The sequence below is a fragment of the Eumetopias jubatus genome, unplaced genomic scaffold (assembly GCF_037043125.1).
Source record: "Eumetopias jubatus isolate StellerSeaLion01/CBP00866 unplaced genomic scaffold, mEumJub1_p1.0 scaffold_13, whole genome shotgun sequence".
Lineage (NCBI taxonomy): Eukaryota > Metazoa > Chordata > Mammalia > Carnivora > Otariidae > Eumetopias > Eumetopias jubatus.
Window position 1 is genome coordinate 113,941,117 of NW_028274819.1, and position 63,155 is coordinate 114,004,271.

At 53.1% G+C, this 63,155-nt stretch overlaps 2 protein-coding genes and 1 pseudogene across 2 annotated transcripts; 2 read left to right on the forward strand and 1 right to left on the reverse strand.

Moving 5' to 3' along the window:
- Nucleotides 1-857: 857 nt before the first annotated feature.
- On the forward strand, nucleotides 858-5,843 carry LOC148162708 (voltage-dependent N-type calcium channel subunit alpha-1B-like). The gene is made up of 6 exons (XM_088017528.1): nucleotides 858-947; nucleotides 1,305-1,421; nucleotides 1,822-1,890; nucleotides 3,245-3,336; nucleotides 5,553-5,697; nucleotides 5,835-5,843. The coding sequence occupies exons 1-6, from the start codon at nucleotides 858-860 to the stop codon at nucleotides 5,841-5,843; spliced, it is 522 nt and encodes a 173-aa protein (XP_087873654.1).
- A 4,257-nt stretch (nucleotides 5,844-10,100) lies between these two features.
- LOC114204108 (ribonuclease P protein subunit p20-like) lies at nucleotides 10,101-10,523 on the reverse strand. The gene has a single exon (XM_028097311.2). The coding sequence runs from the start codon at nucleotides 10,521-10,523 to the stop codon at nucleotides 10,101-10,103; it is 423 nt and encodes a 140-aa protein (XP_027953112.2).
- Nucleotides 10,524-11,895: 1,372 nt separating this feature from the next.
- LOC114203776 (voltage-dependent N-type calcium channel subunit alpha-1B-like) lies at nucleotides 11,896-32,756 on the forward strand (annotated as a pseudogene).
- The last annotated feature ends 30,399 nt before the right edge of the window (nucleotides 32,757-63,155 follow it).

The window sequence follows — 63,155 nt, forward strand, 5'->3', positions numbered from 1 at the left end:
ACCTCAAGGTCCACTCCTGCCTTCTTGCTGATCTGGACCACAGTCAGCACCTCCTTGTGACTACCAGACCTCCCACCCCATGGCTCCAACATCTAGCCCTCCAGCAGAGACAGTCTAGTCTCCAGCCACCCCGGTGGGAACTGAAGAGGCAGACAAGGGCTGGGTTGGGGCCACTGTCCTTAGAAGTAAGAGTGAGACCTGCCTCTCCACCAAAGGCCTCAGCCCAGCCTAGAGCAGATGGGCAGCCCTGGAGGGAGGGCGGCCAGCTCTCCCCAGGCTCCCCATGCCTCCTGCACGTGCTCTCCTACTGCTGCTCTCATTCAACACGTCGTGTTCTTTTCTCTTCATCTGACCACTGAATCTGGCGATACGATGTGTCTAGGCCTGAGCTGCTTGCATATGTTAAAACACCAAAGTGGCAGGAAGCTGCTGTCAGGCTGCGTGCGGGCACCTGGTCTCCAAGCAGACAGAGGGTGGGAGACTGCCCAGGGCCACAAGCACCCCCACGTCGTGGACACCGTCCAGAGCCGTGCTCCCTGAAAGGGATGTGCCAATAACTCAAGGCGCCCCTGGGCCAGGGTAAGCCTCACTCCCAGGTAATCTGTGGAGTCCAGAGTTTATTGCTTCTTTTTGTGCTTGATTTTGAACCTCTTGGATGAGGGAGCAGTGCTAGATACCCTGGGATCTCTGGAGTTGAGACCATTTGCGAATTTCATAAGTGGCTTCCGTGGTGTGGGCCTCAGGGTCGCCAACACTTACCCTTCCTATGGTGACTTATCTGCAGGCACCAGGAGCAGCCCCAGAAGAGATGTTTGCCCCTCTGCCAGGTCCCAGGCGGCAGGGGCTTTGCTAGCCATATGGAGAAGCGAAGGGCCCTTCAGAGGCTCTCGGTGAAGAAGCAGCCTTGCCCGGCACTTGGACGGCTTGGCTGTGTCTTGCCAGAGGCGGTCAGTGTTAGAGGCCCATCCACAGTTGGTCTCCTGGCTCCACCTGGCAGCAAGGAGCTGCTTCTGAGAATTTTTCTCTCTCTCCCTCCCTGTTGGGTGCAGGGGAGCCTAAAGCGGAGGGGTTTCTTTGATTTGCTGCATGAGAAGTGATTTGCAATGACAAGCTTTACTTTTGGAAGGTTTTCTGGTGGCTGATTGCTGCTTATACCATAGAGCAGTGACGTTTTGTTCAATCTCTCTTTGTATGCACTTTTCTTCAGGACCACAGCACGCCAGGGAGAGGTGGGTGGGGAGCAGCACCTGCAGTTGCAGGAGGCTGGTCTCCGCAGGTTAGAGAACAGCCTCTCTTCCCTACAGAACAATTTCATCAACCTCAGCTTTCTCCGCCTCTTCCGTGCTGCCCGGCTCATCAAGCTGCTGCGCCGAGGCTACACCATCCGCATCCTGCTGTGGACCTTCGTCCAGTCCTTCAAGGTGAAGCCCAGGCACGGCCCTCGTGCCCTGACCCTCCCCTGTGTGATGCACAGTGCTGTGGCCACCACCTCCTCCTCGCCACCAGAGCAGCCCCTCCTCGTGGAGGCTCCTTGTTGGCACCCGTTATCCTATTGTAGTTTACAAAGACATTTTAAGTGATCCAGAGAGCATCTTGGTAATGCTCACTGACTCTGAGGTGGGTTCTATGACTGATTATAGACGAAGGAACTGAGGCGGTCTCTTGGTGGAGGGGCTTCATGGTCAGTGGGGGTGGATTTGTGGTCGCTGGGGTCTGGGTGGCCCCAGAGACCCGGCCACCGTCCACTCTGCAGATGAGGCCCGAGCAAGGTAGCTGGGCAGCCCTCCCTGGAGGTGCCCTGTCCTCTGTATGTCTCCACAGGCCCTGACCTACGTGTGTCTGCTCATTGCCATGCTGTTCTTCATCTGCGCCATCATGGCATGCAGGTGGGTGCGCCTGATGGGTCAGGGAGCAGAAGGGGCCCCTGTGCCCTGGGGCAGAAGGGCACTGATCATGGTCATCAAATAGCATCAGTGACAGATTGGCACTTGGGGAACATTTCTGTGTTTGAAGCACTTTATGAACTTAATTCTCAGAAAGGCTGTTCTACCGATAAGGACACGGAGGCTGGGCACCACGGGTTTGGGCCTGTCACCCAGAGTCCACTAGTGAGGCGTAGCTCCACCGTCTGTGGGAAAATGCTCTGCTGTGCTCCTGAGTGGAACCCCATTGGGCTGTTAGGGTGTTGATGGGCATGTTTGATTGGGTGCCGGGCCCCCATGGTGGTGGAGCTTTTGAGCACATCTGCCTAGTTCTGAGTGGCCTGCAAAGCACCAGCTGGTCATTCTGTTAGTCCAGAGTGTTGACCTGATCCTTTACAGGAAGTTATATATTACAGAAGAAAAAAGTCAACAGGATCACAGCAGATCACTGTCCTGTCAAGTTCAGCTTGGATAAGTTAGATTGCCTTTATTTTGCCAAAGAACCCTTTGTCAGCTACTTAGAAAAACATTTAAAAGAAAGCAGTGTTCCAGTTTTAAATCTTTGGCATCTGGCCACTTTTCAACAGTAGGATGGGAGATAGATCCAAATGTTAAATTATGGTGGGAGAAGCCATTGTCTTAAAGGTTAGCTGAGAAGTGATTTTTAAACTCTACTTCAGGGATTGAAAAGGTTCTCTTCCTTTAAAATTTGCTGAGATCTGATCCTATTTAAAATATATATATATATTTGTGCCTGCTTTGGTTTGGGAATTTATAAGACCAGAAGGGTCACTGATCTTTGTTTTTGGTGAATATGTGATAGTTCATAGATTTTTCAGCCAGATTCCAGATTTTAAGCCAAGTACAGTTACTGACTTGTTTGCATTCCTAACCCTAAAAATAAATCAATTAAAATGGATAAAAAGCCCATTGTGATATTTGCACAGAAATTTAGAAAGAAACTTTCAAGTTGACCTCATAGCTATTACCAATAAAATTATTGCTTCGGAGTCATTGATGACAAGGTGAAATTTCAAATGCTTCCTGTCTTATATATAGCGCAGCCCATGTAAACTTAGCTCCGGGTGGCATTTTTACTCGGCATGCGGATTTGCAGGTGTAGACATGCGGAACTGGGCAGGGGGGCGGGCAGTGACATGTTTGGCTGGAAGTGCTGACCCCTCCAGCCCCTGCCGCAGTGGTGGTGGCTAAGGGCAGCGTCCTGTGCCTTGTGGGTCCTCACGTGCACACATCCTCTTCTGCCTGGCCACAGCTCCTGAGGACCCAACAGGACCAGCCTGCAGCGTTCTTTCTCATTTCAGGTTTTTGGAAATACTGCCCTGGATGATGACACCAGCATCAACCGGCGCAATACCTTCAGGACGTTTTTGCAAGCCTTGATGCTGCTGTTCAGGTGTGTTGTTTGGGGAGTCAGCGCAGGCTCAGAGGCTCCTCCATTCAGGAGGGACAGGGCGTGTGCCGACCCAGAGGGCCACCCCCCTCCGACCCCCAGCTTGTGCTGGCTTCCCCTCAGTGGGCCTTCCCAGCTTCTTCTCCCCTCTTCCTCCTTCCTTCCCTAATGGTTCCTGGGTCTTGGGACAGATGGAAGGGAAGTCCATGAGGGAGGTCAACCTGAGAGCCCCAGGTGAGGCTGGCCTTGACCACCTCAGCTCAGATCCCTGGGGGTGGCCAGAAGGCCTCTGGTGAAGCTGCAGCCAAGGGTCTGGGAGGACAGAAGGTGTCCAGCAGGGCCTTTTTCGGTGTGCTGGCCATAGGCTTTGCATCTGCTCACCTTGTTGAATGCAGGGTCTGTGGGATCGGGGGCAGGGGTGGGGGCAGGGCAGGGGGACACAGAATGTGCTACTCAGGGACCCAAGGAGCTCAACTGGCCAGAGTGAGTGCCTCCAGTGCCCCATGGCTCAGAGGACTGCAATCCCCTAGGCTCCAGGCTCCAAGGCAGGCAGAGTAGCTTGTTTCTGGCTCAAGCACCTCCCTGTGTGCTCGACAGGGCTGCATGTCAGCTTCTGTTCCGAGACGTGACACACTGTCTGTGGCCCATCCTGGCTTGGGGGCTGTGGGGAGGGGGTGAATGTGTCTCACTGCCTCCGTGTCCCCTTCGTTAAGGCAAGCCCAGCACATGACCCTAGGAGGGAAGAAAGGAGCTCTTCGCAGGGACTTGTGGAGGAGGGGTGCTGACATAAAACCCTTCCTGAGGTGCCCACACGCGTGTTTGTTCATGCAGATGCACCAGGATGCTGTGAGGCCTGTGCTGGGAGATGCCCAGCGCGGTGAATCCCAGGCAGATGCATTCCAGGGCCCGTGGAGGTTCTTCTTTTTATGGAGGGAGATCAGACCGATCTGCTTAGCTAAGCTGCCTGGAGAGAGTTGTCTGACTCTTGTTTTTTAAATCAGATAGACAAGTATCCTTAGGCCTACACTTTCTCCAAATGACATCATTTCTCTGGACTTTAGCTATTACGTTCATTTCATCTCGTCATTAATTAACGTCCTGCCTCGTGCTGCAAGAGTTGAGGCAGGCCTATGAAACCAGCCTCAGTTTTAAGTCTTTGTTCTCAAAGATCTCTTTTCCTCCCTGGTCTCTGTGTCACGTGTGAGCACCAGTATCAGTCAGGCCTGGCATTGGACAGCTGCCCTGCAGGAAAAGCCCCCTACTCCTAGCCATTGTTAATGGGAAGTGGGCTCCACTTGTGCCGAGAGCTGGCCATGCAGGCACACCCAGTGTCGGGGGGTGCCCAGGCCTCTGGTCTGCCTGCTAGTCTAGTGCACATCTGGCCCTCGTGCTGGCCACACACCCAGGGACAAAAGTCCATGAAGAAAGGTCCTCCAGGGTGGCCACTCAGGCTGGTGGGGCTGTTCTTGGTGTGTTCAGGAAACAGCAGACGCTGGTGTGGCTGGAGTGGACTGAGCAGAGACCACGGGGAAAGAGCAGGCTGCGAGTTTCACAGAGCTGTGGGCAGTTGTGTGAATGTTGGCTTTTGCAGTAAGTGAGGGGTCATTGAGAGGAAAAGTGACTGATCTCACCTGTGTGTAGTGGACCCAATTGGCCGTTGGGTGGGGCAGAGCAGGAAGATCCATGAGGAAGCTATTGCAGCAGCTCAGGGGAGGTGGTTGTTGCTTAGCCCAGGGTGCTGAGAAGTGGTAAGAGTCTAGCTGGTTTTTGAAGGTAGATGAGCTGATGAAGCTGGTGAGAAGGAATGGAGGCAGGGATGCCTGCAGTATACTTGGCCTAAGAAATGGGATGGAGCCCCCATTTCTTGAATCAGGGAAGGCTGGGATGGCACATGCCGGGTGAGGGAGGCCAGGAAGGGCTGTGTTGGCTTCGAGATGCCAGAGGTCCATGAAGGGGCGCTCACCATAGTGCTGACTTTTGGTGCAGTGTCTTGTTGTCAGTAACTAGTTCTTTCCGAGTTAATGATCAGTTTGAAAACCTAATGCCAGAGGATTCTTTTTAAGAAGCAGGCATCTCTTACCTAGACCTTACATATGAGTGGGTTCTCTGTGGGAGGGAGCCCAGGGAGGGTGTGCACTTGAGCCAGCTCTTCTGAGATTTCTTCTCAGGCTGGCCTGGGCCTTCCTTTGTGGGTCTCATGGCTCTGCCCTTCTTCTCAGGGGTGCCACTGGGGAGGCCTGGCATGAGATCATGCTGTCTTGTCTCAACAACCAGGCCTGTGATGAGCACACCAATGCCAGTGAGTGTGGGAGCGACTTTGCCTACTTCTACTTCATCTCCTTCGTCTTCCTTTGCTCCTTTCTGGTAAGTCCTGGTCACTGTGCCCATGTGTCCACCTGTCTCAATCCATCCCAGGCCCCCCTTCCATCTCTCACTGATCCCTGATACTGATTCATGTCACATTACAAGCGGATTCTGTGTTGATGGTCCTGTTTCCCCAGAGACGATGACCTCTAAAAGGACCCACTCTGTCATGAGCTCCTGTGGGCCTTGCCTTTCCTTCTCAGAAAGGGTTTTAAGTTTCCATGGGACAACTGTCCTTTAGTCTTTAGCCTCTGCCATGGTGATGAGTTACAAAGAAGCAGCACTCCAGCTGGTGTGCCTGGGGCAGATGAGCCTCAGGAAACTGGTTGTTGGGGTGGTAAGTGGACTAGGTCCAAGTCAGCAGACACCTCTGGGAAACTTTGAGCAGTGGCATGACACAATCTGGTTGATACTTTAAAACCTTGCTCTGGCCTCTGGTCAGGAGAGGCTGAAGAGTGGTCAGGAGATGGTTGGAGGTGACAGTGCCTAGAGAAGGGTGGGGATGAAGGGGGTTGAGCTGCACTTTAAAGACAGAGCCAACATGACTGATGAGTAAGCACAGGCATGAGGGAAAAAGAGAAAGAAAGCCGCACCTGCCATTCGCTGGGGTGCTGGAGAAACAGGCGCTGGTTCACGCCAGTGAGAATGTGACGAGGTGCAGCAGCTGTGGAAGACAGTCTGGTAGCTCCTCAGTAAACTGAAAATAGAATGGCAGTGTAATCCAGCAACTCCACTTCTGGGCATATGCCAGAATTGAAGACAGGGACTTGAATAAATATTTGTACACATATGTTCATAGCAGCATTATTCACAATGGCCAGGAGGTAAAAGCAACCAAAGTGCCCACCAACAAGTGATTGGTACACAAAATGTGACATGAACATACAAGGGACTATCATTCAGCCTTAACAAGAGAGGCAGTTCTGGCCCATGCTTCAATATGAATGAATCGTGAAGTCATTATGCCAAGTGAAATAAACCAGTGACAAAAGGAAAAATAACTGTATGGTTTCACCTATCTGAGGCCCTCGAGTGAAGTTCACAGAGACAGAGTAGGATGTAGGATGGCGGGTGCCAGGGACTGGGGGAGGGGTGGGAGTTAGGGTTTAATGGGGTCAGGGTTTCAGTTGGGGAGGATGGAAGAATTCTGGAGATGGACGGTGGGGATGATTGCACAACAGTGTCCGTGTGCTTGATGCCGCTGCACCGTGCACCTAAAAGTGGTTAAATTGGTCAGCTTTTTGCTATGTATGTTTTACCACAATTTAGAAAATGGTATTAGAAAAGAATTAACATCAATCCTATCCAAACTCTTTTTATTTTTTTAGAGGGGGGAGGGAAAGAGGGAGAGAGAGAATCTTATGCAGACTCCATGCTGATTGCGGAGCCCGACGTGGGACTCCATCTCACGACCCTGAGATCATGACCTGAGCTGAAATCAAGACTCGAACGCTTAACTGACTGAGCCAACCAAGTGCCCCCTATTCAGATTCTTTCAAAAAGTAGAAGAGCAAACACCTCCTGACACATCCTGGGATGCTGCCATTGTCCTAATACCAAAGGACCTAATTACCCCGAGCAAAGATGCCACAAAAAAAGAAAACTACAACCAATGTCCCTGATAAATATATAGTAAGAATCCTGAACAAGATACTAACAGACTAGTTCCAACAACACATTAAAAGGATTATACACCATGATCAAATGGGATTTATCCCAGGAATGCACGGATGCATTTTCAACATACAAAGATTAACCAATGTGATGAGGAAAAAACCCACATGATTATCTCATTGGTGCGGAAAAGCATTGGACAAAATTTAACACCCTTTCATGACAAAAACACTTAGCAAACTCGGAGTAGAAGGGAACATCCATAACATGATGAAGGACATTTATGAAAAACCTACAGTTAACATTATACTCAGTGGTGAAAGACTACAAACTTTCCCCCCAAACAGCAGGAATTAGACAAGGATGCCCACTTTTTTTTTAATTATGTTAATCACCATACATTACATCATTAGTTTTTGATGTAGTGTTCCATGATTCACTGTTTGCATATAACACCCAGTGCTCCATGCAGAACGTGCCCTCTTTAATACCAATCACCAAGGATGCCCACTTTTTATCACTTCTCAACATTGTGCTGGATGTCCTAGCTAGAGCAGTTAGGCAAGAAAAAGATATAAAAAGCATCCAAATTGGAAAGGAAGAAGTAAAGTTATCTCTATTTGCAGATGATACTATTCTATATGTAGAACATGCTGAAGAACACACACACACACACACACACGCTACTACTAATAATGAGTTAATCAAAGTGTCAGGGTATAAAATCAGCACATAGTAAACAACCAGAAAAGGAAATTAAGGCAATAATTCTAGTTCCGGTAGCACCCAAAAGGATAAAATATCTAGGAATAAATAAATACCCATGGGGATGAAAACTTGTACAGTGAAAACTGCAAAATATCACTAAAATGAATTAAAGAAGACCTAATTAAATGGAAAGACATGCATGTCCATGGATCAGAAGACTTAATATTGGTAAGGTGGTAATGTCCCCACAAAGTGAGCTCTAGATTCAGTGTGATCCCTGTCAGAGCTCCAGTGGCCTTTTTACAGGAATGAAAAAGCTGATCCTCAAATTCATATGGAATGGCAAGGAGCCCCAAATAACAAAAAATCTTGAGAATTAAAGACCAAGTGAGAGAACTAACATTTCCCTATTTCAAAACTTACTATAAAGGTACCATGAGTAAAAACAATGTGGCTGAAGAGATACTTTTCCAAAGACATACAGGTAACCAACAGGTACATGTAAAGGTGCTCAGCATCACTTATCATCAGGGAAATGCAAATCAAAATCCTGAGAGCCAAGATATGGAAACAACCTAAGTGTTCATCAACAGGTGAATTAGATAAGGAAGATTTGGTGTGTGTGTACACACGCACACACGCCCACATTTTTCAGCAATGGGAAAGAAGGAAATCCTTCTGTCATTTGTGACAACACGGATGGATCTTGAGGGCATTATGCTAGGTGAAAAAGGCCAGACAAGGGAAGACGCATACTGCATGTATAACTTATATGTGGAATTTTTTTTAGAGGTCAAACCGTAGAAACAGTAAAAGAGTTGTTGCCAGGGACTAGAGAGTTGGGGAAATAGGGAGAAGTTGGTAAAAGGGCACACACTTTCAGCTATAATATGAATAATGTCTGAGGATGTAAAGTAAAACATGGTGACTATAGTTGATAATACTGTATTGTATAATTGAATTTTTCTGAGAGTAGAACGTAAGTGTTCTACCAAAAAATATAGGTGATGGATGTGTTAATTAGATGGTAGGAATGATTTCACAATGTTTATGTATGTATATATACCACAATATGCACTTTAAGTCTCTTATAATTATGTCAGTTATATATATCTTAATAAGGATGATACCGGGGCAGTATGGTATTGGCATAAGGATAGACCAGTGGAGTGGGATGGAGATTCCGGAAATAAATCCAAATATCTATGGACAATTTATTTTTGAGAAGGATGCCAAAGCTGTTCAGTATGGAAAGAATAGTTTCTTTAAGACATGGTGAAGAGACAACTGGATGTCCACATGCAAAAAAATAAAGATGGACCCCTACCTCAGCCCATATACAAAAATGAACCCAGAATTGATGAAAGAGCTAACACTACAAAACTCTTAGAAGAAAGCATAGGGGGCAGAACTTCATGATCTCGGATTTGTCAGAGGATTCTTAGATTCAACACCAAAATCACTAGCAACAAAAGAAAAAAATAAATTAGACTACTCAAAATTAAACACTTTTGTGTGTCAAAGGGGATTATAAAAGATGTAAAAATACAATTTAAGGAATGGGAGAAAATACTAATCCACATATTTTATGAGGGGATAATATCCAAAATACATAAAGAACTCTTAGAACGGTACTACAAAAGACAACCATATAAAAAATGGGCAAAAAATCAGAATAGACATTTTAGCCAAGAAGATATACAAAGTGGCCAACAAGCACATGAAGACATTCATCATCTTTGGGCATTAAGGACACTCAAAACCACACACTTCCTTCACTCACTAGGATGGCTATAATGATAATTTTTTTTTCGGGGGTGGCTGCATACTAACACAACTTGGTAGTTTTTATTGTCTAGGACAATGGTCACAGACCACAAAGACTCGGGAAGACCCAATGCTTGGGCCCAACAAGAGACAATACTCTCCCTCGCAGTTCAGAGTCCTCTGGGCTGTAAGGGGACAGGCTTTTTCTTACGTGGCTCTGGTAGAAGGTCCATGACTGTACTCAGTACAAGAAGAGCCATCTCTGAGCCGACTTATGTGGGGGTGGGTGGATAAGGTGGCCATCCTCATTTCCATTACTCGGGTGCAACCCTGAAGACCTGGATGTGGATGGCCGAGTTGTTGCGGATGCGGGTCAGTGGCTCTCGTGTATCAGTCTCTGGTTCCAGCTCATCGAGAAGCTCCACAGTGGAGGTATTGGCAGCCACCTGCAAGGACCCGAAGCTGCCTGCCTGAAGCTGTAGGGCAATGCTGATGGCACGGTTGATGGCCAGGCCCAAGCCATGAATGCAGATCTCACTGCATGAATTCTGACCCCGAGCCCCTCCGTCCAGAAGCTTTTGGCAGCGGGCCAACTGGGCCTTAAAGTCAGTCTTCATGTCGACATAGATGTCATTGGGCCTCCAGGGCAGGTGGTGGGGGAGCCGCTTCCGAAGGGTATACTCCACTGGGTCCAGCTCAGCCTCGACGGCCCCACGGGGCTCTCGGTTTTCTGCCATGCTGTGTGCCACTCTCCGGTCCACAGTCCCCTTCCCGAGCACGCGGCCCGCTCCGGGCCAAGCCACTCAAGCGCTGTGCCCACCCGCTCGGACTGAGCGTGCGGCACCGGACACGCAGGACCGAGGAAGAGAAGAAAAGCCGCGCGCCGGAGGATCGCGAGACTGCGGCTGCCCTTACGGCTCAGGGATCCTGAAAGATAATAATTTTTTTAATGGAAAATAACCAGCATTGGCAAGGACATGGAGAAATAGTAACTCTTGCACATTGTGATAGGAATGTAAAATGTAGCAACTTTTGTGGAAAACAGTTCAGCCCAAAGGTGGAAACAACCCAAATATCCATCAATGGATGAATAGATAAACAAACTTGTATATACCTACCATGGAATATTATTCAGCCTTAAAAAGCAATGAAGTTCTGACCCAAATGAATGGCTGAGCCTCAAAAAATCACGCTAAGTGAAAGAAGTCAGGCACAAAAGGCCCTATATGGTTCTGTATTGTAGGATTCCTTTTATGTGAAGTACCCCAAATAGACAAGCCAATAGATGCAGAACAGAGATTGCTAGGGAACGGGAGAAAGGGGAAATAAGTGACTGACTGCTTACTGTAGGAGGCATTTTCTGGGGTGATAAAGAATTTTTGAGGGGCACCTGAGTGGCTCAGTCATCAAGCGTCTGCCTTCGGCTCAGGTCACGATCCCAGGGTCCTGGGATCGAGTCCCGCATCGGGCTTCCTGCTCCGCGGGAAGCCTGCTTCTCCCTCTCCCACTCCCCCTGCTTGTGTTCCCTCTCTCAGTGTCTCTCTCTGTCAAATAAATAAATAAAATCTTTAAAAAAAAAAAGAATTTTTGAAACTAGAGAGGTGGTTGCATAATATTGTGAATACACTAAAGCCCCCGAGTTGTACTCTTCAAAATGATTAAATGTATGTTATGTGAATTTCAACTCAATTAAACAAAAAAGAAGCTGAGCTTTTGGCCTCTGGAGTCCAAAGTACTAACTCCAAAGTCACTGTTTTCCTTGAAGACTGGCTAGGTGGGGAAGAGGGTGGTGATGGGAGGTGGGGCGGGAGGGGTGCCAACATGAATTAGGTAGGGCAGCAGAAGCAGGGAATGGGAGGGACCTGGGTTAGTTTGCGGGACCCAGAACCCCGGGGTAGGAGGCTGGCTGCTGCGGGGGCTGGTGGTGGTGGTGGTGGTGCAGGGGAGGCCCAGAGGCTGGGGGGAGCAGGGCTGGACGGGCTCTGGCTGAGTCAGAGTGGCCTCCGCTGCCATGATGGTTTCGCACACACTTTGGCTGGAGGGTAAGGGCTAGCGTAGAGGGCGGGCTGAGGTCTCTCTACGTCACCCCTTCTCCTTCCTGTCCTGCAGATGTTGAACCCCTTTGTGGCCGTGATCATGGACAATTTTGAGTACCTTACACGGGACTCTTCCATCCTAGGGCCTCACCACCTGGACGAGTTCATCCGGGTCTGGGCTGAGTACGACCCGGCCGCGTGGTGAGTGGCCCCCGTGTTCCGTGGTCCTCAGGGTGGTCTGTGCCACGGATCTTGGGACAGGGCTGGGTGGCTTCAGACCTGTGTCATGTGGCACAGGTTTTGTCAAACCCCTTCAGGTTTTTGCAGGGTCCGCAGAGGGTGGTGCCAGGTCCCCTTCTAGGTGGCATGCTCCTTCTCATGCCCACAGTGCTCTTACACAGCTCCCTGGGCTGAGAAATGCTCTGTGAGACCCTTAGTCCAGGCTTAGGAGGTTCCAAGGTCTCTTGCCAAATGGGAGTGTACTGTCTCCTCACAGGTCTGTCCCATGAGGGGCATGGAGGGCTCAAGGGAGAGGGTGTGGACACAGCAGGAGGGCCTTCCCTTGGGGCCTCACCATCCTCATGAAGCTTGGAGGCCTTCATGGCAGAAATGACATTCTTCCCGCCCATGGGCTCAGGCCTCTCCCTCTCTGCCATCTCTTGGGAACAGGAGCCAACATGCACCTGTGTCCCCAGCCCAGGCTGCAAATAGCGGGCGCTTGGTGAACTTTCACTGAAATTAAAGGAGCTACCAGGAAGGGTCTAGTATGTTGAAGACCCTTTGGTCATGGTGGGAAAGGGTTACTGTGTTGCATTAAGTGAGGGTAGTTTGTTTCCAGACAGAGCAAGTATGTCATGAGGGGACTGGCTTGCATTAGAAGGGTGTTCCGTGATCCATGGGAGAGTCCTGCACACCCAGGACACATACTCTTATCCTCGGGGCTAGCAAAGCAGCATGGACTCACCATCTGCCCATTTGTCTGTTCCTTCATCACTTGCTTCTTCATTTGCTTATTCATTCATTCATTCTCTCAAGCGGATACTTGAGTAGTTATTCAGGGCATGCTCTCTGCAAGGCCAACACAGGACATGGAAGGGCCAAGAGACCTGGCTGCTGGGGAAGGCACAGGCCAGCTCATCGCCTCGCTCATGGTGAGCGCTCAGCAGACATGAATGTGAATGAACCAAGTGCATCAGTAAACGGATGGGCATCCGTCCCTTCCCACGCTCGAAGGGAATGAGAAGACTGTGAAGATGGGGTGTAGCCACTTCCCACCTCCTCTCTCCGAGGCTCCCAGCCTGCCCGTGTCCCCCTCGCACAGCTCTGTGTTTGGTCACCCCTTGCGTGGTAGAGGCCTGGAGGAGATGGTCAGTGTCGTCGTGGTGAGGACCCTACTGCCCACAGTTTTTCCCTAAATTGGAGCTCAGCAAGGGGATTGCTCCAGAGCTCTCTGACCCTCAAGCCCCTGGGAGCTTGGCTGGGCTCCCCCACCCTCCTCTCATCCAGCCTTCCCGGAGCCCCTACCCCATCATGTGAGGATCCAGAAGATGCTGTATGAGACCCTTCCCAGGCTGGGCAAGTCCTGAAACCACTGGTAGCACCAGCAACCCTAGGGCATTTCCATTCCTGTAGTGTCTCTGGGTGTTTTCCATTGTAGTGAAAACTGAATAATTTTCACGCAGTGCAGAACAAGCATGGAATTATATATGTTTCATGGCATAGGTGACCGTTTTTGTGGCCTCGGAGAGTCCTGTCATTTTGCTGATGCGTCAGCACATCGGCCCTGCAGTGCCCAGTGTCATTCTGGGTCAGGGGTAGGTGTGGGTTCTCTGGTCAGGAGGGCCCAGTCAGGTCAGAGAGCAGGAGAGACTCCAAGTGAGGCAGGCTTGAGGCTCATTCTAGGAGGGTCATCTGCACTGTGGTCTCAAGAGATGCTGCTGTTTCTAGGCACATTGTTTCCAGTATATGTGCTGCCAAAGGAAGGACCGGGCACGTTGTTTCTAAAGGGTGTGTTGCAGGGAAGCAGAGATGCTGTATGGGCAGTATGTTCATAGGTGCACGACAAAGGCAAGTCAGTGCAGGCCTGTGAGAGGGGAGGACTTCCCCCCAATCTTTATGAACTGTAGACCCAGGGCTTCCCCTAGTCCAGCCACAGGTGGAGCAGAATTTGGACATACAGGGAATGGACTTGGGCCAGACTGTGGTTTTGTGATGGTGCACAGGGGGCTCAGACTGTTTCCCAAATCCAGAGTTCTGAAAATGGGGCCTCTGGAAGGCAGGGGCCATTGGGAGTGGGGTAAAGAAAGTGCTGTGGAAGAGTAGACAGCAAATATAAGCGTCACCCCAGAGGTGGCATCTGTGAAATAGCACACAAGACCATGGTCCAAAAGTAGCATAAATGTGACCCGCAAGTAACACTCAGACTTGCTGCTCCCAAGTGGCCTGGGCTGAAAACATAGCCTGCCTCCAGATGGCAGGGGATAGGGGAAGGCCCAGCAGAGGCAGCTGAGGAGACTGAGTCCTGGGCACAGGACCGAGGGTGCTTTGAGCCCTTCCTAGCCTCCGTGGCAGATGTAGGGATGTGGTCCGCTTTATATCCCAGGTGGCCACTCTGCTGTCTCCTCGTTCTTGGAGAGACTTAAAGAACAACAAAACTTTGTGAAATTTCCCAAGCTTTCATATGTGTGTATGGCTCTGTGGGTGCGTGTTGCATATGTGCACGGGTGTGTTTGTGTGCACATGTGGCATGCGTACATGCATGTGTGCAGCAGACATACATGTGTGCATGTGCGCACACGCACATGGTTTGTGTGTACACGTATGAGTGTGCACACGTGATCGTGCAAATGTGAGTGCGGTGCATGTGTGCACGCGTGTGTGCAAATGTGAGTGCAGTGCATATGTGCACGTGTGTGTGCTTGTGTGCACGTGTGTGAATATGCAGCAGACATACATGTGTACATGTGCGCACACGCACATGGTTTGTATATATGCGTACGCGCGTGCACACGTGATTGTGTGCAGGTGTGTGCAGTGCATGTGTGCACGTGTGTGTGAATGCACGTGTGCATGGGTATACACGGGTGTGCATGCTTTGTGTGCACATGTGTGTGAGCGCAGGTGTGCATGGGTATGTATGTGCACATGTGCGTGCACACATGCCTGCTGTGGGGAGATGAAGAAGGCGTGGGGTTGTTGCTTTATGGTGCCGCCTTCTCCCATCTTCCCCGTTGCCTCACTTGGTGAAGGGTAGAGAGTCGAGAGGAGAATCACAATCACACCTGTAAGCGATCTGTCTACTCATCTTTGTGTTCATCCATCTGCCCAGTCAACATTCCTGAGCATCCGCCGTGTGCTGGGGATCAGGGGTGTGTAGGTGAAGCAAGCACGTGCTCTCGGGATGCTGAGTCCAACGGGACTGTGGGAGAACAGAGGAGCCATAGTGTGAGCCCGGGGTGTTCGAGGAGGGAGAAACCCCATCTGGCCGGTGAGTCAGAGGAGGTGGCATTTGAGCCAAACTGAAGAGGGCAGGATGGATTGAGCTCTAGAGAAGAGGTTGGGGCCGGGGCTGAAGGGAAGGGGGTGTGATTGTGTCTGATGGAGAAGAGAACGCATTGCAAAGGGGCTGGAAGGGCGGCTGGGACAGGTTGAGAAGGTCTTGAAATTTGGGATAAACAAGGAGCTTTGACTTTGCTTTACAGACAGCGAGGACAGTTTTTTGCATTGCAGTGACAGTATGGTGCCCCCACTTTCCATCTGGTGCCGTGTGAGGGATTCGATGGTGGAAGAGAGAAGATGAGCCAGAGAACAGGCTGTGAATTAGGTTGGGTGCTTATTGGGGCTGGGGGCTTCACCATGCTTCCAGACCCTTCGTCATGATCCTTTGGGTCCAGTGAGGTAGCAAGCACCTTGGGTGAGGCCAAAGTGGGGCTTCCTCTTTCTTCCCTCTTTTGCAGAAATGACTTGGAGCTGACTGGACAGGAAAGAGAAACGTCGGTGTTGGCCAGGGTGCCCACCCTGGGACTAGGGGGTCCTTAGCCAGGCCAGCAGACTCCAGGAGATGCAGGAGGTAGAGACGGTCAGGAGAGCCAGGCGTGGGGTCTCCAGAACTCAGGGAGCGAGAGCAGGGGCTGCCAGAGAGGGTGGGCGAACAAGACCCGGGGGGAGGCGGACCAGTGGTTGCAGTGCGTGCACAGTGGGGGCTTGCGACAGGGGCCAGCACTGGTTCTGTATGGTGTGCCTCCTGCCCACGTCAGGCTCTGGAAATGGTCTTGGGATTGCCCTGCCTCCCGGGGCTTTCTGAGCCCCAGGATTCCCTGCAGGGAGCTGCCTGTCCAGCCGCCCGGCTCCTCTTCCTGTCGCAGGCTGGGTGGGCGGGCAGGACGGGCTCATCGTGCCTTGGTTGCCATAACCTGTGACATTTCCTTTCCACTTGCCGGGTTCATTGTAAGGATACGTACAGTTTGTTGCGTTGTATTGCACCACCCGTCGGCTTAGGGAAGAACTGCCCTCGTAGGTTGGCCTACAAGGTTTGCAACTCAGAGCCTCCATGGGACATACCCTTCCCTGCCCGAAATGCAAACGCAGCGCACACTCCCTGCCTGGTTTGGGAATGACAACTCAGCTCTCTTTCCTCCTGCCCTGCCCCGCCCCGCACTCCAGCCTCCTGGACGCTCTGGTCCCCCATCTGATCTCCCGACCCCTCCCGCTGGCTGGGGAGAGGCCGCCTTCTGAGGCGGTGCACACGAAGCTTGCTGGCTGGGCCTGGAGGGCAGGGGTCGGCTGCTGGGTGGGAGCTGGGGGCCAGGCCCTGCCTGTGCCCGAGGAAGCAGCTGTCTTTCCCGGCTTTGCCTCCAGGCTCTGCAGGGTGGGCTAATGGTCAGACAGGCTGGAGGCCAAGGGCCCCAGAGGAGGAGCGCATGGGCACAAGCAGGCCAGGAGGAGCGGCCCCTCCCAGTCTGAAGAGCCTGACAACCGAGGGGCTTCTGGTCCCCGAGGGAGGCGAGGACAGAGGCAGTGGAGGCCCAAAGACGGGCCCTCCTGCTTCACCTCTGGATCGATCCACTCAGCCAAGGCTGGGAACCGTGAGAGGAGGGCCAGGCCCTGGGGCAGCTGTGCCTGCCAGGAAAAAGCTGTTGCCTTTCTCTCCTGGGTGGCCTGAACCCGACCTCGTCTCTGGGACCCCAAGCAGGTCCCATAGGCAGGTGTCCCCAGGGGTGGAGGTGAGGCTGCAGGCCTGGTGGCCTGTCTACCTCGGAAGACAGTCATCGGCCCCCAGACACCTCCCTGGATCCGCAGCCTTGTCCCGTGTGTTGGGGCCAGCCCTGCCCCTGGTGTGGACAGGAGGGTGCAAGAGTGGCTCCAAGCCACACCCCACCCCAGCTGCCCACCACGCCCCTGCCCCCTCCACCCCCCCCCATCTCCCATTTCCTGCCCAGCCCTGACCCCCAGCAGCAGCCCCGCCCTGGGCGGCCTAGGGCGTCTCTGGGCTTGGAGCAGGACTCACCGGTCAAGTTTGTCTCTAGAGCCTCGGGCCTCCCGAGCTCTAGTTTTCTGGCTTGTTGTAGAGTTTTCTCCACTTCTTTAGCCTCTAGGCTAACTTGGAAGCAAATTGAGCGTGACGGAAAGCTATGTTTCTGCCGTGGTTCTCAGGCCGGCCTCATCAGTCACGTAATTCTGTCTGCCGGCTCTCCCGGCATGGTGAAGCAGCTCTTCTGATTTGGCATTATCTGTGGTTTCTAAAAGTGTAAAATCAGAAGTTGACAACCCAAAGCCGCCCCGATGCAGCCCTTCCTCATCCCTCCATGTTCATTAGCTCAGATGTCACCCCTGCCCGCTGCCCTGCATGGGGCTGGAGTGTGGAGGTGAGGCTGGGAGGGGCAAGGAGGGGATCGGGTCACGCAGAGAAGTCCCTCATTTTACGTATTTTGACTTTTGGCGTGTAATCGGACGCTGGTTAACTGGATCTGTTTTCTTGTCTGCTTCCTCCCCCCGGCCCCCTCCCGCCGCACCCCTTCCTGTGGACCCCACCCTGCCTCTGCCTCCCTGGGCCGGGTGTCCAGTGGGCGCATCAGTTACAATGACATGTTTGAGATGCTGAAACACATGTCCCCACCCCTGGGGCTGGGGGAGAAATGCTGTGTTCGAGTTGCATACAAGGTAGACCCCGACCCTGCACCCCGAGGCTGGCTGTGCTGGGGCTGGTCTCCCGTCTCCTCTCGGGGCTTGTCCATCTGTCTGTCTGCCGCTCTGCTGTCTCACTGTTTCTTCCTTTTCTCTGCTCCAACCATGTCCTCTACCTTCCCAGACAGGGGGACACAGATACCATGATGGTGTCTGCACCTGCCCCTTGTGCCCGCAGGTGTGCCCCCTTGAGAGCCCCTGAGAGGCTCAGGAAGACGGAGCCAGAGCCCTCCACCTGCCTTTCTTCCTTTCCTTCTCTTTCCCGGAAATGAGGGGACAGACCACCTTTCAGACAGAAGCTGTTTTTGTTCCGGGCTCAGGACCGCACTCAGCTTCTCTGTCCCATAAGCACCTGATGAGGGTGGAGGTATCCAGCCCTTTGGGTCTGAGCCTGGGGTAATAGGGGCCTGCAGGGCCTCTGGCACTTCTGAGGAACCCCCACTCAGCTCCGCACATGCAGAACTTCCCCAGGTCTGGGCTGCTGTCAGCCTGGGGAGGCAGCATCCCCAGGGCTTTGTAAGTTCCACAGCGGGAAGGAGGCGCTGTGGCATTAAGAAGGAAAGGATGCCAGGGAGAGGCGTTCTGCTGTCATTCCTGGGGCTTCAGAGACTGCTGCAGGGTAAGGACAGGTAGTCCCACGCCCCCTCCCTCCATCGCTGAGGAGCCCAGGAGGCTGAGCGGCAAGGAGGTGGTAAACTGAAGGACATCTCCAGGCCTCCCTCCTTGGGGGGCGGGCAGGTCACATGGCCCAGCCCCAAGCCTGCTCCCACCTGCCCCATGTGCCCTTTGGTGTGTAGGCACCTCCCATCCCTCCAGCACCACCCCCCACCCGTCGCGCCACACCGAGAGCCCTGCTGCAGCTCCCATTGCTCCCAGAAAACAGAGCCAGCCCGAGTCGTGCGGCTCCACCAGCGTGTGTCTGGAGCCTCTCTGCCACCGCCCTCTCTCTGAGCGAGCTTCCCAGCAGAGCTTTCCTCTCTCTGGTTCTGTCCATGCTGTCTGTCTCTGTGCTCTCAATCTGGGCCTCCCTCTGTCACCTGGCTCAGCACAGCCTTTGGAAGCTAAGTGGCTCCTTCAGGCCATCGGCAGATGCCTCTGCTGTCCTCCTCAGCCCTCCCCTGCCTGGCATGCATGTTGCGCCTGCCTGAGGCCTGCATGCAAGACTGTAGCTTTGTTCCCAAGGAGGAGAGTTCTGTCCACACTGATACCTGGGGCCAGGCTGGGCATGCAGGGCTCTGATGGGCTAGCCTTTAGGGCCCCTCCCCAGCTGTGCTGGCCAGTTCCAAGGTTCTGGTCATGAATAGACCAGGGGAGGCGTCAGGGTGGGTAGGAATGGATGGGCTTGGGGAGCTGGGGAGGGTCCAGGAGATGCTCAGGGTGCTATGACCAGGAGGTCCTAGGCCCAGGGCAGAGATGCCTGTCTGTTTACCCTGGCCTTGTCCTTCTGCCACTTCCAGAGATCCCTGCCCTTCTAGGGCCTGGACAGGCAGAGGAGAGCCTCTGGTGAAGGTGCCCTGGACAGAGCTCTCTTCTTTTGGAAATCACCTGCTTGCTCCCCCTTCAGGCTGGGACCGGACTCCCTGACTTCCCTAGAGAGGAATCCCTCTGCCTCTCCCCCTGCCATCGGTGCTGGTCTACAGGGACGCTGTGCTCTGGAAAGCCGATTTTCCTGGTGTGCATCACAAAGGTGATGTGTGAGGTCCTGGGACCACGATTCGATGTGCCAGGTGGGGCTTCACCAGCATTCAGGGGGGCAGAGTCTGGGCTCGTGTCTCTAGCCACCCAGTCTCTACTAGGCCGAGGATTGGATCTAGGGCCCAGACACTGGGGGCAGGGCTGGGGGCCGGGCTGGGGGCCCCCCCTAGAAGGGAAGAGAGGCTGCTCTGTCATGGGATGTGGGCTTGGCAGAGGACAGGCACAACCTGGGGAGTGGCCCTGTGCCCCCTTCTCTAGCTCTGTCTTATGGTAGACGACAAGAGAGCGGTGAGAGAAGACAGGTGGGTCACGGTGCCCCTAGGGCTCTACCTGGTCAGCTAGGTGACCTCCCAGGCTGAGACCATGCCAGACACACCGAGGGTACTTTTCTTCCTGGACACCACCTAAGTTCTCAGAGCCTCAGGCTCTGGGCAGCTGCTGGCTATACCCGGAGGTCTGTGGTACAGACACACATCTGTCTCCCGCTCTTCTGTCCTTGAAAAATGAGGAGAGAAAAGGGGCTGTTCACCTGATGCGGAAACAGGGAGCAAAGCAGCAGGGCACTACTCCCAGTCTGGTCCGAAGTACTTTTACTCCTGTGCAATGGCCCTGAGCCTCTCCCTACCAGCCTCCACGCTGGCCCTGTGCAGTACCATCTGTTCTGGGTCCTTCTGACTGGAAGGTGCTGGCTGCCTCTTCCAGGCCCCCTGGCTGGGTGGTGAGAGGCAGAAGCCTTCCTGGGGTGAAGGGATGCCTCACTGGGAGTGGGAGCTCAGAGCTGTGCTCTTGGCTAACCCGCCCCTTGTCCAGTGCTCCAGGCTGCCGGTGGAGGAGAAGACGTTGGGCAGAGCTGTAAGGACAGGGGTCTTCCCTCCTGTCTGTGGGCCATCCCAGGGTGCCTCGCCTCTGTTCTGCAGCCCAGATCCCTCCCTCTTCAGCCCAGGCCCCACGCCCCTTATTCCAGCCTTGGGCAGGGGTCCTTCTGGCTAAGCATGTGCCTGTTCTTTCAGAGGGATCCAGGCTTCTGGCTTGGTGCTATGCTACAGTCTTTACCTGGACTTCTATTTTTCCGCAGCTAGGAGAAGGAGGGACTGCTCCAATGGGGGGGTGGTCCAAGGGTGAGTGTGAATGCTGGCAAAACTCCCAGCCACCCAACTTTTCCTGGGCGCCTGCAGAAGCCACCCCCAGGAGGTGAAGCCCAGCCTCTAGGGGCCTCCAGCCCCTTGTAGTCCTGTGGTGGAGGGACCCTGGTAGGCCTGGCCCTGACCTGCTCCCCTTGTCTCTAGCTCCTGGTTTGCATGAACATGCCCATCTCCAATGAGGACATGACCGTCCACTTCACGTCCACGCTGATGGCCCTCATTCGGACTGCACTGGAGATCGAGCTGGCTCCAGGTGAGCAAGGCAGCATCTGGGGAGGGCACCAAGCCAGGACCGGGCGGTCCTCAGTCCAGAGCCACCCCCAGGTGGGTGTGCAGGGAAGGGGGGTGAGGAGGCTTGTCTGGAGACGACCAAGGACAGCTGCTCATGGCGCCTCTGTTGGGCACTGACCTCATCCCCTGATAACCGCCCTGCCTTTGAGCCTTGTAATGATCCCATTTTCATGTGCGGGAGCTGAGGTGCAGGTTAAATGACCTGTCCATGTTACCCAGAGCATGTGACGGCAGAACATAGGTTCACATGAGGTAGCACCCTTCCAGGGTGCAGCGTCTGTGTGCCTTCTGTCTGCTCCCCGTAGTGACCCCGGGCCCTGTCCGGTCCTCTCCTGAGCTGACTGATAGGACTGCATAGCCTGTGCCAAATCTAGGAGAGAATAAACCTCCAGTGTATCCTTTCCACCTTCACCCTCCTGTGAAAATTAGAAAAATTAGAGCCACCAGAGGGGATCTGCACTGTCTCTGCCCCCACACCACCCTCCTGGCTGCACTCGAGCCCTTGAGCTCAGCCATTTCGTTTGTAGCGGATGAGTCAAGGCCAGTCCCGTACCCTGCCCCCCTTGCCCTCTAGGTCCCGTTCTCATCATCTACCCACAGATGTCATGCCAGAAATTCTGCACCCTGCTTCTTGCCCTGTCAGTTTTTCCTCCCTATTGGATTCTTTGTATCAACATATAAACAAGCTATGATCTCTCCCATCTTTAAAAGGTTTTCTGCTCCCTCCATTGGCTTCCCTATGTTTATTCTTCCCCTCCTCGCGACCAACTCCTTGAGAGACTGGTCCGTATTGTCTGTCTGGTCTCTCTTGTTCGGTCTGCAGGTGGGTTTCCACTGCAATGCTGCTGGAGCCACTCTTGCTGAGCTGTTCGGCGACCTCCGTGTGCTCGGTCCTCATTTTACCTAATCCACAGCTCAGCCTTTCCTCCGTGGTCGCGTCCGCCCGTGGCTCGGCCCTTCCTCCGTGGCCGCGCCCGCCCGCGGCTCGGCCCTTCCTCCGTGGCCGCGCCCGCCCGCGGCTCGGCCCTTCCTCCGTGGTCGTGTAGTTCTTCTTGAATCCCTTTGATGTTTCCTGTTCTGTTTTCTCATGTCTCCCATCCTCTGAATGTCACGGTGCCCCTCAGACTGTTCCCTTTGCCACGTTCGTCATTCCACCTATTTTCATGGCTCTAAATACTGGGAATTCCAACTTTGTGTTTTTAGTGCAGGCCTCCTCCTGAACTCCAGACCTGCATTCTGCATTCTCATGTGAATTTTTACTGTCTCCACTGGGAGGCCCAGGAAGCATTCCAAAGTTCACTTGCCCAAACTTGATCGCCACGTGTTCCCCATGATCTTTCCCGTCTCCATCAGTGGAAACTCTGTTCTTCCAGTTAGTCACTCAAGACAAAAACCTCTGGAGTCATTCTTACCTCCTCTTTCTTTCTTTTTTTTAAAATCCTTTTCCCAGTTTTGATCCATATATGATCTCCTGTCATATCTCTTGACTCCACCTTCATAATATACCAGAATATGATCACTTCTATGTCCTCTCCCACTGCTAGCTCCTGGTCCAAGCCCCTCTCTCGGGTCTTGACTCGATTCAGACTGGTCTGCCTCTGTTCTTGTCTGCCTGCAACAGAACAGCTAGAATGATCATGTTAAAAACCAAAGCAATAAAATTAATAAACCTCTGGCTAGACCAATCAAGAAAAAGAGATAGAAATAACCAATATAAGGAATGAAAGAGAGAACACCACTACAGGTCCTGCTGCCATTAAATGGATAACAAGGAAATTTTATGAACAACTTTCTGTCAATAACTTCAACAACTTAAATGAAATGGAAAAATTCCTTGACACCAACTATCAGGCTCATTCAAGAATGGATAACCTGAGTGGGTTAAAAAAAGGAAGAGAGAATCTGAGTAGCACTATAGTTATTAAAGAAATTAAATTATAGTTAAAAGCCTTCGAACAAAGAAAATCCCCGGCCCAGTTAGCTCCATAGGTGAGGTCCACCAAACATTTAAGGGGGAACTAATACCAGCTCTATATAAACTCTTCCAGAAAATAGAGAAAAAGAGGACATTTCTCAACTTACCATATTGTGCTGACGTTGCTCCTACACCAAGATGAGACAAAGACATTATAGGAAAAGAAAGTGACAGATCAGTATCCCTCATGACTGTAGACACAAAAATATTCCACCCAGTTTTCTCAGACTGAGTCTGGCTGTATATATATCTATTTGCTTGATGACAAAAGTAGGGTTTATCCCAGGAATGCAAGTTGAGTTCAAGTATAAAAAATCAATCAATATAATTTAATATATCAAAGAAGTAGAACTATATGATCATCTCAATAGATGCAGAAAAAGCATTTCACAAGAATTCATGATTTTAAAAATTCTGCATAGAGTAGAAACTGAAGGAAGCCCCCTCAATCTGATCAAGGATATCTATGAAAAACCTTCAGCGAATGACACACTTAACAAAGAAAGACTAACCCCTTTTTCCCTAAGATCAAGAACAAAGGAAGGATGTCTGCTGTCACCATTCTTGTTCAACACCATACGTTAGGTCCTAGCCATTGTAATGAGTTAAGAAAAAGAAATAGGCATACCAATTGGAAAGGAAGAAATAAAACTGCCTGTATTCACAACTGACATGATTATCTATGGAGAAAATCTGAAAGACTCTAAGAAAAAGTGAATAAAATGGAGGCATCTACGGGCCAAGGAATGCCAAGGATGGCTGGGAGCCACCAGCATCTAGAAACGGGCAAGGAAGAATTCTTCACTAGAACATTTGGAGGAGGCACGGTCATGCTGGACACCTTGATTTTGAGCTTCTGGCCTCCAGAACTGAGATAATAAATTTCTGTTGTTTTAAGCCATTAAAAAAAGTAACTAAAACCATCCCCAAGTATAGAGCAAGGTCACAGGATACAAGGTCAGTGTGCAAGAAGCAAATGTATTTCTATATATTAGCAATTAACAATTGAAATGGGAAAAAGTTCCATTAAAATCACACCAAAAACATGAAGTACTTCTTTGTTGTTGGATAACTCTAAAAAGTATATATGTGAGATCTCTATGTTGCAAATTTCAAAACATTGAAAGAAGCAAAGAAGATCTAAAAATTAAGCACTGCATCATCTTCATGCATTGGAAGATTCCATATTGTCATGATGTCAGTTCTTCCCACATTCATCAATAGAATAAATGTTCACCCAATCAAAATCCCAACAGGTTTTTAGGTAGAAATGTACAAACAAATTCTAAAATGTATCTAGAAAAGCAAAAGAACTTGAGTAACAAACAATTTTGAAAAGAGAACAAAGAAAACTTACTCTACCTGAATCAAAGACTTTCTATAAAGCACGTCAATTGAGGTGTATCGTGTTGGTGACAGGACAGAGACATGGGTCAGTGGAACACAATAGAGACTCATACTTACATTGCCAATGGATTTTTGATGAAGTTGTAAAGGCAATTAATGAAGAAAAGATAATTTTTTCAACAAATGGTACTTGAAAAATTTAGACAACTATCCAGAAAAGGGAAAAATCTTGACATTTAGTGTCTTAGTCTGCTAGGGCTGCCAATAACAAAGAACCACAACTGAGTGGCTTAAACACAGAAATTTATTTCTCACAGTCTGGAGGCTGAAAGTCCAAATCAAGGTGCCAGGAAGGTAAGTTTCATTCCTGGGCCTGTTCTCTTGGTTTGTAGGGTGGTCACCTTCTCACTGTGTGCTCACATGGTCTTTCCCTGAGTGCATACAGAGAGTGAATGAATTTTCTGGTGTCTCTTCTCATAAGGACACTAACTCTCTGGGTCAGGGTCCCACCCTTCTGACCTCATTTCACCTCATTGCCTCCTTCTCGGCCTTATACAGTCACAATGAGGGTTCCGGCTTCAGCATGTGAACGGGGGCAGCACACAATTCAGTCCATAGCACATACCTTTTACCTCCTACAAAAATTAACTTGAAATTGATCATAGACATAAATGTAAAATGTAAAATTATAAAACCTCTAGAAGGAAACACAGGAGAGAGATTTTGGCAATTTTGAGTTTGGCAAAGATTTTTGAAGACACAAAAAGCATGAGCCATAAAAGAAAAATTGAGAAATTGAACTTTATCAACATTAAAAACTTTTGCTCTTCAAAAAGACATTTAAGAAAATGAAAAGACAAAGCTAAAGCATTGGTGAAGATATTTTTGAACCATGTATCTGATATAGGATCAGTTTCCAGAATAGATAAAGGTCTGTCACAACTCAGTAATAAGAAAATAAACAACCTAATAAAAATGGGTAAAGGATTCGAATAGACATGTCACCAAAAAATATCTATGGAAGGCAAATAAACACCTATAAAGATGCTCAATATCATTAATCATTAGAGAAATCCAAAATGAAGTCTACGGCCATACCACCCTGAACGCGCCCGATCTCGTCTGATCTCGGAAGCTAAGCAGGGTCGGGCCTGGTTCGTACTTGGATGGGAGAAATCCAAAATGAAGCCATAGTAAGATAACACTACATGGTTATTAATACGACTAAAGTACTTTTCTAAATGACAATATTAAGTCCTGGTGAGAATGCATAATATGGAATTCTTGTGATCCTAGTTTGGCAGTTCCTTACCGTACGGCCCAGCCAGCCCACTCCCAAGTGGGAAGAAAAGAAAACATACATCTGCACAAAAACCTATATGCAAATGTTCACAGCTTTATTTCATAATCTCCTCAAAATGTAAGCAACTCAAATGCTCACAACTGGTGAATGGATAAACAAATTGGGGTCTATCCATACCACAAGGTAGTACTCTGCAATCAAAAGAAACAGGCTACTTATACACTCAACAACGTGGACTGAATCTCAAAGGCACCACGCTGAGTGGAGAAGTCCTACCCAAAAGCCAATACACCCGATGACGTTGTTTGTGGGGCATTCTGGAGAAGGCAAAACAGACCGAGACAGAAAACACACTAGGGATGGGATGGGGTGAGAGGAGGCCAAGGGGTCAGCTACAAAGGGAGCACAGAGGGACTTTGGCAGTGGGGCCATATACCATGACTCGATTGTGGGGTGGATGTGTGGCTTTATGGATTTACCAAAGTTCATAGAATGGGATAACTGAAAAGGGCGGATTTCGTTGTATGTACATTATACCATAGTAAACCTGATGCTAAAAAAAGGTCAGTCAGAGTATTTTATCCCTCTGCTTATCACCCTCTGCTGCTTCCTATCTCAACATCTGCTCCCTGCAGCCCGTCACCCCCACCCCCCGCTCAGTGAGCCTTGCCTTCCTGGCTGGTTGTGTGACACACCGAGGCCTTTGCACCCCCTGGTCCTTTTCTGCCTTCGGGGTCTTACACACACACCACCTTCTCATGAGACCTTTCCTGACTCCCCTGTCCAAAATTTCAGCCCTCCTAATATTTCTCATCCCTCCCTACTTAAGCTTTTTCTGCACCCAACACACTAGGTTTTGAACTTACTGCCACTTTATTGTTGAGTCAAGCCACATGGTGCCACAAAGGCGGCTCCTTTGCTTTTGTTCCATCACCTAGAATAGTCCCTGGCACGGGAGGGTGCTCACTTGATAGTTTTGAATGGCTGGACGAACAGCTGGACCGCCACCATATCCCTTCTCCACTCCCAGGGCCCACGCACACAGGCCTCTGTCTCTGCATGTGCCCATCAGGGACGCTCCGACAGACGCCGTGGCCGTGCTTCTCCCCGCTCTGCCCTTTCTCCTGGCACGGTCCTTGCCCCATTTCCCCTCACACCACACCTCTCCCTGCCGGCTCCCCCAGGGGGCCCGTGAGACAGCTCCTAACATCTCTCTTCCCCTCCACACCCTTGTCCTGCCCCAGCCAGCACCAAGCAGCATCAGCGTGGTGCAGAGTTGAGGAAGGAGATTTCCTCTGTGTGGGCCAATCTGCCCCAGAAGACCCTGGATTTACTGGTGCCACCCCATAAACGTAAGTGAGGGCAAGAAATTCTCCTTGTTCACCCCCCTTTTGTGTCCCACCCAGAGGCAGAGCCAGGAGGCCTGGGCCAGGGTGACCTCGTCAATAGTCTAGACTTAGTTTCCACCTGCAGGGAGAACGGTCTTACCAGTGGGTGCATAGGGACTGTGGGAAGGGATTCCCTGGGCTTTATTCTGTTGACCACAGTCACCCACATTCCTGGTGGGGGTGTATACTTAAAAAAATCCAGAGAACAGCAGGGAGACTCCTACAGTTAGAGATGAGGTGCTTAAAGATTAAACCCCGCATCCACTTCACTGGGAGGAGATGGAGGGCCCTGTGGAGAGTCAGTACAGCTCCAGAGGACACGTGCTCAGTGTCCAAAGATGTCACTTCGGCCAAGCCCTGTGCCCTTCCCTGAGCATGTCCAGGCGTCCCTGTGGTGGAGGCTGTTCCCTTGCCCCCCCACCTCCCCTTCCTCCTCCACACCCCACCCTCTGTTTTCTCTCCCTCCAGCCGATGAGATGGCCGTAGGAAAGGTGTACGCAGCTCTGATGATACTTGACTTCTACAAACAGAGCAAGACCCCCAGAGCCCAGACTCACCAGGCCACGGGAGGCCTGTCCCAGGTACCGAGTTCCAGGATTTCCAAGAAGTAAACCTCAGACTCTGGCACCGTCAGTTGTTTTGACGGCAGAGGAAACCCACATCCTTCCTGGGGATTGCACGGCGGGAAAAGGAAGGTGAGAGGTTCCTACTGTAGCCTCACTCTCCGGCCCCAAAGTCAGAAACCCCGTACAGCCTGCGTGCTTTCCAACGGCTGGTTTCCTGCTGGTACTGGGGGCCCCCTGACTTGGAGACCTAGTGTTCAGGAGCAGTAGACAAGGGGTGAGGACCTGTTCCCTGGAGATCCCACTGTTTTAAGTGGTAGAAGAAAGAAGTTTGAAGAATATTTGAGGAGGTTGTTTGGGGAGGTTCGAGGAGAACCTGATTACCGTGCACATTGGCAGGGACCGGAGAGATTCAAACTGATGGGTCCAGGGTCATGATTTCTTCCACTCATGACTCTGACTGGGCTGGTTTGGGGCCCCATCTTCCTGACGTCATCCTTCAAAGATAACAACTTTGCCACGCAGCCAAACCATCAGTGACCATACGTGGACTCTGTCTAGAAAGTTGCCTGGTTTGGAGCTTACAGGGACATTCACCCATTGTGGGATGGGAAGTATCTGATGCCCACACCACATCCCCCGTTCCCCTGTCTGTTGCAGACACCCATTAGTGCCCCCCCGCCACCCCCCGAGCCCTGAAATGTCCTTAGAATTCTGCTCAGTCCGGGCTCATGCAGCCTCTACCCATCAGTCCAAGTTGATGATGAGATGAAACCTTTTACCATTTTTAATTGGATGAGGTCCCCAGATTTTGTAGGTAGGGATACTGAAGCTCCAAGAAGTGAAATGACTTTCCTGATGTCACTCACAGGCCAGGTTGGGAGTAAGCCCCCGCCTACCTCCTGTGTAGGGCTGGGGCAGGGCAGAAGGAGCACCAACCCATGCTGTGGGGTCAGGCCAGCTTTCTGGCACACCTGTCTGTGCCCTTAGAGCTCTTCCTCTTCCCTGCGTCCCTTCTACAGATGGGCCCTGTGTCCCTGTTCCACCCTCTGAAGGCCACGCTGGAGCAGACATAGCCGGCCGTGCTCTGAGGAGCCCGGGTTTTCCTTCAGCAGAAGAGCTCTGCGTCCCTCAGCAACGGCGGGGCCGTGTCAGTACCTGGCCAGGGTGCGAGGTGCACGGAGGAGGCAGGACTCCTGGTTTCTCCCCCTCCCAGAGGGGCTCCCTGTAGGCTGTGCTGCAGGACATGGAGCCCTCAGGTCCCATCACCACTTTGGGAGACTGGCCTCTCTGTTCCACCCCGTGCCCACCTCCCCCCGAATGGTTCCCCGCAGATGCTGCCTGAAAGCTAGTCCAGGCGGGCTGCTGGAGCGGTCCATGGTGGACTCCAAAGCTAATTCCCAAAACGTTACACGGGTGCCTCTGATGGCACTGAGGTCAGTGGATTTAGACAGTCGGTGGTTCCCACTGTCACCTCCCATTGTGCGTGCCATTTCCCTTTCCAGTGAGGGGCCTCTGCCTCTGCTTCCTCACTGCCCGTTGAGAAATGATTTGTTTCAACCCCATTCTGTTGACGGCCTGTGTGTGTCTAGTCTTCCTAACTCCTCTAAGACATTTTTCCTCAGATCTCCACTCCAGTAGTGATTTCTGAAGCAATTGTATTTTGTAGACAAATTGGTAACGTCCTTGTTACCTAACCCCTAACTCTTGCCACAATAATTCTTGGTAATGAACCACCCAAAACCAAGTGTTGCGAACTAACAGTCACCTACCTGTCTTGCACCGTGTGTCGCTGGGGGGTGGTAGCAGGCAGGGGATGGGGGATGAGACAAGGATTGGGGTGAGACAGGGATGGTGGGAGATGGCAGGAGTGTGGCGGGGAGCCCAGGATGGGGGGGAAGGTGAGAGTGGGGTGGGGGCCGGTGTGACTGTGGGCTGCTGTGTGCCCAGGCTGTGGACGTCCAGATGCAGAGCATGGCCCTGAGAGGTCCTGACGGGGAGCCCCAACCCGGACTGGAGAGCCAGGGACGCGCGGCCTCCATGCCTTGCCGGGCTGCAGAGACTCAGGTGGGTGGTCTGGGAGGGACAGGGTCATGGGAGGGTGGGGGCGTGGGGGATGAGGAGCCCTGGCTTGGGGAGGGCTTGTGTCCCGCGTGAGGGCTCCCTACCTGCACGGCGGCCTGGACACTGTCAGCCCCGTTGGGAGCTCCCAGGATGATGGTCTCAAGAGGTGCAGCCAGAGTCCTCGGAGGCCTGCCAGGAATCCCCACCACCCACCGGTGCTCAGCCTCCTGCGGTGGCCCTGGGGCTTCCATCTCCCAGCCCAGTGTCCCTGACCCAGACTCTCCCTCTCTCTAGGACACCCCTCTCCCACGCCAGCCTGCATTGCCCCCCCAGCCCCCCAGCCATGCACACGGTGCCTCACAGCTTGGTCCTCCCTTTCCCCCATCGATGCTCTGGGGAGGACCTGCCCTGTTCTTTTTTTCTTTTAAAGATTTTATTTATTTTATTTGAGAGAGAGAGAGAGCACATGATGGGGGGGGATCAGAGGGAGAAGCAGACTCCCTGCTGAGCCCAATGCGGGACTCGATCCTGGAACTCCAGGGTCATGACCTGAGCCGAAGGCAGTCGCTTAACCAACTGAGCCACCCAGGCGCCCGACCTGCCCTGTTCTTTCTCTGGACTCTGGAGGCGGCACCACCTCCATCCCCTGCTCCTTCGGGGATGCTTTGAGTACTGAGCAGGAAGCTCCAGGGCAAGGGGGCTGTGGGCCCATTCACAAGGACTCAGAGAGGGGCCTGCAGACCTGAGGCTGTGTCAGGGGGCCCTGCTTTCACTTCCTGGGATGGTGAGGGGCTTTAGAGGGGCATGTCCTCCAGCCGGGGACCTTCAGTGTTTGCCTGCGGCTGGCCCTGTCCCTGCCTCCTTTTGTGGTTCCTGGTTCTGCACATTCCAAATGACTTCATTCTCTAAACTTGTCTCTGCCTCCCATTGGTGGTGGCTCCCGCCCTCTTCCCCTTCCTGAGCCTGGCCCGCTGGGCGGCCAGCTTGAGGACGCCGAGTGGAGGCTGTGGGTCAGCTCCTCTTGGAGGGCCCCTTTCCGCAGGTCCCGATTTCAGCCCAGGGCAGGAGCCCCATGGCCCTGGCCCAGCAGAGCCATCACACGCAGCCACCCCTCAGGGTTCTCCCAGCCAGGCCCGCAGCCTCCCTCTTCCTGGCATCCTCCCTGTCCCCCAGGGACACTGAAGCCAACAGCTCTCTGGGCCCCGCTGGCAGAGATGGACAGCACCTTGTGCAGCGTGCTCTGGGAGAAAGGGTGGGCCTGGGTGGGGAAGAGCTTTCTGGGGAGAGGGAGGGGCCTGGTGGTTCCTGAACCCCAGGCCTTCAGTGCCGCCCTGGAGCCTGCCCCAGGCCCCTCTCTCAGACTGTGTGCCAACCCACATCCCACCCACAGCCGGCCCCCAACGCCAGCCCCAAGAAGCGCTCCGTCTCCACACTGGCGCCCCAGCGTCCCCACGTGGCTCATCTCTGCAGCGCTGCCCTGGACCGTGCCCCAGCCAGCCAGGCTCCGCTCCATCACCACCACCGCTGCCATCGCCACAGGGACAGGAAGCAGAAGTCCTTGGAGAAGGGGCCCAGCCTGTCCGCAGACACAGATGGCGGTGCGTGCGGGGGTCCCTCCTATGGCCAGGGCCTGAGGCATTCCTTTCTATGCCTCCACCATCCAAACGGCCCTGAGTAGGGGGCTGTGAGGCCCAGGCCTGGGGACCAGGCAGGATCACCCACGCACCTCAGCTCTCCCCCTGGGTCCCCCTGCTGGCCCTGGGGACTGGGTCTGGGCTGGGGGTCTGTCTCCCCACCTGGCTCGCTGTGCTGACTTCCCCTCTTCCTGGCCAGCACCCGGCAGTGCTGCAGGGCCAGGCCCACCCCCGCGAGAGGGGCCCACAGGCTGCCGGACGCAGTGCAGACAGGAGCGGGGCCGGTCCCAAGAGCGGAGGCAGCCCTCTTCCTCTTCCTCGGAGAAGCAGCGTTTCTACCCCTGTGACCGCTTTGGGGGCCGGGAGCCCTCGCAGCCCAAACCCTCCCTCAGCAGCCACCCCACGTCACCAACAGCTGGGTAGGAGCCAGGACCCCGGAGACCGGTAAGACAGGACCCCCCTCACCGTGCTCCGAATCCTCCTTCATGTCCTGGTTCCCACGCCCGAGTCTGCGCTCCCCCCTCCGTGCTCCATTCCTCCCGCACCAGCCCGATCCTCCCCTCCCAACTGCCCTGGAATGGCCTCTGGTCTCCCTTCTCCCTGAGCTGTGCCTGTCCCTTTGTTCCCCACTGGTCCCCAACCACCTCCCCAGGCCTACCGGCACCAGCGGCTTTTCCTCCTCCACCACACACCCTACGGGTCCCCTCCCAGGGTGCCTGCCTCTCTCCATGCCTCACCCCCCCACCTCCATGGTTCTCACCTGCATTGGCCTCTGGTCTGGGACTTTGATTTTTTTTTCTCTGTTCTATTTTCTTGTAGGGTGGTGGTTCAGTGAATGGGAGCCCCTTGTTGTCAACATCCGGTGCTAGCACCCCTGGCCGTGGTGGGCGGAGGCAGCTCCCCCAGACTTCGCTGACCCCCCTTCCCAGTGTCACCTACAAGATGGCCAATCTTCGCTTGTCCACTTTGCTGGGGCACAGACCAGCCTCCCTACCTTTTCCCCAGGCCGGCTTAGCCGTGGCCTTTCCGAACACAACGCTCTGCTCCAGAGAGACCCCCTCAGCCAGCCCCTGGCCGCCGGCTCTAGGATCGGTTCTGACCCTTACTTGGGGCAGCGTCTGGACAGTGAGGACACTGCCCGCACCCAGCCCAAGGACACGTTTACCTTCAAGGAGGCTGTGGCCACCAACTCAGGCCGCTCCTCCCGGACTTCCTATGTGTCCTCCCTGACCTCCCAGTCGCACCCCCTCCGCCGCGTGCCCAACGGCTACCACTGCACTCTGGGGCTCAGCTCGGGCGGCCGGGTTCGGCATAGCTACCACCACCCCGATCAAGACCACTGGTGCTAGCGCACCTCCGCTTCACACCTGCTCAGTGGGCGCGTTCCAGCCGATGAGTTTTATCATCCACGCTGGGCTCCCAGGGACGCGCAGGGGCACCAAGGCAGGGGCAGCAGCCCCTGGTTGGAGCGACCCCGCCTTTGGGGCCAGCTGAGGGGAGGCCCCGTGGCTCCCCCCCACCCCCCCGCCCCCACCTTCTCTTTCACGCTGGACCAATTCCTAAAGCCCTTCCGGAGAGGGACGTGGCTCTCTCTGTCCCCTTGTATGCTGCCTGCCTGGGTCTCGTGCCACAGACCCTACACGGGAAGTCACTGCATGTGCTGAGTGGGACCCTGTCAGTGTGAATCCTGTGTGATGGCTCCCAGCGTCTGGGGGGTGTGCCTGGGCCACTTTTAGGAGGTCTGGATCTGGTAGAGACCATCCTTTATCCACGTGTGTGGTACGGAGCCCGGCATGTTTACACGCCTGGCCAGATAAGACAGAGTGGATGGTCAACAGCAGTAACCTCAGGAGCCCGGCCTGTGGCTCCGTGCATTCTTGTCGGCGCCCACAAACACAAACACATCCAGCGTGGCTCTTTGTACTGAAACAGCAGGTGGACACCAGAAATACACTCACACACACTCTGTCCTCTCCCAGATGCTGTCAACCTTGACAGGGACCAAATCTGGAAAACATTCTTGCTGTTGGTTTTGGTTTTTAATCGAAACACCCTTCCCTCTTTTGTCAATTCCATATACTTGATCTAGAAAGAAGAGAAAAACAGAAAAATGGGGAAGGAAATAGTAACAGAACTTAAAAAAAATCCAACCTGTAGGAAGCTCTCAGCTTTTTGTGGGGGGGGGGTGGTGTCTCTCTCCCTCTCTCTCTCTCTCTCTCTCTCTCTCTCTCTCTCTCTCTCTCTCTCTCTCTCTCTCTCTCGTGCGAGGAGATGCTCTTGCGTCCAGCCTGGGTGGCCCCCCAGCTCCCCTGGCTTCTGCTGCTCTCGACCAAGTGCCTGACTTCCGAGCCCTCTCGTGCCAGGCTCCTGGGGGCGGTGATGTGAAGCCTGTGTGAAGCGTGGGTGAATCCTTGGAACTGTTTCCAGTTCCAAATATCAACCAAGTAGAAAGCTGGTGTCCATGGAGAACACTCATATAACATCCAGTGGGACGGTTGTAGTTGGAAACGAAGCGACCATTTCCCTGTTTTCCTCCCACAAGTGGAAGGGTTCCCTGGGAAGCCACAGAGCAGTGTAGAGCATGTCCTTGTATGGGGTGTTTTCAGTCTGTTCTACATCTGAATCTCAGGGACGGGATGCCTGCCAAAGAGGGCATGGTATCTGTTGTGAAAGTTTCTTTTCAGATAAGGCCAGAGAGAGGGAGAGGTCGTGGGAAGAGGGAGAGGTGGGGGAGTGGAGATGGACCCGGCGGGCAGGAGGGAGGGCCTGTGTCTGTGCAGGTGCAGGCACTTGGGACGGCCCGACTGAAATGAGGCCAAAACTCAGAGGAAGCGATGGGGCAAGGAGAAGCTTGGCGACTGAGGCTCAGGTAGGAGCCATCTGAAGCCCAGCACTGTGGCACAAGACACGGGAAAGCAGGAAGCGAAAGGGAAATCCAACCTCATGGCCACTGTCAAAAGGGAAACACCGTAGGTAGGAGGCTGTGCATGAAATGCCGGGAGACCCTTTGTTTTGTGAACAAAAGGAATATTTAGATGATTAGATTTTGGTGCATCCTCCGTGTTTGGAAATGTCAGATGATCTCTTCGCTGGATCATTTGAGTGTTCCCATTGGCTGTTGCCCCATGACTCACCTTAAAGAAACCTGGCCTGTGACGTGTGTGTGCGTTTCTCTGTGTGGAGGTGTGTCCCAGTGAGTGGATGTCGTTAACCCATAGGGCTATGCAACAAAAGACACACATTCAATAGAAATAAATCACGTAAGACCACCACCTGTTCTAGGGTTTCAGCATGATTGTGACCAAACCATTTTATAGAATCTCCTTACTGGAAGGCACAATACTCTGAAACTTTAAGATTACAGAGTATTTTACCGCAATAGGAAATAATAACTGGAATGGTATCTCAGACTCTGCATGAGATAGCTCTGTTCCTGTTGCAAAGCAGAAGGATGTGTATTTTGATACTGATGTTTCATCTCTGGCCCACGTTATTGTGAATGTATCCATTCTGTGCAGAACCGCAGCTGCTTCCCAGGCCATGTTGGGTGGAGAATCACTGTTCTAGCCCCACACGGCCTCACCAGTCTGTCTGGATTCTTCTAGACACTGGAATTGGTGAAAACTACAGGGAGTGGGGGAAGAGATACTGTGTCTTGTTTTCCTGACTTTGGGTTTTGTTTCTGTATCCTCTCTTCTCAGCTATCATATGTTTCCACTGAGATCTCATAGTGAGTTGCCAAATTTGAAATGCATTAACCAGTTGTCTGCATCTGGACCAGTCAATCAGTGGCTGTAGTTTGAATAAGTTATGTGTGCATGTAAAATATATACATATATACAAGTATGTGCATGAAATGTATATCTTCGTACTTTTTGATACAATGTACTCATTTGTTAATTTTTAATTATATTTGACATAAGTCAAAGGTTTGTTGCAAAGCTTTATATTTAAGAACAGTGTTAAAAAAAAAACCCAAAAAGAAGTCCCAACCATGCGACACAACTGGGACCTGCTTTAAAACAATCCTGTGATTGACGAGTTTGCTGCCTGAGTAATATTGATCACCCAGACTTTGGATTCTGCTATTGTTTCTACAATGACATTTGGTATGAATCAAAGTCCTTGGATTAAAATAAAACTTAGCAAAAAATCAAAACAAACCCCACCATGCTGCTGGGTGATGTATGCAAGAGGTGTGGGAGTCAGCAACCTGTGCGTCCTCAGGAGGCAGGGCCACCTCCATGGGCGTGTGGGCAGGAGTGCAGAGCTGAGCAGCTCTCTGGAGAAAATAACCCCCTAAAACTGATTTGGGCCTGTTCATGATGCAAGTGTGGATCAGCCTGAGAATCTGGGTGGGGTTGGGGTGAGGGTCATGGGTTGGGGTCAGGGCCAGGGTCTGGATCGGGGTTAGGTTTAAGCATAATTGGCTTTCTTCCCCCTCCTCCAACTCCCTGGGCCTCCAGGGTAGACAGGACTCACCCAGGGTCACACACGAGTCAGAGGTGAGCTGGAGCATTGGTTTTCAGCCCTTCACTCCTGGGCTCAGACAGAAGAAAAGTGAAATGTCCACCTGATTCCTGACAGTTTGAGATCCAACTCATCCCCAGTCAGGGGTTATAGGGGGACTCAGAGGTTATAAAGGGTTCTTCCACCCTCCGACCTGGGAAGGGTGCTGCTGGCCCCACTCTGCCTGGGCAGCCGCAAGTTCCAGCATGGCCCCACCCCACGAGGGCACTCTGTAGACACGAATGGATTCATATAGGACTGACTGCCGTGGCCTGCCCGCCCCCATGTACAGCCTTCTTGCAGGCTGTTGGGGGGCCCCCCCCTGGTGCTGGCTAGATCCTTCATCCCATCTGAGTGATCGGCAGGAAACAGGCAGTAGACAGGACAGCCCTTGGCCTCTGACCATCCAGGGAGGCATCTGTGGCCCTCCAGCTCAGGCCAGAAAGGGTCCTGACAACCCCCACAGCCATTACTGAGCTGACTGTGCTCCTGGCAGTGTAACAGGCCCATGGGCAGTGTAGACAGCCCCACAGGATGTTTCCATTCCCAACGCCTGTGTGGTTGAGACAAGGGCTTCCTCCTTCACAGTCTCTTAACCCTCCAAATGTTGGTTGTGGCCCTGTCCACAGCAGCCATACAGCCATTCGGCAGACTGACCCTGCAGTCCTTTGGCCTCCCGATTGTGATGTAAACATTTGACATACGTATTTGTTAAGAATTAAGGTTATGGGAGTAACTGTGCCTCCCAGCAGGCAGTTTCTCAGTGAGGCTGCCTGGTTTCAGAGAGTCACATGCATGATTCAGGGACTGTGGCCTCCAGAAAGTCTGCCATGTGTGGATTTGTGGTGTGGAATAATCCTTGAGCCTCCCACTGTTTCAATGAGCGATACTTTCCTTATCATCCTCACATTTGCTCTCTGTTCTTCATAAAGGAGAGAGAAGAGACTGGAGAATGAGCCAGTTTGTTCTCTGGGGAGGAGCGATTAATGTGGGGGGCAGGTGTGACTCCGGGGCTCCTTCCTCCCAGGGAGAAGAGTGAGGTCTGTGTGCCTTCCAGTCTCTGAGATGTGAGGACCCAATATCCAAGGCAGGAGCCTTGAGTTTCCTACCAACAGCAAAGTTGCTTTTTCAGCAAGTAGGAGAGCGCCTTGCCGTCATGGGAAAATAGCAAGAGCACTGGATGGGCGGCTGCAGCCCGTGACCCTAACGAAGTGACCCCTTCCTTCCTTGGGCTTCAGATTCCAAAGCCGTGCAGTCAGTCACCAGTGATGCGGAATCTGCTGCTTTCCCAGCCTGGCATCTCTTCTCACGTCCAAGTCCAGCATCTCAGCTTGCCTTTGGGAACCCCATGTCACCTGCCTACCATCCAGACAGTTCCAGAGGGCAGACCGCACTTTCCACCCACCTCAGAGATGGGTGTATGATCCAAGTCTACCCAACCCCTTGCTCTGTCCTCTGGGTGCTCTGATGGCTTCAAGGATGAGAGTGTGACCCAAGCCGGGCCAAAGACAGTTAAAGCCATGACTTTTCATGGAACCCAAGGGAAAGAGAAACCCTTCCCAGTAGAATGGATGGTGAGTGGGTGTCAGCCTGGAGTTGTGGGAGGCCCCAGATGCAGTAAGAGAGACTGTGCCTATGAATGGGGCCACCCCAGAGCACTTAGCAGGATGGAGTGTTGGAGTGTGTCTAGGTCACACTGTGAGAGTGTGAGCCTTTGGGCCTGCCAGGTCCAAACCCACTCTTGTCTCTTGCAAGTATTAAGGTATTTCTACCATTAAAAAATATTAACTTCTTTTACTTTAGTAAGTGTGTCCAGTCCCTTGCCATCCAAAAAAGAACTGGGTGACACATCAGGATCCACAATCCCTGAGACTCCCCGTGCACAGTGTCCTCGCTGAGCAGGGTATGGCTGGGGGAGAGGAAGACAGTGAGTGGGGTCGGGTCTAAGGGCAGCTCCAGAACAGTTCTGTCCCTGTTCCTTTTCTGTCCTAGGAGAGGAAAACCCCAGAACAGTGAGAGGAGAACCAGCAGTAAGATGAGGCCCTGGATGGCTCATTGGTCTGCCTGTTTTTTCCTTATTTTAGCGTCCATTTTATTATTGTGCATTTTTATTAGGAAATCACCCATTTCCTCTAGGCTTCCAGTCCGATGCAATAGGTTTCCCTTATTTGACCTTTAATGTCTGTTTTTTTTTATAAAGATCTTATTTATTTATTTGACTGCGAGTGAGCGAGAGAGAGAGCACAAGCAGGGTGAGCAGCAAGGGAGAGGGAGAAGCAGGCTCCCGCGGAGCAGGGGGCCCGACGTGGGGCTCGATCCCAGGACCCCGGGATCATGACCTGAGCTGAAGGCGGACGCTTAACTGACTGAGCCACCCAGGTGCCCCTAATTTCTCCTCTTTTTCTAGTTTTCTACAAAATTGTCACAATTAGTGAACAAATATTGATATGTTGTTTTTAGCGGGAGTCCGTATTTTATTCAGGTTCCCTCTGTTCTACCTTTTCTCGCTCCAGGATCCCATGCAGGGCACCACGTGACATGTGTTCATCATGTGTCTTTAGGCTCTCCTTGGCTGTGACACTTTCTCAGTCTTGCTTTGTTTCAGTGACCTTGGCAGTGTTGAGGAGGACCGGTCAGGCATTTTGTAGAAAGTCCCCCATTGGGATTTACTTGTTTTCCTCCTGATTAGACTGGGGTTATGGGTTTTGAGGAGGCAGATCAGGGAGGTAAAGTGCTTTGTCGTTACTTTACAACAAGGGAACACTTGTCACTGTCCATGTTAGCGCTGGTCACCTGGCTGGGGCAGCATTGGTCAGGCTTCCCCACCAGGAAGTTACTCTTTCCCATGTGCAGGAAGACAACTGCCCTGAGCCCCCACTTTAGGAGAGGAGAGTTAGCTCCATTTACTTGATGAATGGTTATCTACATCTATTAGTTGGAATTCTTATAGGAGAGGTCTATGCAATCCCGCTTATAAAAAGCTATGTAATTTGTTAATAAAAAGGCAACAAAGTAATTTAAAAGATCCCAGTCCCATTGGTTTCATTGAACAATTCATGAAACAGGCAGCATCCCATTTAGCAAAAAGAAAGGGGCTCCTTTGAGCTGCAGGGAGGGGAAGGATTTTAAAGGCAGAGAGGGCATTGAAAAAAAGAAATTACTAGAAAAGGATGCACTATTTTAGGCAATGTCCCCCTCCTAAGGGGAACAGAAGGGGCCATTCAGTTCATTTTCCAGGTTGACCAGTTAAAGTTTACGTGGAGGTGAGGGTGTGTGGAACTGCAGTTAGGTCAGGTAGTAAGTCTTGGTTTGCTGGCTTGGGTCTCCTGACGTAAGTGACTCCATTTTGGCCCTGTGATTTCTTTTTAAAAAATCGTCTATTTGGGGGCACCTGGGTGTCTCAGTCAGTTAAGTGTCTACCTTCAGCTCAGGTCATGATCTCAGAGTCCTGGGATCGAGCCCCACGTCGGGCTCCCTGCTCAGTGGGGGGTCTGCTTCTCCCTCTCCCTCTGTCTCTCCCCTCTGCTTATGCACTCTCTCTCCCTCTCAAATAAATAAGTAAAATCTTAAAAAGAATCATTTATTTTTACCAGCACGGACACCAGGGTAGGTTATGTTCCAGCACCTCAGTGTTTGGTCGCTGGCTCATTCCTCCTTTGGTGATGGAGAGCACTTTCCATTGGCTCCTGCTTTCCATTGACATCATTCCATCTCTGTGGCTCTTTTCTTGGTACTTCCTTACTTTCTGATACGTCAAGATTATCCTGGCTCCTATACTTACTGTCCAAGTTCTAGCATCAGCAAGTTCTTTAAGGAGCTCTGGGTAGTAGAGAACGGTATTAAAGTCTTACACATGGGAGCTAAATGTCCATGCTCAGCGGACAATGCAAGGCAATATATGCCTGTATTCCTACCTATGTCGACACACCTAATGATAAAGATTTCTGTGTGGAACCGTCTGCGTCCATATTAAGCTAAGGATGAGTTTATACTGATGTCTCCAACCTGGTCCGCCACCACATGGAGATTGTGATCTACTCCCTTTGCTGATCTGTAACTTCCTACTCTAACAGCGACAAACCTGGCTCTCACCACTGGCCCTTTATTTAATTCATTGCTCCATTCCAGATTACAGATGTGGTGTTTTCAGAACTGTTAGCTACCACTCTGATGGCAGAGAACTTTATCAAATGGAGTCCACTGTGTATGTACAGTACATTTTTTCTTTAATCTACAGATTCCATTCATTTCCAAAGTTACTTAGGTCAGCACCTTTTGTCATACAACCTACAGTGAGGGTTTTTTCCCCCCATATGTTTCTAATACAGTTAGATTATGTGTCACGTTCTGTATTCCATTGAAGGGGAGGAAGAAATTTTCCTTGGTCCAAGGTTCTTACTGCGGGATGAAGAAAGAAATTGACATGAAACAGATAAATAGGAGAAAAAAACCTAAAGTGCAATAATGTGCACATGGAGACCCAATAATGAACCTGAGGTCTAAAGAAATGACCAAGGAAGCCAGGTTTTATACTTTTTGGACAAAGAGTAACTACACCTGTGAAGACATCACAGGACAAAGAAAACTTAACCTTGGGAGCTTCGATTAGTAAGGAATTCTAAACAAAATTTGGGCTGGGGTCGTAAATTAGTAAAAAGTAACAAGGGTTGTTTATACAGCCTTATGGGCTCCAAATCTCCCATCTCTGGTGATGTCAAAATCTCTTTACCTCCTGGTACAGGGACACCTTCACATGGGAGATTGATTTCCTTTGCAGGGGGACAGAGGAGGGTCTAAGTGTCCTCATTGCATAGGCTGTCTCTTAAGTAACTTTTATTTAAAATGATCTGTATGTCAAAGTGGCAGATTTGGGGCAGCCTGCCCTTGGCCCCCACACCATCCTGTGACACTCCCACATCCTAAACAACTTACTTTCTGTAGATTATTATTTACTCTTTGGGATGTAGAAATGTTTGTATTTTTTAAAGATTTTATTTTTAAGTAATCTCCACACCCAACATGGGGCCCGAATTCACAACCCCAAGATCAAGAGTTGCACACTCCACCAAATGAGCCAGCCAGGTGCCCCAAAAGGTTTGGGTTTTGTCAAATGCTTAATGGCAGGTATAAATCATGAAAATATCATGGAATTCACTCCCAGATCCTTATATCATCTCTAGTTTTGCCTTTTCCAGAATCTCCTACAAATCGGGTCACTCAGTGTGCAGCCTTTTCAGACTGGATTCTTGCACTTAGAAAAATACATGTAAAGTTCATCCATGTGATTGTATGGGGTGATGGTTCATTTCTTTTTATTGCTGAATGGATTAACAGGAGAAAAACAAGTCAAAGTTTAATATCATGCATATGTCCTGTATTCATGGGAGATACCCAGGAAAATGGTGTAATTCCTTGAAGTGGCCCAGCCCTCACCCTAAATGCTATCTTCAGCTAAAGACCAAAAGATTTTGGGTGGTGGGAAGGCCAGTTAAGGGATGTTATCAGGTGAGCACAGTAAACGAGGGTATGGTTGTTACACAGCTTTAAGTCTGTGCCTTCTCTTTTGGTAAGAGTTTCTTGAGATTTAGTAATTCTGTTCCTGATACAGAGGGAGACAGGCTTACAAATGGGGTGTTCCTTTATAAGTGTACATTTCACTCACCAAATGGCAACTTTTACCCAGTTTTCAGAGATTCTCCCATGTCTGGCGTTTCTTAAAATTAATCAGCCCAAATATCCCTTGTGCCAAAGAGGTATATTTTGCATGGCATATTCTGCTTCCTTCACATGGATGCACTTAGTTTGCTTATGGATTCATTAATGGAAGGACATCCTGGTTTCTTTAAGTTTGTAACCATTATGAATGGAGCTACCGTGCATAACTGCATGTGAGTTTTTGTTCGGAAATAGTTTTTCAAAGCAGTTGCTAAATACTAGAAGTGCAATTGTTGGATCTTAACATGAGACTAACTTAGGTTTGGAAAAAATGGCCAAAATGTCTTCTGAAGGGACAGTTGCTGCCATTCCTCACCTTCCAGCAATTGGTGTTCTTGTTTTTGGAGTTTAGTATTTGTGATAGGTGTGCAGTACTGGCTGTCTCACTGTTGTTTAAATTTGTACTTTCCTAATGATGATGTCAAACATAATTTTGTATGCTTATTTTGTATCTGAATATCTTCTTTGTCCAGGCATCTGTTCAGATCCTTACCCATTATCAATTAGGATGTTTGTTTCCTTATCATTGAGTTCTGATAGTCTTTTGTATTTTTTGAATACAAATCTTTTACCAGATTTGCGCTTTGCAAATATTTCCTCCCAGTTCGTGGCTTGTCTTTTAGTTTTCTGAGCAAGGTCTTTCACAGAGCAAAAAAAAATTTTTTTTAAGATTTTATTTATTTATTTGACAGAGAGAGACACAGCGAGAGAGGGAACACAAGCAGGGGGAGTGGGAGAGGGAACACAAGCAGCGGGAGTGGGAGAGGGAGAAGCAGGCTCCCCGCTGAACAGGGAGCCCGATGTAGGGCTCGATCCCAGGACCCTGAGATCATGACCTGAGCCGAAGGCAGACGCTTAACGACTGAACCACCCAGGCGCCCCGCAAAAGTTTTAATTTTAGGAAGTTCATGTTATCAATTTTTTTCATTTGTGGATTGGCTTTTGGTGTTGTGTGTTAAAGCTCATCACTGAACCCAAGACCATGTGGATTTTCTTTTTTTTACTTTTTGTTTTTTGAAAGATTTTATTTATTTATTTGACAGAGAGAGAGAGAGAGAGCAAGCACAAGCAGGGGGAACAGCAGGCAGGGGAGAAGCAGGCTCCCTGCTGAGCAAGGAGCCCGACGGAGGGTCGATTCCAGGACCCTGGGATCACGACCTGAGCCGCAGGCAGCCGCTTCAATGACTGAGCCACCCAGGAGCCCCCTTTATTTTGATAGTTTTACATTTTAAATTTATCTACAATTTTAAATGAATTTTGGTGAAAGTTGTAAAGCCTGTGTCTGCATTTCACTTAATTCCGTACGGTTTCTAATTAATAGTTTCTATTTCTGGAGAAGTCAGGGGATAATTGGACTCCATTTCAGTTCGAATTTCCCAAATGTAATGGATTCAGCTGGACCCCAGAAGGGACAGGTGCCTCCACGGAACTGAGTGCACCGCATCCTGCACTGTCCCCACCTCCCGCAGGGGGCGCCCGAGTCCCGCCCCGCGACCCGTGCGGGGCATGCGCGCTCAGCCCTCCTCCTCCGGGGCGAGGACAGGCGTTCCAAGGCCTCAGGACCGACCCACTGTGCTGACGCCCAGGCTTCGGGAGGACTTGGGGCCTCAGCCACGGTCAGGAGCCGGGCCCCTCAGGACCCGCTGTGGGGACTTCGGGAGGACGTGGGGCCGCGTCCACGCTGACGGGAGCCGGCCCCCTCAGGACCCGCTGGGGAGACTTCGGGAGGATGTGGGGCCGCGTCCACGCTGACGGGAGCGGGCCTCCTCAGGACCCGCTGTGGGGACTTCGGGAGGACGTGGGGCCGCGTCCACGCTGACGGGAGCCGGGCCCCCTCAGGACCCGCTGGGGAGACTTCGGGAGGACGTGGGTCAGCGTCCACGCTGACGGGAGCCGCCCCCTCAGGACCCGCTGGGGAGACTTCGGGAGGACGTGGGGCCGCGTCCACGCTGACGGGAGCCGGCCCCCTCAGGACCCGCTGTGGAGGATGTGGGTCCGCGTCCACGCTGACGGGAGCCGGCCTCCTCAGGACTCGCCGAGGGAGGAGGAGGTGAGGAGAAGCCGCCTGAGCGGGGACTGCGGAGGGGGTGCGAGCTCGCAGGACCCCGCGGAGGAGGGGCGCGCTGTGTAGACGCCGGGGCTCTGTGCGCGGTGACGCGGGGTCCCCGCGGTGCTGTGCGCGGGGCTGTCGGTGTCCCCTTCCTGGGCTCGGATCCGCTCGGGGGCCCCGGGGTCTGTGTTCGCGCGCCCCTCGGATGCGGTTCCGGGGCCCCGCAGCCGGGCTGCGGTCCGGCAGCGGCCCCCCGCCGCGGCGCTCGCGCTCCCCGGGCCTCGGCCCTGCGTGTCCTCCCCGCGGCCGCACCGTCGGGGTCGGGGCGGGGCTCCGCCTGCGGCACGAACGTCGGCGGCTCGGCTTCTCGGGGCCGCGCGGACGTGGCGGTTTGAAGAGGAGCCGACTCTGCGGGAAACCCGCCCGCGCAGCGCAGCCCCTCCCTCTCCGCACTCAGACCCCAGCCGCGTGTCCTCGCCGCCCGCGGGGTGCCTCAGGGCGTGTTACCCCCGACGGGGCGCCGTCCCGCGGACCCGCCACCGAGCCCTCAGAACGTGTCCGGTGCGCCGTTCCCGGCCGTAGCTGGGGTCCCGCGGGGGCACGTCGTCCTCCAGAACTTCTTCCTTCTCCCCGAGGGCGGCTCTGTCTGCGGGAGACGCCAGCTCCCCGTCCCCTTCCCCTCGGCCCCGGCAGCCACGTTCTACTGTGTGTCTCGGGACACTTCCTGTAAGTGGGACCACAGGGCGTCTGTCCTTCTGTGACTGGCTGATGTCGCTCAGCGTGATGACTTCCCGCTTCATGCGTGCTGTCGCCTGTGTCGGAGCCCCCTTCGTTTTTAAGGCTGAATCGTGCTCCGTGGTGTGTACACCGCGTTTCGTTTATCCATTCGGCTGTCAGTGGACACTTGGGTTGCTTCCCCTTTTGGCTGCGGTGAAAAATGCTGCGCTGAATAAGGGTACTTCTCCTTTCGATTTTGGGGTATGTATCTGGGAGTATAATTGTTCAACCATACGGTCATTCTACTTTGATCTATTTGCCTAAATGCCAAAATATTTTATACGTAGACTGCACCATTTGTCACAAGCAAGGTGTAAGGGTTTCCGTTTCTCAACATCCTTTCCAAAATTTGTTATTTTAGTTTCCTTGATTATAGAGATTCTCTTGTGTGTAAAAGGACATCTAACTGGTTTAAACCTTCATTTCCATAAAGACTAAGGATGTTTAACATCTACTCATGTGCTATTCACCATTTGTATGATTTCTTTGGAGAAAGGTCTATCCAAGTCTTTTGTCTATTTTAAGAAATGGGTCGTCTTTTTGCTGAGGAGTTGTAAACGCTCTTTACATGTTCTGGGCAACAGACTCTTATTAGATACATAATGTACAAATATTTTCTTCCATTCGGCGGGCTATCTGTTCACTTTCCAGATAGTATCTTACGATGTACAAAGATTTTTAATTTTTTTTTTTACATTTCTTTTTTAAGAGTGAGTGAGTGTGCGAGTGGTCAGGGGCAGAGGGAGAAGGAGAGAGAATCTTAAGCAGGCCCCACACTCAGTGTGGAGCCTGACGTGGGCTCTATCTCATGACCTCGAGATCATGATCTGAGTCAAAATTAAGAGTCGGACGCTTAACCAACTGAGCCACCCAGGCACCCAGAACAGATTTTTAATTTTGAGGATATTATTTTATCTATTTTTTTCTTTGCTTTCTTACGCTTTGGTGTCAAATCTAATAGCATTGCTAGATCCAAGGTTATGAAGATTCATCCCCACTTATTTCTTCTAGAGTTTATAGTTTTACCTCTTACATTTAAGCCTTTAATGTATTTTGAGTTAATGTTTATATGTGGTGTGAGGTAAGGGTCCAGTTTCATTCCTCTGTACACGGATAGCCAATTGTCTAGCACCCTTTGTTGAAAAGACCCTTCTCTCCCCCACTGTAATGTTGTCCACCCTTGTCAAAATTCAGTGGACCATAGATGAAGGGGTTTATTTCTGGGCTCTCAGTTAAATCCCACTGATGTGTATGCATATCTTTTTTAAAAAAATTATTTATTTTTAAAAATGTTTTAAATTTAAATTCAATTAACATATAATGTATTATTTGTTTCAGGGTGAATGCATACCTTTATGACAGTATCAAAATGTTTTATTTACTGTTGCTTTGTATTAATATTTGAACTTTGGAAGAATGACCTTTCACCTTTGATTTTCTTTTTCAAGATTGTTTTGGCTATTTTGTGGTCCCTTGAAATTCCATATGACTGTTAGGATTAGCTTGTGCAGTTCTTTCCAAAGGCCTTTGTGAATTTTCTTGGGAACACATTGAATTTCCACATTGCATTGTGTACTATTGCCATCTTATCAATAGTATGTCTTTTCATCACCGTGGGGTCCTCAGATTTATTTAGGTTTCCCTTTCTTTCAGCAATGTTTTGTAATTTTCAGCGTACAAGACTTGCACCTTGATTACATCTATTCCTAAGTATTTTGTCGATGATAATGTTCCCTAAAATGGAATTGTTTTCTTAAATTATTTTTTGGATGATTCATGGCTAATGTATACAAATAAGAGAGATTCTTGTGTATTGATATTAACTGGCTGTAATCATTTGTTGATTGTTTAGGAAGCTCTGTCTATAAGATGATGTCATCTCTGGTCTCTGAATAGACCTAGTTCTACTGTTTTCTTCCACATGTGGATTTCTTGCCTTATCATTCTGGGTAGAACTTTCAGTACGATACTGAGCAATGAGTGAAAGCCAGCATGATGGACTTGTTTTTGATTTCAGAGTAGAGCTGTCAGTCCTCAAAATTGAGCATGATGTTTGATTAGAGTTAGGGTTGGGGTTAGGGTTAGGGGTTAGGGTTAAGGGTTAGGGTTAGGGTAGGTGACCCTGTGACCCATGAAGGCCGACAGTCAGCATGCTAGAGCCAGGAACACTCCCCCTGTGCTGAGCTCCCCGGCAAACCCTGCACGTCCCCTCCCCTGGCTGACCCCCTGCAGGTTCTGTCCCCACCTGCCATGAGTTGAGCACCTTTGGGCACAGCCCTTGTTTCTATGGCCTACAGACTGGGTAGAATCAGCTGCATGGGTTTCTAGCCTCTAAGCCTCAGGCTCCCCTTTGTAAGATGGGGTCCTGATGGCTCCCATCTCTGGGAGCTGAAGGTAGGGAGGCCCCACCAGCAGACGCACTCAGGCCAGGCCAGGAGGGTGGCTGTTGCTTAAAGCAGCCCAGGGCCTGCCCTCCTTGAAGAAAGTGCACACGTTCATGGCCCAAGTTTTGGGGTCCTGCCGCCAGCCTCTGGCAGTGACCCTCCTCCAGCCCTGTCCCCTGTCCCTGTGGATACATGGTCTTCCTGGAGATGTTCCTGCAGAGAGTTGAGAAGCAGTTCATGGTGGGACACAGGGTCACCTACTACGTCTTCACCAATCAGTTGCCCGCCGGGCCCCATGTGCCCCTCCGGGAAGGCCGGAGGGTGGTGGTGCTCGAGGTTCCCGGCACCCCGCGCTGGGAGGACGCGTCCATGCAGAGCACGTGATGATCCGCCGCTTCTGTAAGCAGCTTTTCCCATCATCGTGCGCTGAAATAAAGTTCTCAGACACCAATCTGAGCGGCCATGCAGGGCTGCCTCTGTAAGTAGGGCAGCAGCAGCTGGGTTCTGCATATCGCTTTTACGTCATTTTTTATCAGAAAAGCAAAGGCAGACGCCTCAAAGCGTGGGAAAGGAGGACAAAAGGATGGCAAGTATGCTGAAGCTGTGAAGCAGGCCTGCACCCTCCTCTACGCGCAGGCACGCAGGGAGGCCGTCATGGGATCGGGGAAGAGTGGGACGTTTGTGCTAGCAAACGCCAGGTGCAGGAAGGGGGGCACGGAGGGTTACATTCTTTCCTGGCTCCTAACCTTTGCCCTGCCCCTGGGGATCATGGGATCCTGCTCCTTCCGGGCCATTGTGGTCAGTAGCCTGAGAACAGGAATGCTGCTGACGTTTCAGCTGCTTCCACAATCACTCCTTAGGGCTGACAATATATTTTCTAAGATTAACTCCACAATTCCTCTGTGAGGTGGACTACCTGGTGTGCACAGAGGTGGACATGAAGTTCCGCGACCACGTGAGTATGGAGACCCTCTTCGGCACCCTGCATCCCGGTTTCTACCAGGCGGCCCACAAGGATTTCAGCTACGAGCATTGGCCACAGTCCCAGGTGCACATTTCCCAGGGGCAAGGGCTACTTTGACTACAAGGGGGCCTTTTCTGGGGGGTCGGTGGTAGAGGTTCACCAACTGACCTTGGCCTGTCACCAGACAATGGGGGTCAACCTGGCCAATGGGATCGAGGCTGTGTGGCACGATGAGAGCCACCTGAACAGGTACCTGCTGGGCCATAAGCCCATTAAGGTGTTGTCCCCAGAGGACCTGTGGGACCCACAGCTGCTGGCCTGCCGCCAGAGGACCTGTGGGACCCACAGCTGCTGGGCTGCCCCCCATCATGAAGAAGCTGAGATTCATGGCTGTGCCCAAGAATCACCAGGACGGCAGCAGTGGTTAGTACTTGAGGAGTCGTTTTGGTGCCCACTGGGTCTTTCACTCGAGTTAACAGATGAGTCAGAAGGAAGGACGTCATCAGTTAGGAAGTATAGACGAAGGTCAGAGTGGAGGTGGGTAAAGGCCTCTTTCAGAGAGCAGGGAAGCTCTGAGCTGCTTCTATACACCTTGCCCTGCTCATCGCTTCTGGCTGCCTGGCCCTGAGTTCTGTCCTTTCAATGAATTGGTCATCTAGTAAGTAACATGTTTCTCTGAGTTCCATGAGCCACTGGAGCAGATTATTCAAACCTGAAGAGGTTGTGGGGACCTCCAATCTGTAGCCCATAGCTCAGAAACAGGGGTGACTTCTCTGCCCAGCCACTGGCTGACCACTAAGTTAACAGCACAGGGATTCAGTAGCCATACACACAGCAAAGAATACAGACTTGACAAAGTAAGTTCAGAAAAGTCACTAAACCAACAGTAGCAACTACAATGAGCAGCAATCATGAAGCCTGGCGTGGGGAAGGTCTGATGTTCGGGATGCTTCCATTATAATAATCATAATCACACCCTGGACTTGTCACTGGGGCCAAGTCCCCTGGCTGGGGGCCAATAGCTCCTACATGTTCCATGTGCCTCTCTCCCTGGCTCCTCCAGCCATGCACTGTCCTGTGCTGCTTCCCAGTAGAGGTCCGTTTTCACCAAAGCCAGGAAGATGGGATGGGTTTTTCTGACTCCGCACCCCCCGCCCCACAGTGTTGCAAGAGAGGAAAAAGTTTTCCTCAACCCTTTGAAGGTCCCTGGCTGAGTCTGGAAATTGACAAAGACAGATGGACGGGAGAAAAGCAATCAAAATGTATTGATTGTTTTGGTGGGAACCTCACAAGACCATGACGACCAGCAGAGGTGACTGGAGCAGACAGCTCTTCTACCTTTTAGACAAAGAAGCAGTAAGTGTGTGAAGAATTGACAGACACAGGGGTTTGGACTAGGGCTCGTAAACGGTAAAGAAGTTAACTAGGAAGATAAGGGTTCGTTTAACCAGGTGTGTTCGTATAGACCCCGTGGTCCTAAATTCCTTGACTCTGGTGATAAGCACGTCATCCCTGTGGTCCGGGGAGAGAAAGTTCCACATGGGAGTATTCTGACCTGCTTAAGGGAAGAAGGGCTGATGGCTGGGGGTCAGAGAGACCTTCTTGCTTCTGCTCTATGCAAAAGTTCTTTTAGCTTCTATATTTAATTTGCCAACATGCCATATTTAGGTTAGTGTGTCCTGACCCTCACTGGCCTGGTGCTGTACTCTGTCTCCTAGTATCCAGGATATTGGGTGTGCTGCTGTGGAGACCTCCCAGCCCTGGGGTAGCCCCTTGTCCAGGGAGGCGCCTGCCTCAAGGGGAGGGTTGCTAAGGGTGGTCGCCCCTCCTCAGGGAGATTGGGTGGGAGAGTGCAGATCTTACTTCGAGAAACTGACTTACATTTCCTAAAAAGGTCTACCTGACAGTGGGATCATACAGGAGTTCTATTTTTAGTATTTTGGGGAAAATCCATCCTTTTCCCAGCATGGCTGTGCCAACCAAAGTCAATTCCGGATGATTTTTACCTATAAACCAGAGATTTTTTAAGAACTCCAGCAGAGAACATGAGGAGAACATTTTCATGACCTTAGACAGGCAGAGATTTCCCAGGATGCAAAGTATACTGACCGTAGGAACAAACCGGTGACTTAGAAACTATGAAATGAAGAACTTGTTCTCCTTCTTCCATTTCTGGCTAGTGTGCTGGTCTGTGGCTCGATCTCACCTCAGGCAGCTGGAAGGTTGACCTCCCAGGTCAGCTACCACTGAGATGGCTACTGTTTCTAGAAATTCTTTGGGTGTGGCCAGGTTTCCCCACCTGTGCACTGATCAAGTCGGCGACCTCTAACAGTGGAGCCATGGGTCCTCCAGGCATGGTCCCCCCCAATCCCCCAGTAAAGCCATCCCACTGAGGGTTTAGGGGGACGGGAGCTGCCCCTAGGCAAAACTGGAGATTCTCACTGTCCCTACCTGGCCTTCAGATGCTGCCTCTGGTGTCTTCTTGGAATCCTGACCTGTCAGTTTTCGGCAGCTGGTCCAGTCGTACCCTCACTTTCTGGGAGGGGGATTTGGTGGAATCTGCAGTGTGTCCTGCAGCCTCACCAGGATCGCTTTTTGAAGGTGCATCGTCTGGGCCATCTGAGGACCCAAGACTGTGGGTCTGTGGCCTGGAGGGATTCTGAGCAGCGCTGGTGGGATGGGAGGGCTGCAAGGCCCAGAGGCCGGTTTCCAAAAGCTGTCTGGGGTCCCCGGCATCCTACCGTTTTCGAATCAAAGCCCTGAGATCTTTAAAATGCCAGCCACGGTACAGCATGGGCCACAAAAACAAATGTCCCTGTGCACCCACCCCACCTAAACTATTGGCCATTTCTTGTCACTTGAGCTGAGTATAAAGGATTGGGAGTTGGGGCTTGAGGGGGATCCTGGGCCAGACTTTGTATTTGGGGGACAAAGGCCATCAGACAATCTTGTGCTGAGCCTGAGGATGGGGTCTGTGTGGAGACCCCAGCTGCAGGCACTGCTGTCCACTGATGCCCCCTCAGGCTGTCCAAGTGCCCCTGCTGCTGGGGGAGCACCTGCCCCGTCCTCTCTGCAGAGGGCTCACTCCTGCCCCAGGTGCGCCTCCTCCTGCGAGTCACTGTCAGCCTGCAGCCTGGGAGGGTGGCTACCCAGAGTTCCTCCAGCTGCTGGGGGAACACCTGCCCCCTCCTCTTTGCCTGAGAGCTCTGTCCTGTACCAGGGGCCTTCTCTCCTGCCAGTCCCTGCCAGCCTGCAGCCTGGGAGGGTGGATACCCTGACAACCTCCAGCCCTGGGGACAGAGCCAGTGCGATGTGGTCTCCCAGCAGGTCTGAGCACCAGGCCCGTACATTGCTCACTCTCCTCCTGTGGGATCACTGTGCCACATCCTCCCTCAGGCTCCCTGGGCCCAAGTCCTCCTCTGCTCAGGGACCACTCCCTGCCCAGGCTCCACATGGTGAGACTGGGAGCAGGTCATCTGGACCTTCTGGACTCTCGCTTCCGTGCCCGTGACATGGGCACAGTGCAGCCTCACAGACTGCTCAGAGGAGACCCTGCGCAGGAAGACACAGGCCGCTGCAAGGGAGATGCCAAGTGACCCTAGAGGGAGCGCATGGGACTTGCACAAGCCCACCACAGTGCTCTCCCCGGAGGACCTGTGGGACCCACGGCTGCTGGGTTGGCCCCCATCATTCCCCGGGTCATGAAGAAGCCGAGATCCATGGCTGTGCCCAAGAATCACCAGGACACCCAGAACTCATGAGGCGCTGTCCCCAGAGGAGCTATGGGACACACGGTATTGGGCTGTCCCCTGAAGGACCTGTGGGACCCGCGGCTGCTGGGCTGGCCCCTGTCATGAAGAAGCTGAGATTCGGGCCATGCCCAAGAATCACCAGGACACACAGAACTCATGAGGGGCTGCCCCCAGAGGCCATGCAGGACCCGCGGCTGCTGGGCTGTCCCCTGGAGGATCTGCGGGACCCGAGGCTGCTGGGCTGGCCCCCCATCATTCCCTGGGTCACGAAGAAGCTGAGATCCATGGCTGTGCCCAAGAATCACCAGGACATCTGGAAGTCACGAGGGGCTGCCCCCGTCTCCATCAGGGGGTGCTGCCTTGAGCGGAGCTGTCAGAGCAGATTCCTACTTCTGTCCCCTTGAGGGAAACTGTGGAGCCCAGCACTGCTTGCACGGGCACGCCAACGCCCCAGGCACCCCTGTGCACAGGAGGCCTGCCTGGGGGCACACGTTCTTCTCTTTGTGGTCACTACATTTTGATCATTTCGGGGTCATTTGCAACTGTGAGCGGCTCCAGTTTTATGTCAGAGGTTTTTTTGTGTCAATGCTGAGCAACCATCTTTAAAAAGAAAAATTGAGGGAAAAGGTTTTCTCTCTGGTTCTAAACAGACATTGCCTGTTGGGGCTGGGAGCAGCCCTGTAGCAGCCATGGAGTCAGAACAGGTGCTGGCCGGGTCTTCCCTCCCAGTCCTTACACCTCACCGCAGCCATGGGGCTTCAGGGTCAGGGTGCGCCGAGCCACCTCTCAGACCCCCCAGTGCCCTCACTACCAGAGGCCTTGGCTGTGGCCACTAGCTCGGCCTCCAGGAGCGTGGAGCCCTCTGGGCTATATAAGGTTCCTGCTTTGGTTTTAAATGGCTATTTCTGGGCGCCTGGGTGGCTCAGTTGGTTAAGCGACGGCCTTCGGCTCAGGTCATGATCCTGGAGTCCCAGGATCGAGTCCCACATCGGGCTCCCTGCTCAGCAGGGAGTCTGCTTCTACCTCTGACCCTCTTCCCTCTCGTGCTCTCTGTCTCTCATTCCCTCTCTCTCAAATAAATAAATAAAATCTTTAAAAAAAATAAATGGCTATTTCTATGCTGGTGTTTGTGAAATGTGGGCACTCGCTCCGTCTGGATGCACGTCCCCTTGGGATTCCTCAGTGCCCACCAGTGGGTTTGCACTTGTGCACTTTCTCTGGACCAGCTGCCTGCACTGTGTCTTAGCAAGCACTTACTGAGCTCAGTCACCCAACAAGGGGCAGAGCGTGAGAGCGAGAACTAAGATACAGGCTCCCTGCTCCTGGGCCCTCCAGGGGTTTGTGACGGCCCCGACGTCCTGACTCACTTCTTTTGTATTGTGGTATAATGGACATACAGTTGATACCATGAAGCGCGTTTCAGTGGCAATAAGTATATTCCCTGTTCTGCACCGGCTACTTCCGGTCCATTGCCACAATGTTTTCATCATCCCCAACTGAACCTCTACCCATGAGACCCTAACCCCCCATTCCCTTTCCCCAGCCCTGGCACCCAGCAGCTCCTTCCACCTCTCTGATGGGAATGCTCTCCATCCCTCACAAGTGGGGTCCTCCAGTGTCGGTCCTTTAGGGACTGGCTTATTTCACATGGCATAATGGCCTCAAGGTCTGTCCCTGTGAGCCTGAACCTGACCCCGCTTTTCCCCCAAAAGTGTGGCTCAGCCCTCTCTTCTCTGAGCCGAACCTCCTCAGTCCCCTCTGTTCCCCTCACCTTCCTCCTCAGCCTGAAGATGATCCCAGCCAGTCTGCAGCTCTGAAGACCTGTTCAGTCCGGATGCCAGGCACATACCCCAGGGGCCTCGGGCCTCACCTATGCCCCATCTGTCCACGTCAGGTGCCTGCCCCCCTCCCCCAGCTGACCACCTGCACCTCCCACAGGTGTCCCCATGTCAGGAGAGGGAAACACCAAGTCCAGACCCTTGGAGTCCTCTGGGACTTCTTGCTTGCTACCAACTTTCCCAGTAGTGAAGTGGCTACTGGAGGACATTCAATGTCCAAAACATTTAAAGGCATACGTGAGTCTCTGCTGCCTAAGGCAATGGATAACAGTTGGGGCAAATAGAAACCAGGCAGAATCACCGGAAGAAAGGCTGAGGAATGAGGAGCTTTAGGGAAGAAGGGTCTGGAAGCTCTGACTGCCCCTACCTGACCTTCAGATGCTCCTCAGTTACTCCTGTGCCTCTGGTATCTTCCTGGAACCCTGACATGGCTGTTTTCAGACAGCTCGTCCAGCAGCACCCTCAGTTTCTGGGAGGTGTATTTGCTGGAATCCACAGTGTGTCCTGCTGCCCCACCGGGATCGCTTTTTGAAGGTGCATCGTCCGGGCCATCTGAGGAGCCAAGACTGTGGGTCTGTGACCTGGAGGGATTCTGAGCAGAGCTGGTGGGATGGGAGGGCTGCAAGGCCCAGAGGCAGGTTTCCCGAAAGCCGACTGGGGTCCCCGGCATCCTACCGTTTTTGAATCAAAGCCCTGAGATGTTTAAAATGCCAGCAATGTTACAGCATGGGCCAGAAAAGCAAATGTCCCTGTGCACCCAACCCCACCTAAACTATTGGCCATTTCTTGTCACTTGAGCTGAGGTCAAAGGATTGGGAGTCGGGGCTTGAGGAGGGTCCTGGGCCAGACTTTGTATTTGGGGGACAAAGGCCATCCAGACAAGCTTGTGCTGAGCCTGAGGAGGGGGTCTGTGTGGAGACCCCAGCTGCAGGCACTGCTGTCCACGGATGCCCCCTCAGCCTGCCCCAGTGCACCTGCTGCTGGGGGAGAGCCTATCCCCTCCTCTCTGCCTGAGGGCTCTCTCCTGCACCAGGTGCCTCCTCCCCTGCTGGCCACTGCCATCCTGCACCCCGGGAGGGTGGCTACCCCGAGTTCCTCCAGCTGCTGGGGAAGCACCTGCCCCCTCCTCTCTGCCTGAGGGTTCTCTCCTGCATCAGGTGCACCTCCTCTCCTGCCAGTCACTGTCAGCCTAGAGCCTCGGAGGGTGGCTACCCTGACACCCTCCAGCCCTGGGGACAGAGCTGCTGTGGGTGAGATGCGGTCTCCCAGCAGGTCTGAGCACCAGGCCCACATAGTGCTCACTCTCCTCCTGCAGGCTCACTGTGCCACATCCTCCCTCAGTCTCCCTGGGCCCAAGTCTTCCTCTGCTCGCGGACCATCCTTGACCCCGGCTCCACACGCTGGGACTGGGAGCAGGTCGTCTGGACCTTCTGGACTCTCGCTTCCATGCCCGTGACATGGGTAGAGTCCGGCCTCACAGACTGCTCAGAGGAGACCCAGCACAGGAAGATGCAGGCCACTGCAAGAGAGATGCCAAGTGACCCCAGAGGGAGCACACAGTCCTTGCAAAAAGCACTGGGCTCACGGGACCCAGCGTGGGATGTGGGCATCAGGCCAGGGGGCACAGGGAGTCCTGGTGGGGGTGGCCCTGGTGGGGAGGCCATGGAAGGGTCCCAGAAGAGGCAGGAGACAAGGAAGACGACAGGATAGAGCTTCCCAAGGAGGTTGATGGAAGGATCAGAGAACCGCAGAGACCCTTGGGAAAACTCAGAGGCCCTGGAGATGTTGGCTGAAACGTGTCATTTGGTCAGAAAAGTTGGGTCACAACACCCCAGTCCACACTGGATGATTTACTCTTTGTTGGTTCTAGGAATCAGTAGGTACCTGCCATTAGAACTCACATCGCATGAAGTCTAGGATATACTTACTTTTCATCACTTTTCAGGACTAGATTTTTCTAGAGGAAGTGCTAAGCATGGGTCTCTCCATTCTTTGTGCAACTGGCCGGTGTTTTCAGGAGCAGATTCCTGGTGCTCATCACCAGTGCTAGCCCTGAGGACTGCCCCCGTCACCTCCCACAGTGGACGTGACCATGTGGGTTGGGGGGTGCTCACTGATGAAGCCCCAGTGCTCAGTACACAGCAGGGACCCCAGATCCTCTGCTGAATGAGGGAGGAAGGAGGGAGGGAGGGAGGGGGAGGGAGGGGAGAGTTGGAGGTGGGGAATGAATGAGGGAGAGAATGAATGAGGGAGGGAGTAAAACCACAGAAGCTGGGTCCATAAATCAGGAGTCCTTATTTGGGGTGAAGTCCGAGGGCATCACAGCCTGGGCCCTGGATGGTGGCTCAGGGCACGTCCATCTGTCCTCCCAGTGCTGACCTTCCTTCTGCTTGGACCCGCTGTCATCCTGGATCCTCTCCCCCTTCTCCTCAAACAATTCCCAATGTTCCCAGGGGCAGGGTGGCAGGAGGGGTGGGTCTCAGGAGGGGCTTCCCGGATCCTGTGCCCCGGATGACACCGGGACAGTAGCTGCAGGGCATTCTGTCATGAGAACTGGGACCGTGGATCCCATCCATCTCCTTGGGCATTAGTGCTGTTGCATTCCCTGCTCTCTCCAGCACCGCTGTGATGAACAATCCTGACAATACGTGTGTGAAAAACCGAGGCAGAGTTTCCGGGGCTGAGTCCGAGGCTGAGGATGGGTGCACCTGTGGCCTGGGATGGGTGCTGCTCACTGTTCTCCCAGACAGGGGTGCCCGTCACCCTTCTCTCCAGGGGACCTCTACTTCCTCACATTCTCCCCAGGGCTGCTGGCCCCGAGACCAGACACCTGCCAGTCTGACGGTGACCAGCGCTGCCTCCCTAGGGTTTCCTTTGCCGGAGCCCTTCCCCATGAGCTCCCGCATCTCTGACCCATATTCCCTGCGTGCCTATCCTTCCGCCTTGGACTTGCATGTGTTTGGTCTCCGTCCCTGTGGAACCCAGTGACTTGGAGCGTGGTTTGGACCAGAGTCAGGTGAACCCTTTCTCTGGCCTTGGGTTGTGAGCAATGCTTTTGCCCTTTGTGGTGTGTCTTCCAGCTTTCTGCATTTCCCTGGTTTCTGTGTGGGTCTCAGGAGGAACCAGCCCTGTCCTGTCTGGGTTCAGGCTGTGGTGTCCCAGCAGGACCAGGGGTCTCGGCCCCGAGATTGTGCCCATAATTCCTAAAGTGGTCTCTATGATTCCATCTGATGTGTCATCCTTCGGGGATTTCAATATCAAATAAGGGAAATTTTATGACAAATAAACACAGAAGAAAACGAGTCCCCTTTGAAAATAGGGGGGCAGACACAAAGGCCCCTATTGTGTGATTCCACTTACAGAAACATCAGGAATAGGTAAAGGAACAGAGAGAGAAAGCAGCTTAGGGGTCACTGGGGTCTGGGCTGCAGGAGAAATGGGCAGGGAGGGCTTCTGGTTCGGGGACTCCTTTGGGGAATGAGATATTCTGCGGCAATGTTCTGGGGTGTGGTGGCACAGCGTTGGGCATGTACTTAATGCTCAAGACGTGTTCAATTGAAAACAAGTAATTTTATTTAAAACAAATAATAAACAGTATATAGGACATGGAAGGATAAAATAACAGTTAATATGTACCAGAGAGAAAGAACACAGGGGGAGGGCATGAAACAATCGGGCGGGGTCTCGGGTTCCGGGGATGGAACTAAGGGTGATTGTACAAGGAGCTCTCCCTGCAGGGCTGTGGGCTCTGGATGTGGCTGTGGGAGCCCTGCAGGAGCAGGAGTAGGGGCAGGGCTCAGGATAGGGGCAGGGACAGGGGCAGGGGCAAGGGGAGGGACAGGGTCAGCAGTAGTGGCAGGTGCAGGATCCAGGGCAGGAGCAGGGACAGGATCTGGGTCAGGGGGAGGAACAGGACCACTGGCAGGGGCAGGGGAAGGGGCAGTGGCTCTGGCAGGAGTACGGACAGGGGCAGGAGCAAGGGTAGGATCTGGGTCAGGGACAGTGGCTCTGGCAGGGGCAGGAGCAGGAACAGGGGCAGGGGCAGGAACAAGAGCACAGGCAGGGGCTGGGGTAGGGGCAGAGGCAGGGGTAAGGGAAGGGGCAGGAGCCAGGTCAGGATCTAGGTCCGAGGCAGGGGCAGGGGCTGGGGTGGGGGAAGGGGGAGTGGCAGGAACTGTAGCAGGGGCAGGGGCAGGGGCTGGGGCAGGAGCAGGTGCCAGTTCTTCCTGGACAGTGCCAGGCTCTCCGTGGGCAGGTGCCGGGTCACCTGCCGGCTCCTGGTCTCCTCCTGAAGTCACTGCAGGCACCAGCCCTCCCTCCAGATCGGGCTCTAGCTCCTCAGGTGGTGGAGCAGCTGTGAGAGGAGAAAAGCTCACCCATATGCCTGCTCTCCGTGGGCCTTTGCAGAGAGAGAGCCCAGCCCAGGGTCTCCCAGAGAAGCCACAGCCGGGAAGGAACCTTCACGGGGATGTCTCCCCAACTGCAGTCCACCCGCTGTGTGCTCTGTGCCCAGTCGTTGCTCGTGGCCCCACACCAGCCTCTGGGAGCTCCTCCCTTGTGGGGCCGCACTGACCCGTCCCCACACACCACAAACACCCAGCCCCACCCTTCTCACCCTCGGCCTCGGCCTCCATGGGCTCCGGCTCCTGGACCACTGTCCAGTGGACGACCACCTGGGACGGTGGTCCGCGTGGTGTCGGAGGTCTTGCCTCGCAATCCCCAGCACCTGTTTCTTGGGATGCCTTTGGGGTCACCCCCTCTGTCAGGGAGGAGGGCACGTCCGCCAGCTGCCTCTCCGTGTCCTCCGTGGCCTTCTGCAAAGACAGGGACCGGTAGCCGGCCCCAAGGCATCACAGCCCTGCCCGGCCATCCGCACTGTCCTCCTGCCCAGTCCCCACCCCCATGACCCCTCTTTACACACACACTCACATACACACGCACACACACATGTGCACACTCACACACACACACACAGGGAGGGCAGCTGGGGCTACACAGGTCATCAGAGCAAGTGGGGCTGGGTGGCCGGCTCTGGGCCTCCTGCTGTCACCTTTCTGTCCTTCCGACCAAATGGCCAGAGGCGGTGGGGAGTCCTGACATGAAATCCCCAGCGGGGGACAGCGTCCTCAAGGCGTGCCTTCTTCCACCTGCAGCCTCGGGACCTTGGCAGGCAACACGTGAACATTTTGCCATTAAGATCTCCAATGAAATGAGCTGGGCAGGGGGCTGTCTGTGGAATGTGGGTGCCTGGTTACCGGGGTTCCAAATTCTGTTGGGCTCTGTTGTCAGGGAAGTGAGGTCACCACTGCCTGGGGTCCCCTTACCCAACTTCCTCCTCACACAAGAGCCCCCCGAGGGGCCCCCTCCCCCGCTGCGGAATGCTCACCCTCCCCCCATGCCCCATCCATACAGTGACACCCTCACAGCCCACCCACAGCCCCGGGAGGCCTGGGTGCAGCCGGTGTCCCTGCTGTGAGGACACAGAGCTGGGTTCAGACCAGACTCCTGCGCATGCCCAGGGCTATGACCCTGGACAGACCCCGTGCCTCTCAGGGCCTCCCCAGGCTCCCCATCTGCACATCGGGGTATTCTGGCTTCTAGTTCTAGGGATGCCATCAGGGGTAGGACCTCTACACATGTTCCGTGCCTGCTATCACAGGAGGCTGGTGCATACTTGGCAATGCAAGGATGAGCCAAGTAGCTGGGCTTGGCATGGGGCACAGCTCAGTGGGGCTTGGGTGTGCTCTGGGGTCCAGGCAAAGCCACCCCCCTCCTGCCTGTGTCCCAGCCCCCGTGGGAAGGTAGTAATGAACTGATTCTGACCTTGTCCTCTCACAACTCAGACTTCCAGGGGCTCCCATTAGGGTCAGTCTCAGGTCCCAGGGCCTCGTCTATGCCCGTGTGCTGGGCAGTCCCCACAGTGGCCCCTAATACCCCTGAATCCTGGTCACACATCCCTGTGGAATCCCCTCCCCTCCAGGGTGGATGGCCTATGTGACGGCGCTCTCCGGAATAGAATGGCACAAAATGCCGGGATGTCATTTCCAAGCTGGTGGAGGAAAGTCTATGACTTCTCCTGGTTCCCTCTGTCCTGTGTTCATTCTCTGTCTCCTTCTCTGTCTCTGTGTCTGTGTCTCTCCCAGGAGCAGGATCTGTGGGTTCCATGAGCGATGTGAGAAACCTCAGAAGCCTCCCTTGTCCCCATTTCCCTCTCCGGTCCCGGTGCTCCAGTCCTTCCTAAGGCCTCCTCACCCTGACCAGAGCAGTGATTCTGGATCCTCTTCCACATGGGGACCCTGAGGCTGCAACAAGGAGGGCCCTGACCTTGGTATCCAGACTGGTGGCCCTGTGCTCTGCCCCGTTCTGCGTAGCCAGGTCCTCAGCCTCCCAAGCCCTGAGTCTGTCCTCTGCTGAGAAGGACCTCGAGGGGGTAGAAAACATGTTCCCCAGACTGGGATCACAGGGGGTCGGGGATGGAGATCCAAGGCCAACAGGCTCTTCTACAAGCCCATGGGACCCTTGGGACACTGCATCTCTGCAGCCCAAGTGACAGCAGAGGAAGCTGAGGCCTTTTGTGCTATAGCCCTCTGGACTTGGGGGTGGGTATCTCTTCCTACTCCCAAGTGCCCAGGGTGGTGGTGGTCACCGGAACCCAGACCCTGTCTTTTCCCAGTGCCCTGGCAACCCCCCGGGCTTCTTGGGGACCCCTGAGCATCAGCCTGGCCTGTCTCCCCTCCCCATGCTCTGGATCCGGGTCCTTGCCAGGAGTCCTGATGCCCTGCCCCATGGCCCAGCTGTCTCCAACCTCTTTCTTCTTTCCCCCTTGTTCCCCACCTCGCTCCCGGGGTGTCCTCCCCTTCTGACCCCCAGCTGGGCAGTCAGAGTGGTGCGTGTGGGTGGGTTTGCAGGTGCGCATGCCTCTACATGCCTGGGGATGCCAAGGTCATGTCCCCACATGGGACATGGTGGGTAGCTCTCCCCGAGGATCTGAGGGGGTCTCACCCCCAAAGCGACCCTCATGGGAGGGTTGGGGCTGGCCCAGGACTGGAGAGCAGCCCTGCTCCTTGGGCTCTGCACCCCTCAGTTGTCCTGGGCCAGTGCCTGCCTCTCTTGACCCAGGTTCCCAACTGTCCCTGAGGGTTGGACATGGAAACGCTTGAACGTGGCCGCTCCTCCAGGGGTAGGTGGGGGACAGGTGCACCAGGCACCCAGGCCTCCCCACCGAGAGGGCCAGCCAGGTGTGTCATGGCCAGGTGTGCAAAGGAGACCTGCACGCAGCACCTGTATGGTGAACCAGCCCTGCAGTGGATGTACATGAGCCCCATGGCTCTGCACCTGACCAGTCCCCCACATCCCCTCACCACAGCCAACTGCTCTATGGCCCCAAAGTCCACTGGGCCCCGCAATCACACCCACCCTGGGCGGCAGGCCTTAGGGTGCAAGGCCAGGTGGGTAGGACATCTGGGGACGCACAGGTCATTGAATACCCCTCCCACCCAGCTGCCCTGGAATGCAGACTCCCTCTCAGTGTCCAGCTAAGTGCAGGGCTGGGCCAGAGGACCTGGAGGCATCAGTGGAGGCCGACTCAGGACAGGGAGAAGATCAGTCTGCCCCTTCCCCTTCTCCTCTCCTCCTTCTGCCTTGTCTTCCTCGCAGGAGCCGGGACAGAGGTTCAGCCTGTCCCTGGCGGCAGCCCCGGCTGGAGTCAGAGGGGCGGGAAGGAGGCCGGGGAGGAGGGGCCCGCCAGCAGGATGCCTGAGTGGGAAGGGGGTCGTTACTGTAATGAGGGGCCCCATGGACATTCAGGGATTTCAGCCCTTTTTAGACATGAGCCGTGGCCCCAGGACTCGGCCCCTGCCCCATCCTTCACTCTCCTCAAGGCCCTGCATCCTCCCCAGCCCAGTCCTGGTACACAGCCAGTCCTCCCTCCGGCCGCAGGGGCTCCACAGGCTGCGAAATCATTATAAACTGGAACTGAGCCATCCCTATGGGGCCTGGTTCTGGGTCCTGCAGCCCCACAGTGAGGAGAGGTGAGGCCAGGCAGGAGCGGGGAGAGGGCAGAGTGGACTGTCCCTGGGGGCCATGGCTCCCTGGTCAGTGCAGACCCTGTTGTGTGCTGGCCCCTAGGGCACCCAGATTCCAGCTCCTGGTCAGGCTCCGGGAGGGAGACCAGAGTGTGGCTCCTGCTAGCTCAGATGTGTCACTCTGTCCTGTAGCTACAGCCTGTCCCACCAACTGAACTCCCCCTCCTAGTCGGCCAGCTCACCTTCAAGGTCAAGAACAGGCCATTATGAAGGTCAGGGGCCAGTGCGCATCTGGTCAGGCAGGCGAGGGCTCACTTTCTACTCAGGGAGTCTCTGGCTGGTCTAGCAGGGGCTCTGGAGGGCTGGCTTTCCAGCTTCTCTGCTGACCAGCTCTGGGACTGGAGCCATTTACCTCCCCTCTCTGGGCCTCGCTCTCCTCCTCTGTGCAATGGGGTGATGCTGAATGATCCCTCCCATGGCAGGAACATGTGGAGTGCTGGTGATTGACGTAAGCTGGGCACAGAGCCTGGATTGCAGAGTGCAGAGGGGGATGGTGAGCGGTGTGGGCAGTGAGCACTCCTTCCCCCAAAAGCAATTCAGCTCTTCCATGCAGCCGCCAGGCCCCTGGGTGGGATCCCAGGAGCAGTGGCCGACCACACTCCTGACACCAGGCCCCTGCGTGTGGCTCTTCCTCAGCACTGGGACACGGTGGGGACCCCGGGACATGGGGCCAGCTTCTCTCTCTGAGGGAAGGAGAACAAAGAAGGCTTTCCTTGGGGTGCCCCAAGGCCACATAAGAGGGAAGGAAGCTTCCCCCAAACAGTACATTGAAATTCTGCTTGTGTTAGAACCTGAGCATTGGGGTTTGGTTATTTCACTTGCTGGGCTGATGAGACACACTTGCTCTCCATGACTCCTCCTCAGATGAAGAGCTCTTGCAGGTCCCGGGCATCCTGGACCTGGGGAGGGGAGAGGGGCCACTCCTCTCCCTGGCTCCTGCAGGAGACCTGTCCTCCCAAAGACAGGATGGTTTCGGGTCGTGGTCCTGGGCCTGGGTTGGAGACAGCCTGTCACTGCTCCTGACTCTGGGGCTGAGTGGGCCTTTTTTAGGCATAGCAACACCCACGGAAGGCAGGGGCTTCAGAAAGAACACACTCCTGGACCCGGTCCCGCCCCAGGATGGTGGCTGCCTTCCCCAGCTCCAGAGAAAGAGGGATATCCTCTGCTTCTTTGGGCGTTGGTGCTCTGACCCATGAGCAAGCCCTGAAAAGTTTCTAGCCCTCCTCTGGAAGTGCACCAGCCCTGAGTGGGCCAGTCACTGTCCACACACGAAGACGGACAACGTGCTAAGTAAGTGCAGGAGGCGATCCTGTTCAAATGGCCTGCGGGTCGGTGGGGCTTGCTGCCTCTGTGCCCTCCAGTGGGCACCCTTTCCCTGGACGGAAATCCTCCTGGAGTCTCCTCTCTGCACTTGGAGCTCCGTTCCTGCTGGTTTCAGGACCAAGGGACTCCAACTTAGCATTGTGCCCCCTGTCCTCAGGGATGGTGGTCATGGTCCATCAGGATCGTCTGGGAGGGTCCTCCAGATTCCTGTTCCCCCAGGCACAAGTGTGGTGGCAACAAGCCGCAGAGCCATCCTCCAACTTCCTCATTGTGCCCCATGTCCTCAGGGACGGTGGTAATGGTCCGTTATGATTGTCTGGGAGGGTCCTTCAGGTTCCTGCTCCCCTAGGCA

Bases quoted from the DNA above. Each gene is read 5' to 3' on its own strand.
- LOC114204108 (XM_028097311.2), bottom strand. From the start codon at position 10,523: ATGGCAGAAAACCGAGAGCCCCGTGGGGCCGTCGAGGCTGAGCTGGAC.
- LOC148162708 (XM_088017528.1), top strand. From the start codon at position 858: ATGGAGAAGCGAAGGGCCCTTCAGAGGCTCTCGGTGAAGAAGCAGCCT. The intron at 948-1,304 runs GTCAGTGTTAGA...TCTTCCCTACAG, and splicing joins GCTGTGTCTTGCCAGAGGCG to AACAATTTCATCAACCTCAG. The intron at 1,422-1,821 runs GTGAAGCCCAGG...ATGTCTCCACAG, and splicing joins CCTTCGTCCAGTCCTTCAAG to GCCCTGACCTACGTGTGTCT.